The sequence below is a fragment of the Rhinoderma darwinii genome, chromosome 1 (assembly GCF_050947455.1).
Source record: "Rhinoderma darwinii isolate aRhiDar2 chromosome 1, aRhiDar2.hap1, whole genome shotgun sequence".
NCBI lineage: Eukaryota > Metazoa > Chordata > Amphibia > Anura > Rhinodermatidae > Rhinoderma > Rhinoderma darwinii.
The window spans coordinates 245,547,838-245,619,926 of NC_134687.1; the positions used below are offsets into that span (position 1 = coordinate 245,547,838).

At 42.8% G+C, this 72,089-nt stretch overlaps 1 protein-coding gene across 2 annotated transcripts; it reads right to left on the bottom strand.

Annotated features, from left to right (window-relative positions):
• Positions 1–3,233: 3,233 nt before the first annotated feature.
• Positions 3,234–22,794, bottom strand: LOC142760202 (putative acidic leucine-rich nuclear phosphoprotein 32 family member C). 2 transcript variants are annotated; one of them, XM_075863234.1, is made up of 7 exons: positions 22,576–22,794; positions 20,646–20,795; positions 18,957–19,079; positions 14,122–14,311; positions 6,880–6,941; positions 6,244–6,289; positions 3,234–5,182 (listed from the first exon to the last, which is right to left on the bottom strand). In XM_075863234.1, exons 1-7 carry the CDS (start codon positions 22,627–22,629, stop codon positions 5,100–5,102), a joined length of 708 nt encoding a protein of 235 aa, XP_075719349.1. In that variant the 5' UTR covers positions 22,630–22,794; the 3' UTR covers positions 3,234–5,099. The 2 variants fall into 2 exon arrangements, with proteins under 2 accessions (XP_075719349.1, XP_075719358.1); XM_075863243.1 differs by lacking the exon at positions 22,576–22,794 and adding an exon at positions 20,966–20,989.
• Positions 22,795–72,089: the final 49,295 nt, after the last annotated feature.

The window sequence follows — 72,089 nt, forward strand, 5'->3', positions numbered from 1 at the left end:
GGGGAACCCACGTCTTTTTTTTTTTTTGACGTGGGCGTTTTTGGCCCTTCCCTGCCTCATAATACCAGCCTGCAGCCGCCCCAGTGCCCGGCCATCACAATAGATAGTCAGGTACTATGTCGTACCCAGGATCCCTGGTGGCAGTGGGTACCGGGGTAATAATGGGGAGTTAGTTGCAGCCTTTTTACTGGCCAACAATAAGCCCCGCCTTCACAATGGACGGCGTCAAACAGACAACTGCCATTACCAAGGCGCTAAGTACTAAAAAAAAAAAAAAAAAACCACGAACTGTCAACGCAGTAGTTGTACGATGTAGCCCATTCGGTCCGACAGAACCTGCAAAACAAAACAATATAAATACTAATACTCACCTACAGCAACTTCTGTCTTCTCCCCTGCACCGCAATAAATACTAGAGGTCCCCACAAGCACCCTGCACACAAGTTATTAGTGAGATTTTGAAAAACACAAACAGCTTTGTACTCAAGGCCAAAACCAGCTCAAACCTGAAGAGGATACATTTTATAATACTGCAATTAATTCAGTGTCCAGTGATCGTGCCATTGATTACAAAAGGGAAAGTCCAGTTTTACTGTACAAAAAAAAAAAAAAAAAAAGGAGTCAAGTTTTGGGCTTTATATACCGCACCAAATTAAGTTTTAGCAATAGGCCTGGAACCCAGAGGCGAATTTGCTGGGCCAACACTAGTGTTTCAATGAAAGTCCTCAAGTACCCTGTCCAAAACAGGATGCGATTTGAGGATATCCTATAGAGAACACCCAAGGCACTGAATTATCACATCACGAGGCTGTTTGCATTATGGCAGTACAGTCGCAAATCACTTTTGGAGCAAGGTAGCACATTATGTAACCTGGCCAGTGGCAGTATTTAGTGACAGTCCTGAAAATTCCCCATCCAAGTTATAGCAACTATTTTGTTACATTACTTTCCATGATAGTCATTAAAAACTTGCTTGTATAGCAAAATTTTACGTTAAAATAAAACTGAACTAATGGTTACATTGGAATTCCTGTTACTAGTCAGCTTTACACATGTAAAATTGTACTTACAAAAGAGACAGTTTGGTTATGGCATTATCTGAACTGCATAAACAATCAGGCCAGATTTATAAGGGTGCAGCACCATCACAGGTTTTTACAAGGCCCCTTGCACAAGGGCTGTGCGCCCGTTATAAAAGTATAGGAGCATTGTCCGTAAAAAATTTAAAAAAAAAAAAACATTTTTTGCGGATCCTTTCTACGGCCCGGACACCTTCCTGTTGATATACGGGAAGGTGTCCATGGTCCATAGAAATGTGTATTAGTATTTTGATCCACAATTATGGATCCATAATTTCATATCAAAATTATGGTCGTGTGCATGAGGCCTAGACTTGCTAATAAAGGATAGCATAAGAAAATCTTGTTTGCATACTATTTTCCAAGGAGAGCAAGGATTTCTCCTCTCTTCCCTCTGAGACCTATGCCTACTAATGGCAGATGGAACGTAACTATAAGACAGCTGTCCTAGAAGTGGCAAGTGTGACACTTATGCAGTGATCATCTTCGCCTCAACATGAATGCCCACTTTAGCACCCTAACATTTTTAAGCCAAACATTCTGTTCTGATTAGTTTCTTCATTAGGGAGTCCGTCTTGGAAGTGAAAAAAAATTATCTAAATGTATTGAAGTAACCACGTAAACCATAAGCTCCTGAACACCGTAGTGGCGCCTGCAGGCAGCCAGATATATTATCCGTTTACACAAAGTTATTGCATCCTTTTGAAAAAGTATTTTCTTTTGTTCTTGAGGGCAACACCTATTAGGGCCCGTTGGTTCCGTCGGGTGAACCCCGCAACGGAAAGTGACACTGACAGCACAGCTTCCGTTTCAGTCACCATTAATCTCAATGGTGACGGAAACATCGCTAATGCTTTCCGTTCGTCACCTTTCCGGCTGGTTTCCGGTTTTCCGACGGAATCAATAGCGGAGTCGACTATGCTATTGATTCCGTCGGAAAACCGGAAACCAGCCGGAATGGTGACGAACGGAAAGCATTAGCAATGTTTCCGTCACCGTTGACATCAATGGTGACTGAAACGGAAGCTGTGCTGTCAGCGTCACTTTCCGTTGCGAGGTTCACCCGACGGCACCCTCCGACGGCATCCCCGGAACGGAAATGAACAGTGATGTGAACAGGCCCTTACCCCTTCCCACCATCCAAAAGCCATAACTTTATTTTCTCATTAATATAGCCCTAGGAGGGCTCGATTTTTGAAAGAGTTAGTTTCATAGCACAATTTATTATACCCCATAACGTATTAGGAAACATTTTTACAGCGTTCACCAAGCAATTTAACGACATGTTAACTTTATCCTGCGTGTCAATAGGATCACGGCAATACCAAATTTAGTTTCGTTTTTTCCTTTTAAAAGTAGTAAAATATATATAATTAGAAAATATAAAAAAAGTTCTGACTCCCAGAATTTGGCAACAAAATATATATATATTTTTTTGGTTTAGTAGTACATGCAAGTTTAACAAAAAAACAAAAAAAAAAACAACTTACATTTGTGGGATATGGTGACCAAAAAAACAAAAATAATTGTGGCGTTTTACATCACTCACCGTGGGTTAAAATGTTATGTTTTAGTTGTTCAGGCTTTCCGAATGCAGCGATACAAATAATGTTTGTCATTTTACAATGTTTTAATGGGAAACTGGACTGGGGGGCAGTTTGTACTTTTCTTTTTTTTTTAAACCAATTTTTACTAGTCCCCCTAGGGGACTTGAACCAGCAATCAAACTAATGTATTACAGTATATAGTGCGACAGGTTTCTATTAAGCCCCCTTAGGAGTAGAAAGTGGTTATGCCCGCCAGCCTGCCATGCAAACCTTTGGAACCCCACGACCGCATTGAAGCCTATGGGTTCTCAAAGGGGGTCTCCCCCTCTAACACTTTAGATGCTGCGGTTGCCATTGACCACAGCATCTAAGGTTAAACTAGCGGGATTACGCTCGAGCCCGCTTGTTACAATGAATGTAACAGACACCCAGTTGTATGGAGCAGGCTCAGCCAGCGAGCCCGGTCCATAATTCCTCCAACCTGGCTATGATACGAGAATACGTCGGAAAAGAGTTAACACTAGAATGCCTATCCTGCTGTCATTGACATTCGTACCAAGAAAAAAAACAAAAAAAAAACACCAACCAATAAAAAAAAAGCGCAACATTTTAAAAACCTCAAATTTTATTAAAAAGGCTTTCTGTAACAACTAAATACAAAAACATGGGTGTTAAATAGGTCAGAACTTCTCTTTATAAATTTTTTTGCTTAGTAATTTCCTCAACCCTAATTGGCCAAAAAGCCGATGAGTAAAAAGGGAAGATTCTTAACGTTAGCATTTTATAGAGATTGGCAAGATTCAATGCAGACCAGACCCTCATGCTACCCCACTAAATGTGGTGGGCGAGTGGAATCTGCTCTTTAACTCTAAAACTTAGAAGGCTGCAAGTGGCATAACAAAACAGCATTGGGGTAAAGTAAATCTATAGACAACCATTTGTCATCTTCAAATCTTCTGATAAATGGCAGTGCCACCACAAGTCCAGAGGTAGGGAATGTTAATGATGGGGGGGGGTGAATTTCAAGAAAAGGCATAAACCTAGTTTGCAAAAAAACAATCAAACACCAAGAAGCAAAGATAAAGATGCTTAGAAGTATCCAAGCAGCATGTTAACAATTCATTATGAAAAGGATCGGTCAGCTCTCCTCCTGGCATGTTTATTTTAGCCAGTACTTGTATGGATAACAATTCTGGAACATTTTCTTAGAACTCTGCGTTGTGCCATTCCTGTTATTCCTCCTAGAAATGTATCAATCAATTGACAACTGGCCGTTGCCATTTCCCTTGTCAAAGGGGTATGTCCCTACACAATGTCTAATCAGTGCGGACAGTGATACTTTCGAGACACACCACCAACTGGTTAATTTAATTGATAAGTTTCTAGGAGGAACAACTGGAACAGCACAATAGAGTTCTAAGAAAAAAAATGTCCCAGAATGAATTTTAAGTGGGGTAACCATTTTTTTTTTTTTTTTTTAAATAGACATGTCAGGAGAGATGGCAGGTTCTCTAATGCCTTATTCACATGAACGGGATAACTGGCCGTTTTTTTTTTTTTAAAGGACCGTTTGAATGGCCCTTTGGAAAAAAAAAATAGCACGTCCTATTTTTAGATTCATAAAAACTCAAGTCTATAAGGGATCTGTGAAATATAGTCCAGCACAGATGCAAATTGGTCGTAAAAACAACTGTTTTTCATGGCCGAATGACACCCGTTCATGTGAATAAACCCTAAGATTTTTAACGCGAGGTGGCCTTCTGGAATCTTCAAGAAAATCTGATAGTGGGAATGCAAAGATTGGGACTAAACACTATCGTAATCCAGTTTGAAACCATGAATTACAATGTCTATATAGTGCTTATTAGATCACCAAAGCGAATTGCATACATAACGCCAGTGTGAGCTGGGAGATACTTTAAATGCACCAGCAACTTGTGGTAAGGAAACGAAGGTTGTTGAAAACAATTTGTACAAGTTCATTGTTAAATCTTATTGCCAAAAATACGCAAAACGTTAATCATACATGACTCAGGAGATAAAATAAAGCAGGACACATTAAGGCATGACTGAACACAAAAGCAGGATAGAGGGAGACTGTCTTTGGAATCATCCTTAGATTTTTAACACCCGTGCACCATTCACAGATCAGAGGAACCACAGAACTTTCACAGAAAATTCCAGGGGAGGGGTGGCGGGAGAGGGAAGAAAAGAAAAAAAAAAAAAAGGAATTGGGGACATTCTATGATCTGACTCCGCAAATAGCTCAAACGGCCATCTGTTTAAATAAAGCGGCAAACAATTTCAGACCAGAAAAAGTCATCTCAGCCCTACACAACAGAAAACAGGGAAAAAAATAAAATACTTGAATAGGGTGGCTGACAGCTGTATACAGTGATCAAGAGACACTGCCACATGCACTGGTGGCCAGCCCAGACACAGTCCATAAAAAAACATCCAGTAGCCTTGTGTCTTATTCATCATCTTCTTCCTCATCAAAATCGTCATCACCTTCATCTTCCAATTCCCTTTTTCGCTTTTCTCCCTGGGGTGTATCTGTATTTACAATAAAACCAAAGTGTTACGTTTGCTAAGCAAGAGGTTCACTATTACAAGAACATGAAAATTGTAAAGAAAAAAAACAGTGAATGCGCTTTTCTTTACAATTTCCTTCATTTTAGTTTTTTCCTTACAGCCTTCCAAAACACCTTTGTTTTCCAACAGCACATCCGTATGGGTGTTTATTTGCACTACTTAACGGGGTAGCATTATTGGAGACATCCTATTGCACTGTCTGTACAGAGGAAGTGTCCTTAATAGCAGTTACATTAAGGAGTCAACTGACAGAAATATTACATTAGTCTCCAAGTAGTGGTGCAATACAGCCTTCTCCCAGTGACTATGTACACTTGAGTTGGTTTTCTTTTAAATAAAAATGTGCATCAGTGTGGGTGGTATTTCAAAATACTTTATTAAAAATTATTTTTACTGAGATACAGCTGCTTTTTATACAGAGCAGCTGTATCAAACACCGAGAACTGTATATGTCAGGTCCACAAGACTGACTGGTTCACCTGTAATCAATCACATCTAAGTTATGAACTTCGATGTAATAAGATAGTTTGATCCAGTCAGTCTCATGGACCGGACAGATACAGGCCTCAACTGCTCTGTATACAGTATGCAAAGCAGCTGCATCTCAAAAAGTGATTTTTAAATAAAATGTATTTTGAAAGTTGCAATCAGACATGATTTATTTTTTATTTTTAAAGTGTACAGAGCCTTTGAAGGTGCAGTCACATGTGGTGTACTTGTCTTGCATTTCTGGAGTATGAAAGTGTTACAATGTAATCCTATGGGAAAAGTAATCTGCAATGCAAGAAATCTGCCTCAAATCACATGTAAAAGCAACTTGTCAGTGTGAACGGTGTTGCTATTCTGCCTTTTCTACACCTCCAGCAGTACAATAGAGCCCTGATTAAATCCCCAGCACTCAGAGGATTCTTCTTTCTTCCAATAACATTTCCGTAACAAAGTATAAAAAAAATCTATGTATAATACAAACAAGATTTAAAACAGCAAGACATTTGCTGCCAATACATGCTCTTTAATCTTACCTTCATCCTCTTCCTCCTCTTCTCCCTCCTCCTCCTCCTCTTCCTCCTAAAAGTAAGAAAATGATCAACTACCGGCACAAGCTTACAATTAAGGCAAAAAAACCCACACAGCCTTCGAAGACGACCAGTCCTTAAGTAAAGGCCCTTTTACACTGGTTAATCAGGCAAACGAGCGTTCATATGAACACTTGCTCCCGATCATTGACCTGTGAACAGGGCAACGATTAGCTGTTGAACGAAGAAACGCTTGTTCATCAGCTGATTGTAAAGCTTAGAGCATGAAATACATCTCCGTGTAAACCGATTGCACTCGCAATCCTGAGAAGATTACCAGGTCTGCTAGATAAGGGCTCTGAATTAGCTTGAATTAATTCGGGACATGTTAAATACATCGGCTGGCACTACTATATGACTGTTTGAAATATTGTGATATGCATTTACACTAATCCAGAAGTAATACACACAATGCAAAGTGTACTGTTAATAGCCAATGGTGATAACTTGTATAAGTATACCTATACATTGAGTTTTTTCACACTTCTTTGCAAGTGAGCTTAAATGTTACTTCATAGTAGTAGCTCCCTAGAGCACATTTCAGCTCTAAGAAAAAAATAAATAAATAAATCAGAAACTAACCTCATCATCTTCATCATCCAGCTCATCCTCATCAAGTTCATCCTCGTCATCATCCTCCCCTTCTGCAAAGGAAAACAATTACACTTATAGCACAGAAATAAACTTCAAAACACACCCCAAAGTATGGAAATTGTAAGTAGTATTCATCAGTTTTCAGCTATGAATCAGTTAAACAAAATAGTCAGTGAATTCAAGTAAAATTTGTTTTACTAGTTTAGTTCACATTGAAAAGTTAAAGAAATGTTATTTCTGAGCAGATTTTACGGGCTTTACCTATCTGAGCCTAGAGGCTGAGCATTTGTGAGGACTGACCAGCACTAAACATGAAGCCCCTTGACTCAAATATCCCAGTTCATAGTTGATGCGGAAACTGTCTGAATCAGCGGCAAAAAGCGCCTCGCATTGATTTCAATGGGATGTGGAGGTTTTTTCCCATGGCAGTCTTTAGCTGCTTGTGGGAAGAAAAAGTAGCATGCTCTTTCTTGCCACAGTTCCACCTCTAATCGCCCATTGAAATTAGCAGGTGGCAGAGAAAGTGTTTTGCCCGCGGCCATCAATGGCCGTAGGCAAAAAACACTGAAAATTGCAGCAAACAATTGGCAGGCAGATTTTTCTTCCTGCAAAATAAGTCTGAGCAGTAAAAAGCTAGTGCTAAGCTCTAGAGAAACTCCTGAAACTAAAGGATATCTATTGATTGAGGAAAAAAAAAAAAATGAATGCTTTCCTAAATAGCCATCATTCACAGCACAATAGCAGATTTCCCCTCAGACGACAATTTTTACTTCCATTTCAGGAGTGAAGACCAAATATCATGAAACATCTATCCAGCATCTGCAGATTTGCTGTGCCACTGAATACAATAACGGATTCACTGATCTTGCTCAAATTCTATAGAATCAAATCTCAAACTTGAATTTATTTGTCAGTGCATCGTAACGCACTACTAATCAGCAACAAATCAGGTAAAAAATAAAATTCTCACTTCCAGCCAGGAGTCTGCACTATACTGCATTCAGAATTACTACTTTATCAGCCATCTAGTATTTCCTGTGTATTATGCAGACCACAGAGAAACCCTTTCAGAATAGCGGTTCCCTCAGTGCCAATACGTTCACAGAACCAGCCAAAGCCACACACTGAAGAGAAAGCTGTGACAGGACTTACCTCCGATGCTTTTTAGCCCCCCCCCCCCCCCCTCGAGCTGGTTCATGATACACAGAAATAGGCAGCTAACAATCATGAAGTTCGGGGAAAAAAAATCAAATGCTTCCTGTGCACATGCTACACACTAAGGCTGGGTTCCAACGTAGGGTAAACGCTGCAGCATCTCCGCAATGGAATTCCACTGCATTACAGTAGCAGCAAAGTGGATGAGATTTTGAAAATCTCATGTCCATGCTGCGTTTGATGCAGGTTTTTCCCATCGAATTCAATGGGGATGCAAAACCCGCAATAGATAGCAAAGTGTTGCGACTTTTGCAACAGAACTGCAGCGATTCGGTCGCAAAAATCGCAGCTTAGAAAAAAAGCCATGCTTACCCAGAACTCTGCTTTTTCCGCCAATCCGGCATCCTGGGATGACATTTCACCACATTTGCCCGCTGCAGCCGATCAGGCTGCAGTTGTCACATGGGCTACAGCATCATCCAGGGAGGCAATACCGCAGAGGAGGGGCGCTTTAGTCAGTCATAATGGCCATAATCATGCAGTAATTACGAGGTTTTTTTCGGACGGGACGTGCTGCGGGGGATCCTGATCGGATACGCTGCACAGTCTTTATGTATTCGACCTGTGGGAACCCGGCCTAACAGTCTCAACCTCGCAGTGGCCTCCCTCAGCTTAGAAGCAGGAAACCTCCGTAAACAAAATTTCCCGAAACTGAAATAGTCTTTTGACCCCTTCCTGCACAGCAGTTTAAATGTACAGTGAATGGATGGGAAGTCAAAAAAGGTATCAATAAGTTTGAGCCACTTAACTATCAGCATGGCATTTAGTGTTCCAAACATGCCTAAACTCTCGGTTTTGGTGTGGCCAGCAATTAGTTAAGATAGAATTAGTACTTACCGGTAATTCGGTTTCTATTAAACCCTCCATGACAGCACATCGGAGGTTGAATCTCCACCCCCAACAGGGACACACAAAAGGTTAAATAGCCCGGCCCCACCTCCATGTATTTCAAATAACCGAATGGCATTGCATCCAACATATCTATTACTCCATAAACATATTGGTGAAGGGCATATACACATTGTGAGGGTAATAACTGTGCGGTCATGGAGGATTGAATAGAAACCGAATTAACGGTAAGTACTAATTCTATTTTCTCAAATACACCCTCCATAACAGCACATAAATACTACTAGGGAGGGATTGCAGTTTTCAGGACTCTCACAACAGTGATCTTTCCTTCGGTAGGAAAGTTGTAATTTATAAAAGTCTCACGAATGTATGGATAGAGGACCAAGTGGAAATAGAAATCTGTTCTATTGAGGCGTTAAATATTTTTAGCCCAAGAGGTTGACATGGCTCTAATCAAATGAACTTTTAATTTATCTGGAGGGGATAAACATTGATTTAGGTAAGCCTCACAGATGGCTCTCCCTATCCAATTGGAAAGAGTCCTTTTGAGGCTGCCTTCCCCTTATTTGCTCCAAAAGGCTGGATAAATAAGTTGTGATCTATCCTCCAGTCTTTCGTAGCTGCCAAGTAGGCAAGTATGGTTCTAACATCTAGTGTATGGAAACTCTTCCTCTTTGTTCCCTGGTTCTTGGGGGGGGGGGGGGGGGGGGGAGTATAATAATATCTTGTGACATGAAAATGGGAGACTACTTTAGGTAAAAAAAAGGTAGGATCAGGGCGTAGGCGGGCTCGATCATCGAAAAATCTAAAGATATGGTTGACGCGTTGAGAGCCTGATTCTCCCCTACCCTTTTAGCCGTGGCAACAGTGACCAGAAAGGCTGCTTTCCAGGAAAGATTTAATTACAAAATCTGCTAGGGGTTCAAAGGGAGAGGATGTTAGACCTTTTAAGACAATATTTAGATCCCACGGGGGAAGGTAAGACTGTTTAATAAGGGATAACCCATCGGCCCAAGAAAATAAACTTAATCCAACGATGATTTGCTAAATCTTGGTCAAAATATGAATGAAGTGCAGGAACCTGAACTTTTAATGTAGCAGGACTTAGCCATTTGCCTAGAGCTGCTTGTAAAAATGAAGATCTGAGCTATATCTGGATGGCATAAGTTAGGGATATCATCCTTGCACTGAGACAGGAATTTTTTTCCATACCTTTTATATAGCATCAACGACCTCTTTTCTGCCTGTCAGAAGAGTTTTAACCACTGCTTCAGATAGACCTCTAGCTTTTAAGAATGCACTCTCAGAAGCCAGGCTGGTAGCTGGAATTTGAGGGTTCTCGTGATGGATAGGCCCTCGGTACAGACGGCCAAGAAATGATGGCAGGATCAAGGTTTCTGCTATCTTTAGGCTGCGAAGTAGGCCATACCAAGCCCTCTTGGGCCATACAGGAGCTACTAGGATTACCGTGAGCTTTTCTGTGGATCTTCTGAAGGACTTTGAAAGAGCGATGGAGGGGAAGGCATAGGCTAGTGAGAAATGCAAGTTGTGAGACAGGGCGTCTACTCCTAAACTGGAATTACTGCAAAGTATTTTTCCACTTTTTAGTTTTTTTGATTCACAAATAGACCTATTTCTGGACTGCCCCACAACTGTGTGATGTGATAGAATATCTTTGTTTAGGCACTATTCTTGAGGACTGAGATCCTTCCAACTGAGAAGGAATGGCTGTACGTTTAGAGACCCTTTTAGGTGGAGGGCAGAGATGTTCTGCCCAGTTAAAGATTTGGGCCGATCGAATCTGGAGGTTTTTCCTCATTGATGATTCAAGTAAGCCACTGTGGTTATGTTGTCGGAATACATTTTTATATTTGAGCCGCTTGTAAGATGTTCTGACACCCTCAATACTTCCAGGACTGCTCAGTTCCAGAAAGTTGGATGAGTGAGGTGTCCTTTGGAGGCCAGACTCCCTGAAATTATTAGTGGGAGACCACTGCCCCCCAGCCTCTTTTGCTAGTGTCTGTGGAGATGGCAGTCACAGGGGAAAGATGCCAAGCTGCCCCACCATTTAAATTTCCTCTGCGTGTTCACAAATTTACTGAATGTTTCACTCCTATGGGCAATCTTATTTTCTTGTCTACAGATAAGGGGGGTCTGTCCCATTCTGAAAGGGCCAACGCCTGCAACATCCTTAAAGGAACAGTGTCATCACAATTTTTTTTTTAATATGTTAACGATGTTAGTGCTTTATTAAAAATGTTTATATTTTTTTGTGTGTTTGTGTTTTACTTTTTCTTATTTTTACACTTTTTCTTCCCTACGGGGGCTGCCATTTTTTTTTTCCATTTCTGTATGTGTCGATTAACGACACATACAGACATGGAATACGGCAGCCACAGTCCCATAGGGACTGCGAACGGCTCCCGTCCCATCCACTTCAATGTACGCCGTCTGTGTGGGAACTGCGCATGCGCCGCTCCCACACAGTCCAATTTGAAATGAGCGCCGTGCGGCGCCATTTTCGTGTGGACCGGAAGTCGCGCCCGGACAGTAAGATTACTACTTCCGGTCGCGGCTTCCGGACTTGTGCACTTGGACCAGCGGCAGCAGATGGAGCGGACGGGCCGGAGGGAGCCGCGGCGGCAGGAGCAGGTAAGAGATTTATATGTATGTTCGTGTACATTTACTATTGTATGTTAACCTTCTACACTGTGTGTTAGCTCAAAAAATGGCGACACACAGTGTAGGAGGTTAGACCGCTCAAACCCCTCGTTTATCCCGGCACTAGCCAGGATAAAGGAGGGGGGGATTCTGAGAGCTCACTAGAGCGAGGCTTTTTACCCAATTTTGCAGCATAAAGCAATGTGGTTGCTTTAACACATGCAATGCTGCAATTTTGGGAATAGCTCCATCTAGTGACAAGCAATGGGAAATATTATAAATTAGAATTAATTTATAATATTTCCTGACTCGTGAAAAAAATAAAAAAAATTTGAACAGTGTTTAATCACCTACACACTAAATGTTTGTTTAAAAAAACAAAAACATGTTTTTCTGGCAACACATTGCCTTTAAGCGAGCTTGCGCCCATGGAATTACCTGAATGCATTGCTATATCGCTATGTGCTGCCACATACTAACGTTACTGCAGTGTGCGGACAATGAATATACATTACCTCCAGCCAGGACGTGATGTGTATTCAGAATCCTGATACTTCGCTAACACAATCCCGACACTACAGCACAGGAAGCGTAATCTCGTTTGAAATGACAGGTTACATCGTAATCTCGCGAGATTACGCTTGCCTTGCTATAAATATCAGAGACGCTACAGAAGTGACAGGATTCTGAATACACATCATGTCCTGGCTGGAGGTAATGTATATTCATTGTCCGGACACTGCAGTAACATTATAGTGTTTTTATGTGGCTGCACATAGCGATATAGCTATATTGCTATCTGCAGTGTAAATGAATGGGGAGAAGTGTATGACACTGATTGGTTAGCGTCATACACTCCTCTGTACAACGCCCACTTGGCCAAAAAGTAAAACACACCCAGTTGGTCATTATTAAACTCATTAGTATAAATCTAATACAGGTCATAACTCCATCAAAAATGATCGTTTTTCTAAATAAAAAAACACTGCTGTAATCTACATTACAGCGCCGATTACATTATGTACAATATAGGCCACTTATGTGGTGACAGAGCCTCTTTAAGCCAGAGAACATCTGGTGGTATTGGATAGAATGCCAGCTCTGGCTGACACTTTTGACTGATTCTGCTGATGCGTCAGCTAAGAATCCTGTAGCTTTCTGTAGGAGTGGTAGGGACGCTATGATATCCTCTCTAGGGGTACCTGCTTTTAAGTGGAATTCTAATTGGTTGAGCCATCTATACATTGCTCACCTCCTCTATGGCAGCTATTAGGTTTTCATGAATGGGAAAATCAAGTAGTTTTAGGCATAAGCTCTGCAAACATTTAGTCATGTATAGAACGAGATTCCTGAATGGCTCTAACAGCAGATATTAGTCAGTAAATTCAGACAAAAAAATACTATTTTTTAACCTCCTCAATCCGGGGGGGGGGGGGGGGGGGGGGAGGGAGGGGTGACAATTCTAAGTAATCTTCTATATATAGAAGGAATATATGAGTCGCTGTCGTCTGACTTAATTTCTACAGCCAGCTTTCTCTTTTTAGGTGCAGGTGATGGTATAGACAGCACAAATGTTTGGGAAAAGAAAGCCAAGGAGGTCTGAACTTCCTGCTTTACAATAGCTCTAATTCCATCAATTAAAGAGGGCTGTTCTTCCCTTATCATTTTCTCTGTGCAATGTTGACAGGTTTTTTGTTAGTAGACAACGTGCAACGTTTAACCTTTTGTGTGTTGCAGTCCGTGTAGAGATTCAACCTCGGATGTGCAGTCATGGAGGGTGTGTATTTGAGAAAATATCCATGCACAGTAGTCCTCAGCTTCATCTACGCAACATGCCCTATGCCTCAGGACTCATTCTATAACTTGTAAGTTCTTACAATTCACTGGACAAACATTAAGGGTATGTGCACACGCTTACTAAAAATGGAGCCGCTTTCAAGGGAAAACTGCTCCTGATTTTCAGCAACTTGCATCTTTTTTACAGCCATTTTTGCTATATAGAGTCCATGAAAAACGGCTCGTAGAACAGCTCAAGTAGTGACATGCACTTTTTCGCAGCAGTTTAACACAGCCCTTCTTCAAAATGGTCACATAAAAGAACTGCCCGTGTGAACAGGATGACGTTTTTCCCTATGAAATCAGTGGGCAGATGTTGAAGCGTTCTGCTTCAGATTTCATGGGCGTTTACGGCCTGGAAAACGGCCGAAAATAAGCCGTGTGAACATACCCTAAGTTTTGACATGGGTATGTTTGGAACACTAAACCGGAGCTGCATAATGACATGCTGGTGTGCTTTAGTGGCTCCAAACTTAGTGGCAAACTCCCTTTGAGGCCAAAACTAGGCCTCATCCAGTTAAGGGGCCAAAGCTTATATCACTAAGAGGATATTTTTTTTTTAAAATCTAATTATCTATTTTATACAGAATATAAAACCTATTACTTTGAGGTTTCCCAAGTAAGGCACTCAAAGCTAGCTCTAGTATTGAATATAGCTTTACCTACCTTCACCATTCTCATCTGCATCCTCACCATCTGGCTCTGGATCTGAATCAGGTGCCTCTTGGTCATCAGCATCAAAGCCATCAAGGTAAGTTAACTTGGGCAGCAATGCAAATACACTCTCCCTGTAGTTATTTAGCATGGTAACTTCACAGTTGAACAAATCTAAACTCATGAGGGGATTTAGTTTTTTCTGTGAATAGCAAAAAAGAGTCAGGTTAAAGACATTTTGACTAGAGAAACGCATTAATTTTAGCCATCACAATTTGACACCTCACATGTAAATGTACCAATGGAGAAGTTCTGAATTTGTGGCCACTAATCATGGAAAAAACAAAAATAGCCATGGACACAGTTTGACCAAGGTTTTGTTTTCAGTGCATGTATTGTGGGGAAGATATTTAGGCAACCGACTGCTTAGCTGAGAGCAGGACGTGTGTCTCTAACACAGGATCACCACAGTATTGATCAGATCTAAGGCTTTGTTCACATCTGCAAAATCAATCGCGTAGTCTACTGCACTATTGTTTCGGCCAAAAAACAAACCTTACGGAACAGAGACAAACCAACCATTTGCGACAGCAGCATTACCATTGAAATCAATGGTAATGCAAACGGAAAGCCATAGTTTCCGTTCATGGGCTCCCCTGACAAAGGTGTGGCGGGACCTATGAACGGAAGCCCGACGCAGATGTGAACGAAGCTTAAAGAGGCTCTGTCACCACATTATAAGTGGCCTATCTTGTACATAATGTGATCGGCGCGGTAATGTAGATAACAGCAGTGTTTTTTATTTAGAAAAACTATCATTTTTGATGGAGTTATGACCTATATTAGCTTTATGCTAATGACTCTTAACCCCTTAATGACCAGCCTATTTTAAACCTTAATGACCAAGACATTTTTTACGTTTTTCCATCGTCGCATTCCAGGAGCTATAACTTTTTTATTTTTAAGTCAACATAGCTGTATAAGGTCTTGCTTTTTGTGGGACAAGTTGTATTTTTTAATAGCATCATTTTGAGGTACAGATTTATTGATTAACTTTTGTTAACTTTTTTTGTGCCACTCTTCCGTGTCCTAAATCTACGCCGTTTACCGTGTGGTATAAATAACATGATATCTTTATTCAGCTGGTTGTTACGATTGCAACGATACCAAATTTGTATCGTTTTTGTATGTTTTACTACTTTTACATAGTAAAAACACTTTCTTCAAAATTATTTGTTTGTGTCTCCATATTTGAAGAGCCGTAACTTTTTTTATTGTTCCACCGATGCAATTGTATGAGGGCTTTTTTTTTTTGCGGGACGACTTGTAGTTTTTATTGGTACCAGTTGAGTAGATGCGACTTTTTGATAAATTTTTATCACATTTATTTTAAGTCAGGATTTACAGAAAACAGCAATTTTTCCAGTTTGACTTAATTTTTTACAGCGTTCACCGTGCGGGTTAAATAGAATAGATTTATAGTCTGGGTCGTTAGGGACGCGGCGATACCAAATATGCGTAACTTTACTTTCGTTTTTTAATAGTAAAGCATTTTGTAAGGAGAAAGTGTTTATTTTTTTTTATTAACTTTATTAAACTTTTTTTTACTAGTCCCACTAGGGGACTTTAAAGAGTCTCTGTCACCACATTATAAGTGGCCTATATTGTACATGATGTGATCAGCGCTGTAATGTAGATTACAGCAGTGTTTTAGATTTAGAACGATCATTTTTGACGGAGTTATGACCTATATTAGCTTTATGCTAATGAGTTTCTCAATGGACAACTGGACGTGTTTTACTATATGGCCAAGTGGGCGTTGTACAGAGGAGTATATGACGCTGACCAATCTGTAATCTACATTACAGCGTCGATCACATTATGTAGAAGATAGGGCACTTATGTGGTGATAGAGCCTCTTTAATATGCGATCATCCGATCGCTATTATAATACACTGCAATACTTTTGTATTGCAGTGCATTACTGCCTGTCAGTTTAAAACTGACAGGCATCTGCTAGGTCATGCCTCCGTCATGACCTAGCAGGTATTCACTACAGGCAGACCTGGGGGCCTTTATTAGGCCCCCAGCTGCCATCTGAGACACACTCAGCGATCTTATCGCCGGGTGTTGGTGGGAGAGGGAGCTCCCTCCCTCTCCAAAACCACTCAGATGCAGTGCGCGCTATTGAGCACCGCATCTGAAGGGTTAAACAAGTGAGCGATACATCGATCTCACACGTTCGAGCAGGGACGCCCCCAGCTACATCTGGCAGCTGAGAGATTTGACAGCTCCCTGCTCTGTTTATCCTGATGCAGTGCTGTAAAAAGGCTTATGCATCCGAATAAAGCCTTATTAGTGACAGACGTGAAAAGGCATATTAGCGGTCACTAACAGGTTAATGGACAACTGGGCATGCTTTACTTTTTTGGCCAAGTGGGCGTTGTACAGAGGAGTGTATGACGCTGACCAATCAGCGTCATACACGTCTCCCCATTCATTTACACAGCACATAGCGATATAGCAGCCACATGAACTCACTATAACGTTACAGCAGTGTCCGGACAATGAATATACATTACCTCCAGCCTGTACGTGAGGTGTATTCAGAATCCTGATACTTCACTAACGCTTGTGAGATTTACAGCAAGGCAAGAGTAATTTCGTTTTAAACGACAGTTTACAGAGTAATCTCACGAGATTACGCATGTCTTGCTGTAAATCTCACAGAAATGTTAGCCAAGTGTCAGGAATCTGAATAGACATCCCGACCTGGCTGGAGGTGATGTATATTCACTGTCAGGACACTGCAGTAACGTTTGTGTATGTGGCTGCACATAGCGATATAGCTATATCGCTATGTAAATGAATGGAGAGAAGTGTATGACGCTGATTGCTCAGTCATAGACTTCTCTCCACAATGCCCACTTGGCCAAAAAAGTAAAACTCAGTTGTCCATTAAGAAAGTCATTAGCATAAAGCTAAAATAGGTCATAACTCAGTCAAAAATTATCGTTTTTCTAAATAAAAAAAACACTGCTGTAATCTAAATTACAGCGCCGATCACATGTACAATATAGGCCATCCAATGTAATTTCAGTTTTAAGAGTGGTGCTTGTTATTCAGTATGAGCCTTCATTTACTTTGTGGATAAAACTGTACACGGTCATGTGATGGACACAGGCGAACAACTCGTTTCCATATGTGTATTAGCACTGTGTCTTAATGATCCCAATACCTGTGACCATAAGAACATTTTTACACTGGAAGTAAACTAGAAATGATTCTACTGAACAGGCAGAGATCTTGAAATACAGAAGGTATATTGGAAAATTGTATAACCCAATTAAATAAAAAAATAAGAGCCCAAGTAGCAGGCTACTTGTTCCTGTAGATTCCACATGGGATAAAATCTCATGTGGACCTTTCAGAAATCAGTGTCAGCCTCGTATTTACAACATGGTCTATGTCAGAAATCAGTGGCTATTTCCCTGTGGCAAATCATACATGTTTAAACAGTGCCTAAACCAGTCTCTGTCAAAACCACTTTCCTGGTGTTTAACTCCTGCTTGTGTGACATCTCATACACTGAACACACGGTTCCCTCGACTCCCTGAAGTACAGCAAGTCACAACACAATCAGATTAGGTTTTTGGGAGAATTGGAGAGTGACAGAATGGCAAGTCTGGCAATTGCCAAAATATTATATCAAACGAGGAAATGATTGCTAAACACTGGCTGGACGCGGAGCCACCAGGGATGAGGGAAATAGTAGTAATGTTGAATTATAATATCCTGATTGAGCATAAGATATTTTCTAAAAGGGGCACGGAAAAAATTTTGAGAAACAATGGAGCAGATGGTTGGCCTGTCCTGAGGTGCTGTCACCTGAACTGAGCAGACTAAGGGCGAGAGTCGTCTGAGGAACTGGAGGTGATAGAGTCTGGAGCAAAGAAGGAGTGGTGGGGAACCTTGATAAGAGAAATGTGCTCTGACCAGGAATGGTACTAGAAACAAAGGGCGGAGATATGGTGGGGGGCTGTGCGGGGAGGGGGGAATGTTGGGGATTTCCCGATATGCTGTAACTATTGTATACGATGTTGGAAAATTGAAATGTGAATGTTAATGTGTTATTTGGCCAAGCGGTAAGAAACAAAATTAAAAATCATGACAAAACCACACATGGTTATTGCAAGTGATACATTTGACTAATGTCACCTGTAAAAACCACACAGGCAAAACACCGGAAATCACATGGTTTGCCATGATTTAGGTGTTTTTTTTCACCACTCAGCCAAAAACACCTCATCTGCATGCATCCTAACTTATCTCCACTGCTCCCTACCAATTAACAGGCTCATTCGGTTAAGAGAGATTTTCCCCCTTTTTAATGCATAGGGTTAAATCCACAGTCCCATCATTCCAGCATTCATCAGCTATCCACTGGAAGAAAATGCTAGAACCCTTGCAGGTATTCACATGCACAAAAAGGTGGCTGAAAATTACAAGGCTGTTTAAGGGGAAACCGCCTCTGATTTCAAGGAGCTTTTGAAGCGGAAAATGAAGCTTATTTTGAGCTGTTTCATAATAATGGAAATTCAGCTCTAACCACCTCAAGAAGTGACATGTTATTTTACGTTATTGGAACTCCGCAGCATAAAAATACACCACATGTGTACAGCACAGTATTTCTCATTGAAATCAATGGGAAACGGTTTGCAGGCTTATTTCAAGTGTGTTGGAACGAGGCTTTTACGCTCCAAAACAAACAGTTTTAACATACCCTTAAGCAATAAATAAAAGGAGGATCACATTGTGAGTATAAATACTTTGTTTGTATAACTTACAAGGGGCTCCAGAGTGTTTATGTCCTTAATCTTGTTACCACTGAGATTCAAGTGTGTTAAATTTGGTGTCCTCTCTGCAAGCACTTCCAAGCCACCTGAAATTCGGTTATCACTAAGCTCCAACTGCAGAAAACAAGATACAGATTTTAGAGGAATTCCTGTTGGTCCCAATTGTGTGCATACCCTCCACTACTGTGAATGGATTCACACTTTCTCCAAGAGGCTGCAAGCACACATGATAAATGTAGGGTTAGGACATACGCATGTTAGATGTAACTAAGCCTATCCCTGAAAAAAACAGAACCCTCACTAGAGCTTTTTGCTAAAAACCATAACCAACCACAAAAATGCCACAAACCAATGAACTATGCACCCAAAAATCACATGCTACTAAACAAACTAAGTGAAATGGGCTTAAACACAGCTAGGCCGGAATCACACAAGCATGTTCGGTCCATGATACATGGATCGCATGTCAGCCGCATTTCCCGGACCAAACACACTGCAGGGAGCCGGGCTCCTAAAGTCAGTTATCTACGACGCTAGGGGTCCCGGCCTCCCCGCGGAACTACTGTCCCGTACTGAAAACATGATTACAGTATGGGAGTTTTCCCACGGCGAGGCAGGGACACCTAGCATCGTACATAACTGATTGCTAGGAGCCCGGCTCCCTGCGTGTTCGGTCCGGGAAATACTGCCGACATAGTCCCTACATCACGGACAGAACACGCTCGTGTGTGGGAGGCCTTAGACATTTGCTTTCACTGGCAAATTTAGCAGATCGCAGTTACGAAGACTTAAAGAGGCTCTGTCACCAGATTTTGCAACCCCTATCTGCTATTGCAGCAGATAGGCGCTGCAATGTAGATTACAGTACCGTTTTTATTTTTAAAAAACGAGCATTTTTGGCCAAGTTATGACCATTTTTGTAGTTATGCAAATGAGGCTTGCAAAAGTCCAAGTGGGTGTGTTTAAAAGTAAAAGTCCAAGTGGGCGTGTATTATGTGCGTACATCGGGGCGTTTTTAATACTTTTACTAGCTGGGCGTTCTGATGAGAAGTATCATCCACTTCTCTCCAGAACACCCAGCTTCTGCCAGATCACGCTGTGACGTCACTCACAGGTCCTGCATCGTGTCAGACGAGCGAGGACACATCGGCACCAGAGGCTTCAGTTGATTCTGCAGCAGCATCGGCGTTTGCAGGTAAGTAGCTACATCAGTGTGGAATCAACCACTGGAACTCATCGATCACAATAACAGGGGTCCCATTCCTCCAAACGGAGCGGTGTACACCGCTATCTCCGATAGTACCATAGACTGTGAATGTAGTTAGCAGGGCGCATGCTCTACCTGCTGCTCCATTCATTCATTTGGAGGAATGGGAGACCCATGCTTGTGATCGGTGGAAGTGCCAGCACATCACCTATCCTGTGGTTAGGGATAACATTTAATTTTGGGACAACCCCTTTAACCAACAGCACAATGCCTTGTGCTGTTTGGGCTAATAGTACAACAGTACACCTGTCCCAATATGCTGGCCTTAAATAGGGCAGCCAATTGATAGATTAGCAGCATTTCAATGGTTGGATGACATTCCTAAAATTGAACCATGAAACCAGAACCCTGGCTTCAGCAGTAAAATGAAACATTGAATTAACAGCATGGGAAAAAACACCACGACAACTTACCTTCCTTAATTTCTCCAGTTTCGGAAGATTAGCTACTGACAACAAGTTTATGTTTATCATGCTCAAGAACTCCAAGTTCACAAACTCAGATGTAAGTCCACAAATTTTACCATCATCTGAACGGCAGTTATCCAAAACCATCTCCTTAACCTGAGGCAAGATGGGGAGACAAACACTTTAAAGCACACGGCATATTCATTGCTTATTACAATCAGTTTTAAAGAAATATATTGCACTAAGTTTCTTCAGTAACAGTCATTGCACACTGTATACATTTTTAATAATGTAGTCAGTCAAGTCTAATGAGATTGCTGCCTTACATGGGATGAGCAGAGCACTATAGTAATAAACACCCCTCTATGGCCAGTTTTAGCCGATATCCTCAATTAGGAGAGTTACTGCATTTCTGGAGTGTCGTGAAAAACGCTGCTCTCAACCAAACATGCTCTCCATCACATCACACCCACTAGCTTCCGGTTAAGAACTCCACCCCCTGTCACAGAGGCTGCCATATTACACCAGTATTCATTCCAGACTGACGGAATCCTTTCCTAAGAAAGCAAAGATTCTTAAATACCAGTATTCAAATTGTAAAAAAAATAATAAATCTTACAATTACGGAAACCAGGCATGAATGTGTAATATTAGCCATGCAATGCCGTAGATTGTAAGCCCCACTAGGGACAAGAAAGTCAGTAAAGTGCTGCGGAGTAGGTCGGCGCTATACAAGTAACAGATCAATAGCATTCCATAGGCTTACTTGAAAAGGATGAATGTTAAAAGCTGTTAAGAGAAAATTCATGACATGAAGACGTTGGACATTGCTAAAGGAGCATCTGACAGCCATGCTGAACTCTTACTATTTCCACACAAAAGTAAATGCCGCACTTTGCGGCCAAGGAGCATCTGACAGTTTAACAGCCCACACAAGTTTTGTGGATGGAGAAAAATTATTCCTGAGCAGATTAGACACAGTTCGTATTCCATAAAGGAAGAGGGCTGCAAATGCCTCAATATAGCGACCTGCTGAATTAAAAAGCGAATCCCAAAAACCGCTGAACAAGAAATTACTTCCAGTGTGCAGGAGAGGTCACTCAATGGGATGAGAAATGGAGTCATTTGATTTTTTTGAGAAATCTGTGGGAGGGTTCAGGTTTGTTGCTGGTTAAGGAGACGGTGCGCACATGTGGCTTGCAAGGAGAGTAAATATAGAAACAATGGTGACTTAAGAAAATGGAGAATTAAGAAACCTCGTTGTGCTAAAGCTAGAAAGACCCAAGTACCGCTCAGAACACATGTGCTTCAGAGTAAACAACTTCTACCATCGCTGCAGCTTCAACAGGACTAGAGTAAACAGTTCAGTGGGTGGAGGATTTGGCGGTGAGTAGAGACGCCGGCCGCGTGTAATGGAGACAGCGCGCTGCCGCCTCATGCAGGGAGAAGGCGCATCCTCACCTCAGAGGAGACAACGCCACACGATGCAGCGGGTTTATTTATACCCCGGCCTCTAATACAAGGCGGGAAGCCGGTACACGTTCTTCTATAAACACGATAACCGAGCTGTGCCTGCGCTTTACGAGGGAATGCGAACATAAATAATGAACTTTCATTAAAATATCCCATGTCGGAGCTGCAGAACATGCCCCAGGCCTGACGGACGAGGTCCGGGAGAGTTCACGGCCAGCCACGTGTTTGGAGAAGTATAATGGCCACACACACCTTCCTGAGCGCGCATAGCACGGTCAGCACTTCGTCCTGCAGGATTTCAGAGTGCTCGGAAGATGAAGATTCCACGGGCACGCCATATAGCCGATTAGAAGTTCGCCCTGAACAGATTTAGCCCTACCAACCCCGTATTACATAAGCGTGAACCAAGAAATACGCAAAGCCGAGACATTTTACCGGGGGCATGTAGAACGAAGCCACTTACCTCAGCTGCCTTCCGGTTCCTCAGCTCCAAGGTGAGTCTATTCTTCATGTCCATTTTAAAGAGGAAAGTTCAAGCACACCAAGCAAGAACACAACAACGACTTCTTAAAATTAAGAAACAATTACGAGGCGCTTGCGTGCTCCTCTTTATATAGGAACGGCGCCAAAGACACAAAGGAGGGGTTTGGTTATTGGGTGGGAGTATGTGGCGCGATCAATTGACTGACATCTACAGATCAGATTCAGTACTGCACTCCCGCCTCACACGCAGTGAGCCTATAGCTGTGAACAAGGAAAACTTTATAAACACACAAACAGTCGAACTGCACTTACGTAAAATCGTGTGCCGCCTTTTAACGCCATTATGGGGAAAGACGCTCCAAATGGCGATAGAAGGCATGGGACAAAAATAACTGCCTTGTGCTGGCCTCTGTTCGCGATATGAAGCCGCTAGCAACGACGTGGCTGAACTTCTATTGGTGCTGAATATACGTCTTGTCATTGTATTTCCAGTCCCGTTTTACGGCTCCGTGCTCCCTCTGATTAGTTTAGAGCAGTACTTCGCGCTTATAGAAGCTGTGACTTCAGTCCAGACCGTCGTGTCACGATTGTGCCGGGAGCGAGCTTGAGGCTCAGCCTGCTTCAAAGGAAACATCCTACTTAATAAACATTACCTCTGATTTTGTAGGGTTTTTTCTTTCTTTTAACTTCGTTCCGGTTCTCACCATTTAATGGTATAGAACCGTGAAGAAAATCGGGCTGGACCTACATGAGTAAGGTTGGGGAGCCCGCCTTACACGGTTGGGTTGTCAGGTTTTATATAAGTCATTGTATATTGCACATTTTGCTTTACCGGCTTTTTTTGCTTTTACTCCCATAGGTCTCATGCACACGACCGTAAAAACTCCCGTTATTACAGCCATGCCCATAATTACGAGTCGTAATTACGGGCACGATCGTGTGCATGGGGCCATACTGATATTGTACGACACATGTTTGGGGAGATGGACTGATGTGAATGGTGACAATCTCCGTACAGCCCTGCAGAACATGTTCCTGCTATAAAAGGGAAACATATTTATAGAAAACTGATCAAAATAGTTATCTGATATGTCTGAAACACAATGCCACAGAATATTTCTGTCTCTTAGGCCTTATTCACACGACAGGGTCCGAGTGTCGGCCGTTTTTCCCGGCCGGTTTGCATTGTTTTGCATCCGTTCCGATTCCGTTCCAGGCTGTGTTGCTGTTTTTAACAGCTAATTTTGACCCATTTTTCATCCGTTTTTTTCCCTGTCCGTTTTAAAATCAGATGAATTTAATTTGTACATTTTTGCCACACACTTCCCTCTGTAGATAATGCCATGTAGTGCCACACAGCTCCCTGTAGGTAATGTCACACAGCCCCCTGTAGGTTGTGCCACACAGCCCCCTGTAGGTAGTGCCACACAGCCCCTGTAGGTAGTGGCACACAGCCCCCTGTAGGTAGTGGCACACAGCCCCCTGTAGGTAGTGGCACACAACCCCCTGTAGGTAATGCCACACAGCCCCCACCATAGGTGAATCCACACAGCTCCCTGCAGGTAGTTCTACACAGCACCCACCCTCATAGATGGCACCCCCCCCCCCCCTCCACTATTGTCTGTAGATAGAGCCACCGTTCCAGGAAAAGTCCCTGACTTCAATGTCCATATATGGACAGTGAAGTCAGGGACTTCTCCTGGAGCAGAGACACCGGCCACAGGGTCGGGGATTCCGCTTCAGAAGTGCCTGACGTCACTGTGTCTATATATGGAAACAGTGAAGTGAGGGACTTCTCCTGGAGCGGAATCCCCGGCCACATCGGCGGGGATTCCGCTTCAGAAGTCCCTGACTTCACTGTGTCCATATATGGACACAGTGAAGTCAGGGACTTATGATGGAATCCCCAATCCCCGGCCACAGCGTTGCCGAAGCTCCTACAGGGAGCAAAACAACATACCCAGTGCGAAGTGCATGTGAGGAGGAGAAGGAGAGTGCGCGAGCGACAGAAGACACGGCCGTCATTTGGAGCACATTCAAGTGATGGCCGTGTATTACACGGCCCCATAGACTTATATGGGGGCCGGGAGAACGGCCGAAAATAGGGCATGTCCCATTTTTTTTGGACGGGCGGGTTTTCCGGGCCGTCAAAAAATCGGTCGTGTGAATAGCCCCATTAGGGGTCTATTGTTCCTACTGCAGTCGTGTGACGGCCGCTTTGTGAACGGCCGTCACACGGCTGGGAAACCCTGTCGTGTGAATAAGGTCTTATTTTTTTATGGATTGTAGTTTGTTTTGTGACAACTTTATCCAATGTTGCACTTTATACGGGAGAAGGTGTCATGCTCTTGTTTTTTTTTAACTTCTCGCTGCAGCCACCATTTTTTAGTTTTTAATTTGTCCCGTCCCTCCCAATTTCCAAAAGCCGTAAGGCCCCATGCACACGAACGTGCTTTTGCGGCCGCAATTTTCCCGAAAATCGACGGGAGAATTGCGGCCCCATTCATTCCTATGGGGCCATGCACATGACCGTGGTTTCCACGGTCCGTGCATGGCCCAGGAGCACAGACCGCAGAAAGAACGGGCATGTCTTATTACGGCCGTGTTCTGCGGTCCAGGCTCATAGCAAATAATGGCCGCGGCTATGTGCACGGGCCGCGATTTGCGGGCGGCTCGCAGGTGACAGTCCGCCCCCGGCCGATCCGAACATCACAGCCATGCACATGGCTACGGTCGTGTGCATGAGGCCTAACTTTTATATTTTTCTGTTGACATAGCTGTATGAGGGCCTGTTTTTTGCGGGACGAGTTGCCGTTTTTCACAGCACTGCATGTTAACTTTATTCTGCAGGTCAATAAGATAACGGTGATACCACGTTTATATACTTTCTTTAATGTTTTACTAATTTTATCATGGAAAAACGAATTGTTAGAAACAAAGAAGTGTTTTGTGTTGCCATATTCTGAGAGCCATAATTTTTTTACTTTTATCCTCAATTGAGCTGTTTGAGGCTTGTTTTTTTGCGGTTAGTTTTTATTGGTACAATTTTGGGGTTCATGCGACTTTTTAAATTTTTTTCCACACATTTTTCATGGGAGTCGAGGTGACCAACAGCAATTTTAGAGTATTTCCTTTTTTTCTTTTTTTTTTGGGCATTCACCATGCCAGTTAACCCCTTCCCGTAAAATGACGGGTCTTCATTGCAATGTCAACATTGCAAGTAACTTAACGCAATCCGATGTAACACACGTCCTGTAGATGAAGCAGGCACAGGAGCTGTGCTCGCTTCAGCGGGTGTCAGCTGTAATCCCGCTGCAACGGCGGTGATCGCAGTTACCACCAATCGCCGTTTAACCCCTTCAATGCGGCGGTCAATAGCGTCCGCCGCGTTGAAGTAGTTGACCGCTCCCTCTGTACCCCACTGCCCCCCCGGGAGCGCCAATGGTTGCTATGGCAACCAGGAAACCTAGCAACGGCTTCCTGGTCGGCCAGGTACGGAAGCCTATTAGGTCCGCTGTCTGTTGAAAAATGACAGTTCCAATAAACTGCACTACATAAGTAGTGCAGTGTATTGTACCGGGGATCACAAGATCAGATCTTCAAGTCCCCTAGTAAGGCCCCCTGCAAATGGCCGTGCCCGTAATAACGGTCCGCTTTTGCGGGCACGTCCGCCACCGACAGCCCGCATTTTCGGGCCGTGCTCCCATACGAGGTATGGGAGCTTGGCCTGTAAAATGCAAAAGAACGGATATGTTCCATCATTTTCAGAACCGTTCTACGGCACGGACACCCATCCGTAGCGATACGGAAAGGTGTCTGCGGCCAATAGAACTGAATGGGTCTGTAATTGCGGACCGTATTATGGTCCGCAATTAGATTTTTTAAGGTCGTGTGAATGGGGCCTAAGTGTCTAAAAAAATATGTTTAAGAAATCTAAATAAATAAAAGTTTTAAGTAATAAAAACAATAATCGCCCTGTTTCCCTGATCAAGTGCTTTATAATTAGAAATAAACTTTAGGGCCTTGTGCGGCTTATAGGGCTAGTGAAGAAGGTGAAGATTAGGCAACACTGGAGCGCAGATATTTTGTATAATACCCAAAAGACCTGGCCTGTGCATAAGATTGGTTCAAAGCGTACCATACCAATCCATGGGTTAATAATTTTATTATTCATGCACCCCATTATTACATCATCCAATTATGCCCTTATGCACTCCGCCCAGCTTACATATACCCTGATGTACTCCGCCCAGCTTACATATACCCTGATGTACTCCTCACAGTTTACATATACCCTGATGTACTCCGCCCAGTTTACATATACCCTGATGTACTCCGCCCAGCTTACATATACCCTGATGTACTCCGCCCAGTTTACATATACCCTGATGTACTCCGCCCAGTTTACATATACCCTGATGTACTCCGCACAACTTACATATACCCTGATGTACTCCGCACAGATTACATATACCCTGATGTACTGCGCCCAGCATACATATACCCTGATATACTCAGCACAGCTTACATATACCCTGATGTACTGCGCCCAGCGTACATATACCCTGATGCACTCCGCCCAGCTTACATATACCCTGATGTACTCCGCCCAGTTTACATATACCCTGATGTACTCCGCCCAGTTTACATATACCCTGATGTACTCCGCACAACTTACATATACCCTGATGTACTCCGCACAGATTACATATACCCTGATGTACTGCGCCCAGCATACATATACCCTGATATACTCAGCACAGCTTACATATACCCTGATGTACTGCGCCCAGCGTACATATACCCTGATGCACTCCGCCCAGCTTACATATACCCTGATGTACTCCGCCCAGCTTACATATACCCTGATGTACTCCGCCAAGCTTACACATACCCTGATGTACTCCGCCCAGCTTACATATACCCTGATGTACTGCGCCCAGCATACATATACCCTGATATACTCAGCACAGCTTACATATACCCTGATGTACTGCGCCCAGCGTACATATACCCTGATGCACTCCGCCCAGCTTACATATACCCTGATGTACTCCACCCAGTTTACATATACCCTGATGTACTCCGCCCAGCTTACATATACCCTTATATACTTCGCCGAACTTACATATACCCTGATGCACTCCGCCCAGCTTACATATATACCCTGATGTACTCCGCCCAGCTTACATATACCCTTATGTACTTCGCCGAACTTGCATATACCCTGATGCACTCTGCCCAGCTTACATATACCCTGATGTACTCTGCCCAGCTTACATATACCCTGATGTACTCTGCCCAGCTTACATATACCCTGATGTACTCCGCACAGCTTACATATACCCTGATGTACTCTGCCCAGTTTACATATACCCTGATGCACTCTGCCCATCTTACATATACCCTGATGTACTCTGCCCAGCTTACATATACCCTGATGTACTCCGCACAGCTTACATATACCCTGATGTACTCCGCACAGTTTACATATACCCTGATACACTCCGCCCAGATTACATATACCCTGTTGTACTCCGTGCAGCTTACATATACACTGATGTACTCTGCACAGCTTACATATACACTGATGTACTCCGCCCAGCTACATATACCCTGATGTACTCTGCACAGTTTATATATACCCTGATGTACTCCGCACAGCTTACATATACCCTGATGTACTCCGCTCAGCTTACATATACCCTGATGTACTCTGCAAAGCTTACATATATCCCGATGTACACTGCCCAGCTTACATATACCCTGATGTACTCCGCCCAGCTTACATATACCCTGATGTACTCTGCAAAGCTTAAATATATCCCGATGTACACTGCCCATCTTACATATACCCTGATGTATTCTGCACAGATTACATATGCCCTAATGTACTCCGCACAGTTTACATATACCCTGATGTATTCTGCACAGATTACATATGCCCCTACATTATAGGCTGAAATACCAGTAAAACCCCAAACAAAACTAATACCAAGCAAAATCTACGCTCCAAAAGCCAAATAGCGCTCCTTCTGAGCCTGTCAGTGTGCCCAAACAGCAGTTTATGACCACATATGGGGTATTACTGTATTCTAGAGAACCTGCTTAACAATTTATGAAGTGTGTGTCTCCAGTAGCATAAGCTGGACAAAACATATTGCTCACTGAAATGGCATATCAGTGGAAAAATGGCATATTTCAATCTGCAACATCCACAGTGCACTAATTTCTGCAAAACACTTGTGGGGTCAAAATGCTCACAATACCTCTAGGTTAATTTCTTCAGGGATGTAGTTTAAAAATGGGCTAATTTTTTCTGGGCCCTCCACTGTACTAGTACCTTCGCTCAATGCAACTTGGTGTTAGAAAACTAATTTTGTAGCTTTTTCTCCTTTATCCCTGGTGAAAATGAAAAAATTGTTGATATCAATTCATAATTACGGCCTAATTCCAATAAATACCTGTGGGGTCTGAATGCTCAATATATATACCACTAGATAGATTCCTTAGGCTGGGTTCACACTGAGTTTTTTTGCAGGAGGAAAATCTGCCTCAAAATTCCATTTGGAATTTTGAGGCAGATTTTCCTCTGCCTGCACGCCGATTTTCACGCCGTTTTTTTGCCCCCGGCCATTGAGCGCCGTGGGCATAAAACTCTGCGACATACGCTTTCTCTGCCTCCCTATGGGAGGTCAGAGGCGTAAACGCCCGAAGATAGGGCATGTCCTTTTTTCCCGCGAGCCGGGACGTGTCAAAAAACTCTGTGTGAACTGGCCCTTAAGGTGTGTAGTTTCCAAAATGGGGTCACTTTTGGGGGGCACCTACTGTTTTGGCCCCGCAGGGGCTTTTGAAATGTGACATGGCACCTGGAAACCATTTCAGCTAAATTTGAGCTCCAAATGGTGCTTCTTCCCTTTTGAACCCTGCCGTGTGTCCAAACAGCAGTTTATGACCACTTATGGGGTGTTGCCGTAATCAGGAGAAATCGTTTTTCAAATGTTGGGGTGCTTTTTCTCCTTTATTCCTTGTAAAAATTGAAAATGTCCATGTTTTATCGGAAAAAATTTTGCTTTTCAATTATATGGCCTAATTCCACTAAATTCGGCAAAAAACCTGTGGGGTCAAAATGCTCCCTATACCCCTAGATAAATTCTTCAGGGGTGTAGTTTTAAAAACGGGCGCGTAAAAAAACGCCTCGTAAAAAGAAGTGCATGGCACTTCTTGAGCCGTTTTTCATTGACTTAATAGAAAAACAGCTCCATAAACGGCCGTAAAAAACGTTACTTGCTTAAAAAACGGCTAAAAATCAGAGGCTGTTTTCCCTTGAAAATAGCTCCGTATTTACAGCCGTTTTTTTGTTAAAGATGCTCTGTCACCACATTATAAGTGGCCTATCTTGTTCATGATGTGATCGGCGCTGTAATGTAGATTACAGCAGTGTTTTTTATTTAGAAAAACAATCATTTTAGAGTTATGACCTATATTAGCTATATGCTAATGACTTTCTAAATAGACAACTGGGCGTGTTTTACTTTTTGACCAAGTGGGCGTTGTGGAGGGAAGTGTATGGTCACTGATTGGTCAGCGTCAATCAGCGTCATACACTTCTCCCCATTCATTTACACAACATATAGTGATCTTATTACATCACTATGTGCAGCCACATACACACGAACGTTACTCAAGTGTCCTGACAGTGAATATACATCACTACCAGCCAGGACGGGATGTGTATTCAGAATCCTGATACTGCTGTAGCGTCTGTGTGATATTTACAGCAAGGCACATTAAAAAAGGCACATTAAAAAAAAAGTACACATATTTGGTATCGCCACGTTCGTAACGACGCAAGCTATAAAACTATAATGTTATTTTTCCCACACGATGAACACCCCAAAAAAAATCTATAAAAAACTACAACAGATGTAAAAGATCTGCCAGGCACAGCTTCTGTGTCAACGCCCATAGGTAATCAGTCTGCACCTGCTTCTATGTCTGTGAGACTGACTCCATCTTCCACCACTCAGGATGGCAGGCTTAGGAGTGGGAGAGCCTATCACAGCCTGGCCAGACGGAGCTAGCTCCCGCCCTCTGTCTATTTATACCTGCCTTTCCTGTTCCTCCTTGCTTGTGATTCTTCTCGTTTGGTTTCCTGGCCCTGCTGCAGCTTCTGAACTATTTGACCCTGCTTCATACTGACCCTGGCTTACTGACTACTCTCCTGCTCTGCGTTTGGTACCTCGTACACTCCTGGTTTGACTCTTCTTGTTCACTACTCTCCTGCTCTGCGTTTGGTACCTCGTACACTCCTGGTTTGACTCGGCTCGTTCACCACTCTTGTTGCTCACGGTGTTGCCGTGGGCAACTGCCCCATTTCCCTTAGCTTTGTGTACCCTTGTCTGTTTGTCTGTCGTGCACTTACTGAGAGCAAGGACCGTCGCCCAGTTGTACCCCGTCGCCTAGGGCGGGTCGTTGAAAGTAGGCAGGGACTGAGTGGCGGGTAGATTAGGGCTCACTTGTCTGTTTTCCTACCCCCATCATTACATAATCACAAGCCCATCTACCTAGTCTACCCTGGTCCCTCACACTACTATGGACCCCCCTTGAGACCCTGGCTCAGCAAATGCAGGGTCTCTCCCTACAGGTCCAGGCCCTGGCTCAGAGGGTCAACCAGCCTGACGCTACCATGTTAGTGCCCCTCACCTCACCTCTTGAACCCCACCTCAAGTTGCCTGACCGGTTCTCAGGGGACCAGAAGACTTTTCTCTCCTTTCGGGAGAGTTGTAGACTCTATTTTCGCTTAAAGCCTCACTCCTCAGGTTCTGAGAGCCAGCGGGTGGGTATAATTATGTCCCGGCTCCAGGAAGGGCCCCAAGAATGGGCCTTCTCCTTGGCTCCTGACGCCCCTGAACTTTCCTCCGTTGATCTTTTATTTTCTGCTCTCTGACTCATTTATGACGAGACTGACAGGACTGCCTTTGCCGAGAGTCAGCTGGTGACCTTACGTCAGGGTAAGAGACCTGTTGAGGAGTATTGTTCTGACTTTAGGAAGTGGTGCGTAGCTTCTCGGTGGAATGACCCTGCCTTAAGGTGCCAGTTTAGGTTGGGTCTGTCGAACGCCATGAAAGACCTGCTTGTTAGTCATCCCTCTTCTGACTCCCTAGACCAGGTTATGGCTTTAGCGGTACGACTTGACCGACGTCTCAGGGAACGACAACTTGAACGTTTTTGTGTTTTCCCCTCTGACTCCCCCATGATGCCTCCCGAGGTCCCGTTGCTTCGCTCTTCCACGGAAGACTCGGAGGTACCTATGTAACTCGGGGCCTCCGTGTCCCCCCGACAACGTAGAGAGTTCCGCAGGAAGAATGGTCTCTGCTTCTATTGTGGGGATGACAAGCATCAAGTGAACACCTGTCCTAGGCGTAAGAATAAGCAGCCGGAAAACTTCCGCGCCTAAGTGATCATCGAAGAGGTCACTTGGGCGCACAGGTATTTCCCGTAAATATGAAACGTAATAAAATCTTGCTTCCCTTTCAGGTCTCTTTTGGTGGTAGGTCTGCTACCGGCAGTGCCTTCGTGGATTCAGGGTCGTCTGCTAATATCATGTCTGTGGAATTTGCTATGTCTCTAGCTATGCCTTTGATTGATTTGCCTAAACCTGTCCCGGTAGTGGGTATCGACTCCACTCCTCTTGCTAATGGTTATTTTACACAGCATACCCCTGTTTTTGAGCTCCTTGTTGTCTCCATGCATTTGGAGCAGTGCTCTGTACTGTTGATGCAGGGATTATCGTCCGATTTGGTTTTAGGCCTTCCCTGGTTGCAGTTGCATAATCCCACGTTTGACTCGAATACTGGGGAGCTTACCAAATGGGGTAATGAATGCTTGACGTCATGTTTTTCTGTTAATTCTATTTCTCCCCCTGAGGAGGTGAACACGCTACCTGAGTTTGTTCAGGACTTCGCTGATGTTTTCTCTAAGGAGGCCTCCGAAGTGTTACCTCCTCATAGAGAATACGATTGCGCTATCAATTTGGTACCAGGAGCTAAACTCCTTAAGGGTAGGATATTTAATCTCTCTTGTCCCGAACGTGAAGCCATGAGAGAGTATATCCAGGAATGCCTGGCCAAGGGTTACATTCGCCCCTCTACTTCTCCGGTAGGTGCTGGCTTCTTCTTCGTAGGGAAGAAGGATGGTGGTCTTAGGTCATGCATTGACTACCGTAACTTGAATAAGGTCACTGTAAGGAACCAGTATCCCCTTCCTTTGATTCCTGATCTCTTTAATCAGGTTCAGGGGGCCCAATGGTTCTCTAAGTTTGATCTACGGGGGGCGTATAACCTTATCCGCATCAAAGAGGGGGATGAGTGGAAGACTGCGTTTAACACGCCCGAAGGTCATTTCGAATACCTCGTCATGCCCTTTGGGTTGTGTAATGCTCCCGCGGTCTTCCAGAATTTCATTAATGTGATTTTAAGAGATTACCTGAGGGTATTTCTTGTAGTGTACCTTGATGACATACTTGTGTTTTCCAAGGACTGGTCCTCCCACATTGAGCATGTCAGGAAGGTGCTCCAGGTCCTTCGGGAAAACAAACTGTTTGCGAGGACCGAAAAATGTGTGTTTGGGGTGCAGGAGATACCATTTTTGGGTCAAATCCTCACTCCTCATGAATTCCGCATGGACCCCGCCAAGGTCCAGGCTGTGGCGGAATGGGTCCAACCTGCCTCCCTGAAGGCGTTACAGTGCTTCTTGGGGTTCGCTAATTATTACAGGAGATTTATTGCTAACTTCTTGGTCATCGCTAAGCCTCTTACGGACCTCACTCGCAAAGGTGCTGATCTCCTCCACTGACGTCTCCTCCTGAGGCTGTCCAGGCTTTTGAGGTCCTTAAGAAGTGCTTTATCTCGGCCCCGATGCTGGTTCAGCCCAACTAAATGGAGCCATTTATCGTGGAGGTTGACGCATCCGAGGTGGGAGTGGGGGCTGTCTTGTCCCAGGGTACCAGGTCCCTCACCCATCTCCGTCCCTGTGCCTACTTCTCCAGGAAGTTTTCGCCCACTGAGAGTAACTATGATATTGGCAACCGCGAACTCTTAGCCATTAAATGGGCATTTGAAGTGTGGCGCCACTTCCTGGAGGGGGCTAGGCACCAGGTAACGGTCCTTACCGACCACAAGAATCTGGTTTTCCTAGAATCTGCCCGGAGGCTTAACCCGAGACAAGCTCGATGGGCGTTATTTTTTACCAGATTCAACTTTTTGGTTACCTATAGGGCTGGGTCTAAAAATATTAAGGCTGATGCACTGTCGCATAGCTTCATGGCCAGCCCTCCTTCGGAGGAAGATCCTGCTTGTATTTTGCCTCCAGGTATAATCATTTCCTCTATTGATGCTGATTTAGTCTCTGAAATTGCGGCTGATCAAGGTTCAGCTCCCGGGAACCTTCCTGAGAACAAGCTGTTTGTTCCCCTGCAATTCCGGCTAAGGGTACTTAGGGAAAATCATGACTCCGCACTATCTGGTCATCCAGGCATCCTGGGTACCAAGCACTTCATTGCCAGAAACTATTGGTGGCCTGGGTTGCCTAAAGACGTTAAGGCCTACGTCGCCGCTTGTGAGGTTTGTGCTAGGTCCAAGACTCCCAGGTCTCGACCAGCGGGCTTACTACGTTCTTTGCCCATTCCCCAGAGACCTTGGACCCATATCTCCATGGATTTTATCACCGATTTGCCTCCATCTCAAGGCAAGTCGGTGGTGTGGGTTGTAGTAGACCGCTTCAGTAAGATGTGCCACTTTGTGCCCCTCAAGAAACTACTCAATGCTAAGACGTTAGCTACCTTGTTTGTCAAACACATCCTGCGTCTCCATGGGGTCCCTGTCAATATTGTTTCGGACAGAGGGGTACAATTTGTTTAATTGTTTTGGAGAGCCTTCTGTAAAAAGTTGGAGATTGATCTGTCCTTCTCCTCTGCCTTCCATCCTGAAACTAATGGCCAAACTGAGAGGACTAATCAGTCTCTAGAACAATATTTAAGGTGTTTTATCTCTGACTGTCAATATGATTGGGTCTCATTCATTCCCCTCGCCGAATTTTCCCTTAATAACCGGGTCAGTAAGTCGTCAGGGGTCTCCCCCTTTTTCTGTAATTTTGGGTTTAATCCACGGTTCTCCTCCGTTTCACCTGGTAGTTGCAACAATCCCGAGGTAGAGGTCGTTCATCGGGAACTGTGCACAGTCTGGGCCCAGGTTCAGAAGAACCTAGAGGCGTCCCAGAGCATACAAAAAACTCAGGTAGATAGAAGACGTTCTGCTAACCCCTTGTTTATGGTCGGGGATCTGGTGTGGCTATCGTCTAAGAACTTGCGCCTTAAGGTCCCGTTCACGCTGGGGTATTGGTCAGGAGGTTCCACCTTCGTTTCCCCAATAAACCAGGTCCACCTAGAAAGGGTCCGGTGGCCCCTCATAAAAGGGGGGGTACTGTAAAGGATCTGCCAGGCACAGCTTCTGTGTCAACGCCCATAGGTAATCAGTCTGCACCTGCTTCTATGTCTGTGAGACTGACTCCATCTTCCACCACTCAGGATGGCAGGCTTAGGAGTGGGAGAGCCTATCACTGCCTGGCCAGACGGAGCTAGCTCCCGCCCTCTGTCTATTTATACCTGCCTTTCCTGTTCCTCCTTGCTTGTGATTCTTTTCGTTTGGTTTCCTGGCCCTGCTGCAGCTTCTTGTACTATTGTCCTTGCTTCATATTGACCCCGGCTTGCTGACTACTCTCCTGCTCTGCGTTTGGTACCTCGTACACTCCTGGTTTGACTCGGCTTGTTCACTACTCTCCTGCTCTGCATTTGGTACCTCGTACACTCCTGGTTTGACTCGGCTCGTTCACCACTCTTGTTGCTCACGGTGTTGCCGTGGGCAACTGCCCCATTTCCCTTAGCTTTGTGTACCCTTGTCTTTTTGTCTGTCGTGCACTTACAGAGCGTAGGGACCGTCGCCCAGTTGTACCCCGTCGCCTAGGGCGGGTCGTTGCAAGTAGGCAGGGACTGAGTGGCGGGTAGATTAGGGCTCACTTGTCTGTTTCCCTACCCCCATCATTACACCAGAAGCACTATTTTTTGGTCACCCCCCCTCCCAAAATAGAGAATAAAAAGTGATCAAAAAGTCGCATGTACCCGAAAATAGTACCGATAAAAACTACAACCCGTCCAGCAAAAAACAAGCCCTTACACCGCTTTTTTGACTAAAAAATAAAAAAGTTACGGCTCTCAGAATATGGTGACACAGAAAATAAATTTATTTTTATAAAAAAGTGATTTTATTGCGCAAACGCTACAAAACATAAAAAAACATATATACATATGGTATCGCCGTAATCGTACCGACCAGCAAAATGAAGTAAAACTCATTTATAGCTCACGGTGAACGCTGCAAAAGAATAAACTAAAAAACATTGTCAGAATTGTTTGTTTTTGGTCACCCGGCTTGCAAAAAAATTGAATAAAAAGTGATCAAAAAAATCTTCACATTTGGTGGGTTTCCCCTGTTTTGGTCCCTCCAGGGCGTTGCAAACGCGACATGGCACCGAAAACCAATCCAGCAAAATCCGTGCTCCAAAATCCAAATTGCGCACCTTCCATTCTGAGTCCTGCTGTGGGTCCAATCAGCAGTTTATTACCACATATGGGGTATTGCCGTAATCGTTATTCCTTGTAAATATTAAAAATGTCTATGTATTTTTCAGAAAAACAGTAGATTTTCATTTTTACAGACTAATTTCAATATATTTAGCGTAAAACCTGTGTGGTCAAAATGCCAACTATACCCCTAGATAAATTCCTTGAGGTGTGTAGTTTCCAAAATGGGGTGACTTTTGGGGTGTTTCCACTGTTTTGGCACCACAAGACCTCTTCAAACCTGACAAGGTGCCTAAAATATATTCTAAAAAAAAGTAGGCCCAAAATCCACTGGGTGCTGCTTTGCTTCTGAAGCCTGTGTTTCAGTCCGTTAGCACACTAGGGCCACATGTGGGATATTTCTATAAACTGCAGAATCTGGGCAATAAAATATTGAGTTTCATTTCTCTGGTAAAACCTTCTGTGTTACAAAGAATAAATGTATTAGAAATGAATTTCGGCAAAAAAAATTAAATTTGTACATTTCACCTCTATTTTGCTTTAATTCCTGTGAAACGCCTAAAGGGTTAAAACACTTTGTGAATGCTGATTCGAATACCTTGAGGGGTGCCGTTTTCAAAATAGGGTGACTTCTGGGGATTTTCTAATATATAAAGCCCTCAAAGCCACTTCAGAACTGAACTGGTCCCTGAAAAAATTGCCTATTTGAAATTTTTGAAATTGCTGCTAAAGTTCTAAGCTTTGTAATGTCCTAGAAAAATAAAGGAACGTTCAAAAAACGATGCAAACATGAAGTAGACATATGGGAAATGTTCACTAGTAACTATTTTGTGTGGTATTACTATCTGTTTTACAAGCAGATACGTTTAACTTTAGTAAAATGCTAATTTTTGCTACATTTTGGTGTTTTTCAGAAATAAATACCGAAATTATCGACCAAATTCTTTCACTAACATAAAGTACAACATGTCACGAGAAAACAATCTGGATAGGTTTAAAAAAGCATTTTGATGTTATTACCACATAAAGTAATACATGTCCGATTTGATAAAATCGGCTGTGTCCTGAAGGCCAAAACAGGCTGGATCCTGAAGGTGTTAAGCGTGTGAATATAGGCGAAGCTTTGTAACATTGTAGAAAAAGAAAAGAACGTTCAAAAAATGATGCCAACATAAAGTAGACATGGGATATGTGAAATAGTAACTATTTTGTGTGGTATTACTATCTGTTTTACAAGCAGATACATTTAAAGAGGCTCTGTCACCAGATTATAAGTGCTCTATCTCCTACATAATCTGATTGGCGCTGTAATGTAGATAACAGCAGTGGTTTTTATTTTGAAAAACGATCATTTTTGAGCAAGTTATGAGCTAGTTTAGATTTATACTAATGAGTTTCTCAATGGACAACTGGGCGTGTTTTTACTTTTTACCAACTGGGTGTTGTACAGAGGAGTGTATGATGCTGACCAATCAGTGACCAATCAGCGTCATACACTTCTCATTGTTCCAGCCCAGCATGATCCACAGCACAGTGTGATTGTGCAGTGAAAGAAGTAAACACGCCCAGTTGCTAAAAACACAATACACGCCCAGTTGGAAATAAGAAGAAAACACGCCCAGTTGTCATTAGAAAGGCTCATTTGCATAAATATAAAATTGCTCATAACTTCGCCAAAAATGATCGTTTTAAAAAAAAAACATTACTGTTATCTACATTGCAGCGCCGATCACATGCAATAGGAGATAGGGATTTGATAATCTGGTGACAGAGCCTCTTTAAATTTAGAAAAGTGTAAAGGATCTGCCAGGCACAGCTTCGGGGTTAACGCCCATAGATAATCAGTCTGCACCTGCTTCTATGTCTGTGAGACTGACTCCATCTTCCACCACTCAGGGTGGCAGGCTTAGGAGTGGGAGAACCTATCACAGCCTGGCCAGACGGAGCTAGCTCCCGCCCTCTATCTATTTATACCTGCCTTTCCTGTTCCTCCTTTGCTTGTGATTCTTTTCGTTTGGTTTCCTGGCCCTGCTGCAGCTTCTTGTACTATTGTCCTTGCTTCATATTGACCCCGGCTTGCTGACTACTCTCCTGCTCTGCGTTTGGTACCTCGTACACTCCTGGTTTGACTCGGCTTGTTTACTTCTCTTGTTGCTCACGGTGTTGCCGTGGGCAACTGCCCCTTTCTCCCCTAGCTCTGTGTCCCCTTGTCTGTTTGTCTGTCGTGCACTTATTGAGCGTAGGGACCGTCGCCCAGTTGTACCCCGTCGCCTAGGGCGGGTCGTTGCAAGTAGGCAGGGACTGAGTGGCGGGTAGATTAGGGCTCACTTGTCTGTCTCCCCACCCCCCGTCATTACAAAAGCGCTAATTTTTGCAAATTTTCTCTCAATTTTGGTTAAAGTAAATATTACATTTATTGACCAAATTTTTTCACTATCATAAATTATAATATGTTAAGAGAAAACTGTTTCAGAATCGTTTGCATAGGTAAAAGCATTTCAAATTTATTACCACATACTTCGTCTTTAAGGCCATAACAGGCTGTGTCCTGACGGGGTTAAATAATGTTAGATTGTAATAGTTCAGACTTTTACATACACAGCGATACCAATTTATGTTTTTTTTTTTTTACATTATTTTAGGGGAAAAATGTTTTGTTTTTTTTTTACTTTTAATATTTTTTAATCTATATAAAGAAAGGTTTATTTAAATGTTTTTCTTATCAGTCACCCTAGGGGATTTGAACAAGCGATTGTTGGGTCACTTGCACAATTTACTGCAATACTGTTGTATTGCAGTGTTTTGTGTTTTTTTTTTTTTTTTTACCAGCTCCTACTAAGCCTTGCCTCTCGCCAAAGCACAAGGATATTAGACCTGGGGTCCTTCCTTATGCTCCCCAGACTGCCATGATAACCATCGGCACCCTGTCGGGGTGGGCCGTTCTTTATTCTAATGGCCTATATGCCGCGGTCACTATTGACCGCGGCATCTAATGGGTTAATCGGCCAGGATCGGAGTTATCTTTAATCCTGGCCGTTGCAGTAAGGTGTCGGCTGTAACATACGTTCCTTTCCTGACTATGGCGCATCTGTACATCAAATGTTGGGAAGGGGTTAAAAGTCGCATTTCATAAATATGGCTACAACCCAATCCAACCCCGCTGAAAAGGGGGATGCCAATGGGACAGTATCTCAGAGTCCGGAGGAATTGTTCTTCTTTTTCTGACTTCCAAGATGAGGCCAGAGATCTAGAACATAGATTCTTGAGACGGGGATACCCCAGAAGTATTTTGAAATGGGCTCACCAACATGCGGTGTCCTGTAATCGAACTGAGCTGTTGGTTCCACACCGTAAGAATGAAGAAACAAAGCGCACTCTACGCATGATAGGAACGTATGATAGTGCGTCAAATGATGTTTTGAAAGTATTCCAATCATATTGGAGGATACTAAAAATGGACCCTGATGTCAAGGAGGTAATTTCATCTAAACCCTCCGTCACATTTCGGAGAGGTCGTAACCTGAGGGACAGACTTGTTAAGAGTCACTTAGCTTCGACCAGTATTGGAAATAACTGGTTAGGACGAACTAATCTAAAGGGCACATATCGGCTTAGCTCTTGCAAAGCATGCCAGTATATCAATACAATAGGTAAACTCAAGCACTCCATAGGTTGATTTGCAAAAGTGGTTTTATTTAGGATAAGACAATAACTAACGTTTCGGCCACAATTCGGCCTTTGTCAAACACTGCAGATGCAGAAATATAGTAAACATAAATAATTTTTATATCTCACATGGTTATATAAGGATAACATAAAATAGGTCATAATAATGATAGCAATAACATGCAAAACACAATCAAAAGAAGAAAAAAGAAAAATAATAATGAAAAAGAAAATATACCAGGACTAGGAATAACAGTGCTTAATTGCTCATATAGATATAACATTTATCGTGATCTCCTTGTCATATAGATATACATATCTAAAATGCTGTGGTTAGGGAGATGAATAAGGAAATTTTGAGCAAAATAGAATAATCAAAACAGCAGATATACAAACGAAAGAATCTTGTAACCTGAAGTGGACTAGGGTATGTAGCAGAGTCCGTATGGTACTAACCTATTGCCGCTGGTCAATAGAAAAAAGTTTGTGCTGGTATATGACGCTTTTGGTATGAGGTAACTAGTACCATGGGTATGCGTGTCAAGGGGAATGAGGGTGTAGTACCTTAAAGAGGCTCTGTCACCAGATTTTGCAACCCCTATCTGCTATTGCAGCAGATCGGCGCTGCAATGTAGATTACAGTAACGTTTTTATTTTTAAAAAACGAGCATTTTTGGCCAAGTTATGACCATTTTTGTAGTTATGCAAATGAGGCTTGCAAAAGTCCAAGTGGGTGTGTTTAAAAGTAAAAGTCCAAGTGGGCGTGTATTATGTGCGTACATCGTGTCGGACGAGCGAGGACACATCGGCACCAGAGGCTACAGTTGATTCTGCAGCAGCATCAGCGTTTGCAGGTAAGTAGCTACATCGACTTACCTGCTAACGCCGATGCTGCTGCAGAATCAACTGAAGCCTCTGGTGCCGATGTGTCCTCGCTCGTCTGACACGATGCAGGACCTGTGAGTGACGTCACAGCGTGATCTGGCAGAAGCTGGGCGTTCTGAAGAGAAGTGGATGATACTTCTCGTCAGAAAGCCCAGCTAGTAAAAGTATTAAAAACGCCCCGATGTACGCACATAATACACGCCCACTTGGACTTTTACTTTTAAACACACCCACTTGGACTTTTGCAAGCCTCATTTGCATAACTACAAAAATGGTCATAACTTGGCCAAAAATGCTCGTTTTTTAAAAATAAAAACGTTACTGTAATCTACATTGCAGCGCCGATCTGCTGCAATAGCAGATAGGGGTTGCTAAATCTGGTGACAGAGCCTCTTTAAATAGCAGGTTTTCGGCATCATAACCGTTCATGGAGACTCTATGGTAGAATAGAGACTCTATGGTAGGGGCTCCGGAGGTCTTTTTGGAGAATTATAAGTATACGCGCATGCGTGCTATCGGCTAAGAGTTGCGGTCATGAATAGGGATAGGACAACATACAAAAAGGTAATGTATTTAAAGCTATATTGAGGTAAGGACTGCACCATTGTATTAGAACTGGAAACATTTATGTATTGATATATGGATGATAATAAATACAACCTGATAGTGTAAAACCTGATAATGTAAAAAAGGATACCCATGATGGTATTTAGAGGCGGCAATAGGGACCGAAGGATATTCAACGAGCCTGAGGGAGAAATTAGAAAGATGTTAGTATATTAGGATCTATGGAAAAACTATAAAAAGCTGTGGATATCATAGTCTCGATTGAGGCCCCGTGGTTTAAGGCATTGTAATTTATGAATCCAAGAAGCGTCTCTCTTTTTCAGTAATTGGATTCTATTGCCTCCCCTTCTGGGTTTTGGTACCTGTTCAAGGATCTGACATTTTAGCTGTGTAATGTTATGATTTTCATGATGAAAGTGATAGAGAATGGGTAGTAGAAGATTTTTGCAACGTATAGTGGATTTGTTTTTCCAAATCCGGTCACTGATGGTTTGTGTAGTTTCCCCTACGTATCCGAGACCACGTGGGAATTTTATCAGATAGACAACATATTTGGAGTTACAGGTACATAAGTCTCTAACAGGAAATTTTTTACCTGTGTGTGGGTGATGTATCCTGTCTCCTTTAAGAATGTTAGAGCATTGTGCACAATGTAAGTATGGGAACATTGATGATGTTTTCTACTTTGTTGGCTACTGGATGGTAAGTCTGTACAAATGGTATACGCTTACCTATTGGGCATTTAGTCTGAGTTTTCGGTTGCAAATTCTTTTGATTATAGATTTAGGGTAGCCTCTCTCTATAAATTTCCCTGCCATTTCTTCTAATCTATTGTTCTGCATGGGGACATCATCCACGATTCTTCTTACTCTCTGAAACTGGGAACGTGGAAGAGATTTTTTTTGTGGTCATGGGGTGACAGCTGCTGAAGTGTAGCAGGCTGTTGCGATCAGTTTCCTTTCTAAACAGATCTGAGGACAGAGTACCTCCTGGGGATTTTCGGATTAGAGTATCTAGAAAGCTGATAGCATGTAAATATTGATGTAATGTGAACTGTAATTCAGGAAAAATGGAATTGAGGTATATATGGAATGTGTCGAGGGACTCAAAGGTGCCATCCCATATGCAAAAAATATCATCAATATATCTTTTCCAGACAATGGAGTGGTTGGCAAAGAGAGGGTGTGTATACACATATGTCTCTTCAAAGTCGGCCATATAGCAGTTTGCATATAGGGGGGCAACATTGGATCCCATCGCCGTACCTTGTTTCTGCAGGTAGAAGTCATCATGGAACATAAAGAAATTGGATGTTAGTACAATGTTAAGTAAATCCATATAAAATGGGATTAATTCTGGAGCAACTTCCGAGGTAGACAATGATTTTCTAACTGCTAACATGCCCTTATCATGTTGTATGGAGGTGTATAAACTAGTAACATCCCAAGTTACCAGAATGCAATCCTTCGGTAAAATAGTCAATGTTCTAATTGTTCTCAGAAATTCAGTGGTGTCTAATAGGAACGATTTGGTTCTTTTTATAAGGGGTGTTAGTATTTTCTCCAATAAAATGGAGAGAGGCGATAAAATGGAGTCTGTTGATGCCACTATAGGTCTACTTGGTGGGTTGTTGAGTCTTTTATGTACCTTGGGTAGCACATAAAAGACCGGAGTAATGGGATGTAGGTTCGTGAGAAATGTAGAGACAGATGTGTCTATGATATGGTTCTCCAGATAAGGAGCAAGGGTAATACGTATATTTTGTGCAATTCTATATGTAGGATCATGTTCTAACTTTTGATAAATCGATGCATCTTGGAGTTGGCGGTGAATTTCTTTGACATAATCGGATCTGTCCATGATGACTATTGCTCCCCCCTTGTCAGCTGGTTTTATAATGATGGTTTTGTCTTCTATCAGGGACTCTAATGCCTGTCTATCCAGGTTATTAGTGTTGCAGGGGTATCTATATGTACCTCTAGAAATATCATCTTTGAAAATTCCCATGTCTCGTTCAACTAGTTGAATAAAAGTTTCTATAGCAGGGGCATTTCTAGGAGGAGTAAAAACACTTTTGTTGTATAGACCCAGCGTTTTCAGGTCCACCATTGAATTGGTAGTTCTGACAACTCCGATGTCACTAGATAAAGTATCTTGGAAGTATACTTTTAGTCTGACAATCCTAAAAATTTACATGCTATCAGCTTTCAGGATACTCTAATCTGAAAATCCCCAGGAGGTACTCTGTCCTCAGATCTGTTTAGAAAGGAAACTGATCGCAACAGCAGCTGTCACCCCATGACCTCAAAAAAATCTCTTCCACGTTCCCAGTTTGAGAGAGTAAGAAGAATCGTGGCTGATATCCCCATGCAGAACAATAGATTAGAAGAAATGGCAGGGAAATGTATAGAGAGAGGCTACCCTAAATCTATAATACAAAAGAATTTGCAACCCAAAACTCAGACTAAATGCCCAATAGGTAAGCATATACCATTTGTACACACTTACCATCCAGTAGCCAACAAAGTACAAAACATCATCAGGAGACACTGGAATATACTTTCCAAAGCTTATCCCACGGTAGAAGAATTTCAAACACCAATTCTTCCATGCAATCGCAGACCTAGAAACCTCAGAGACAAGTTAGTGAGGGCGGACGAAGGATCCCAGATTAAGATACCAAGACAAATCTTTTTAAGAACCCCCAAAAAAGGTACATTCCCATGTTTAAATTGTGCACAATGCTCTAACATTCTTAAAGGAGACAGGATACATCACCCACACACAGGTAAAACTTTTCCTGTTAGAGACTTCTGTACCTGTAACTCCAAATATGTTGTCTACCTGATAAAATGCCCACGTGGTCTCGGATACGTAGGGGAAACTACACAAACTATCAGTGACCGAATTGGGAAACACAAATCCACTATACGTTGCAAAAATCTGATACTACCCATTCCCTATCACTTTCATCATGCAAACCATAACATTACACAGCTAAAATGTCAGATCCTTGAACAGGTACAAAAAAAAACAGAAGGGGAGGCAATAGAATCCAATTACTGAAAAAGAGAGAAGCTTATTGGATTCATAAATTACAATGCCTTACACCACGGGGCCTCAATCGAGACTATGATATCCACAGCTTTTTATAGTTTTTCCATAGATCCTAATATACTAACATCTTTCTAATTTCTCCCTCAGGCTTGTTGAATATCCTTCGGTCCCTATTGCCGCTTCTCAATACCATCATGGGTATCCTTTTTTACATTATCAGGTTTTACACTATCAGGTTGTCATTTTTATCACCCATATATCAATACATACATTTTTCCAGTTCTAATACAATGGTGCAGTCCTTACTTCAATATAGCTTTAAATACATTATCTTTTTGTATGTTGTCCTATCCCTATTCATGACCGCAACTCTTAGCCGATAGCACGCATGCGCGTATACTTATAATTCTCCAAAAAGACCTCCGGAGCCCCTACCATAGAGTCTCTATTCTACCATAGAGTCTACATGAACGCAATGGACGCATCCACATATCCGGTCATGATGCCGAAAACCTGCTATTTAAGGTACTATACCCTCATTCCCCTTGACATGCATACCCATGGTACTAGTTACTGTAACGGACACGGGGTATGTGGACCCACTAGGCCGCTCCGCCGTAGCGGGGAGGCAGCTGACCAGGTCACAGTCTATGCGAAAGTCAATGGCAGACAGTAACGCTTGGGTACCTGAAATAGTCCGGACGGTGGCTGTGGCTTCAGTACGGATGGAGGCTGGTGCGGCAGGTCGCGCCAGACGTGGCAGGCAGTATCCAATGAAGCAGAAGACACTGGACGTGGCAGAAGACACTGGACGTGGCAGAAGGCACTGGACGTGGCAGAAGACACTGGACGTGGCAAACGACACTGGACATGGCAAATGACACTGGACGTGGCAGACGACACTACTCCAACGCAGGTAGTCACAGGAACTAGAACAATACGGAATACAGGAACGGGTAACAGGGCACGGGTAACAGCTGGAACGGGAAACACTAAGGGACCATTTGCGAGTCAGACTGGGATAGACTAACAACGCTGAGGCAAGGATCAGAAGGCCTGGGGCCTTCTTATAGACCAGGAAATCAGGGCAGTTAATGATGATGACGGATAATTTGTGCGCGCGCTGGCCCTTTAAGGCCGTGCGCGAGCGCGCGCACCCTACGGGACACAGCAGGACGGAGCGTAAGTGAGCGCTGGCGTCTCCTAGGAAGGAGACAGGGACCAGCGCTCACGGATCCATGGCTGCGGGCGTCGGGGAGTGAGTAAACCCGACGGCCTGCGGCCATGGACGTTACAGTTACCTCATACCAAAAGCGTCATATACCAGCACAAACTTTTTTCTATTGACCAGCGGCAATAGGTTAGTACCATACGGACTCTGCTACATACCCTAGTCCACTTCAGGTTACAAGATTTTTTAGTTTGTATATCTGCTGTTTGATATATCTATATGACAAGGAGATCACGATAAATGTTATATCTATACGAGAAATTAAACACTGTTATTCTTAGGCCTGGGATGGTCCAGTCATATTTTCTTTTTCATTATTATTTTTATTTTTCTTTTTTCTTCTTTTGATTGTGTTTTGCATGTTATTGCTATCATTATTATGACCTATTTTATGTTATCCTTATATAACCATGTGAGATATAAAAATTATTTATGTTTACTATATTTCTGCATCCGCAGTGTTTGACAAAGGCCGAATTGTGGCCGAAACGTTAGTTATTGTCTTATCCTAAATAAAACCACTTTTGCAAATCAACCTAAGGAGTGCTTGAGTTTATCTCTTTAAGATTTACGGGGTGGGAACCCTACCCAAAGCACCCAGAAGAAGTTGCAGAGTGCCACAGATTTTGATCATCAGTATATCAACACAAGCAAAACCTTCACCAGTGTTTCAACTGGTAAAGAATACTCCAACATGGAATTAATTAACTGTAAAACTAAGGGTATGTTCACACTCAGTGGTTTCAGGCGTATTTGGGGGCGTTTACGCCTCGAAAAATGCCTGAAAAAACGAAAGCTGAACACCTACAAACATCTGCCCATTGAAATCAATGGGAAAAACAGCATTTAGTTCATACAGGGCGTCTTTTTACTCGTCTGTTTTAAAAAACGGAGCCTAAAAAGAAGTAGCATGTCACTCCTTGAGGCGTTTTTTGGAGCTGATTTTCCATTGAACACTATGAAAAACGCCTCAAAAAACGCCTTAAAAGAAGCCTCAAAAGAAGCTCCAAATTAAGGCTATATTCACACTGAGTTTTTTGCAGGCGGAATTTCTGCCTCAAAATTCAGTTTGGAAGTTTGAGGCAGATTTTCCTTTCCCTGCACGCAGATATTCACTGCGTTTTTCGCCCGCGGGCATTGAGTGCCGCAGGCATAAATACGAAATATGCTTTCTCTGCCTCCCATTGATGTCAATGGGAGGTCAGAGGCGTAAACGCTGGAAGATAGGGCATGTCCCTTCTTTCTCCCACGAGACGGTTTTACCGCTCGGGAGGAAAAGACGCCTCCGCCTCCCATTGAAATCAATGGGAGCCATTTTCGGGACATTTTTGACGAGTTTTGCGGCGCGGTTTCCGCATCTAAAAACTCGTCAAAAAACTAGGTGTGAACATAGCCTAAAAGAAGCTTCATTTTCAGCTTCAAAAACGCCTGAAAATCAGAGGCTGTTTTCTCTGAAAACAGCTCCGTATTTTCAGACGTTTTTTGCTAAGCGTGTGAACATACCCTTAGGGTATGGTATATTTGTTAACATGTACATGTCCCATGAACTACGTAGGTAAGACCATTCAGCAACTAAGATGACGCATCTTAGATCATGTGGGTAATATTCTTAGAGAAGAAGACCGCCCTCTGTCCACGCATGTCTGGCAGCATCACGGAGGAGACCCTGGATGTCTCAAATTCCAGGGAATTGAAGGGATTCGCCCATCTCCTCGGGGTGGTGACCTTAATAATTGGCGCTTACGTAAAGAGGCACAATGGACGTTCAGACTTAACAGCGTTAAACCATGCGGTCTTAATGATGCAATCTCATATGCACCATTTATAGAGTATGAAAAAACCCTTCTACTTTATTTCAGTGTGCTACATCATTATCTGTCTACAGTTGTACTCTCCTGATTTACAAACTATTGTGGCTGCCCCTTTTGCATTATCAATATAAGACAAATATTGATGAATTATTACTGAATATTACCCTCCGTGAGATCCATTAATACAATGACCAACAACGGATATTTCTGTATGTGTTAATCACTCTCTTCTACCTGAATTACTAAAACTGTAAAAATATCAGCTTCTTTTGATTTGTACTGTTTGCAGACGTTGTAAGTTCATCTAATATATTTGGTACAATATCCAGCCATTGACATCTATTGGAATCAAGGTCTCTAGCCCAGCAGCGTCATGTTGTCATGACAACAAACACCCCCCCTCATCCTCATGACGTAATAGACACACCTACCACTCTCCTGTCCAATCAAAATACGGGATGACGTGATAGGAGGTACAATGGGTGGAACCAAGTCTCCTTATAGTTGGCATTCTCGTCGCCGCGAACTAGTATCTATCTGAACCTGAGAGCGTAGGTCCACCATCAGGACAAACGCTCAGCAGTTTTAACTGCTTATTTATCAATTGATCATAAATAGCAGTGAACAGCAGTTTTACTGCGATTATTTTCTCAGCGGTCTTGGCTGCCTAATTGCTACTACACCGAAAAAGCAGTTTTGACTGCTATTATCTATCATTGCACTTGCTAAAGTTTTTTAACAGCAGTTTTTACTGGTACAATTCCAATATTGCATGATACTCCAGATGATCCCTCGCTTGTGAAGCGAATGGGAGAAATGCGTCGAGTTTACTTTATCATTGGAGTTTACTTTACAATTGAGAAAAAATAGCGAGTTTACGTTATCATTGGAGTTTACCTTAAAAAATTGTGAAAAAATAGCACCACAGCATTTACAGTGAAGTAGGTGAGTGATAGTATCCAACTAGTATCTTTTTGGGTCGTACAACGTGGATGGGAGCCAGGTCTCCCCAAGCCTCATTCACTTACTGTGGCGTATAATTAGCAGTCAGCAATTAATTACTTGATATAGTTATCTAAGCAGCAGTATCAATTTATCTAAAGTTATATCTTAATTTACCCATTTTTTGCCACTTCCTTTCAGTTTTTATAGTGGCAGTTTGCATTAACTCTAGATTGTTATGAAAAGTGATCAGACGAATTGCAATTAACTGCGAATTCATGTCTTGCCATGAAAATGAACTCAATCACAACAACCCAATTTCCACTGCATTTTAGCCCTGCCAAATGAACTGCTAACATAATTTCAGTGATCTTCTCCTTAGTTCAGGAAAAAGTGTTAATGAGGACAAGGCAGCTGATATCACTCTCTCATGCTGATTGTATTATAAGGGCAGAATCGTAGCTTTAAAAGGGGGATAGTGTTTGAAATCATTGTCTTCTGTTAACCATGGTTACCTCCAAGGAAACGTTCAGTCATCATTGCTTTGCATCAAAAGGGCTTTACATGCAAGGACATTGCTGCTTGTAAGATTGCCCCTAAATCAACCATTTATCAGATAATCAAGAATTTCAAGGAGAGGGGTTCAGTTGCTGTGATGAAAGCTTCAGGGCGCCCAGGAAAGTCCATCAAGTGCCAGGACCATCTTATTTTCTCTGATGAAGCCCCCTTCAGACTGTTTGGGACACCTGGAAGAATGATTGTAAAGGGAAGAAAAGGTGTCCTGTGTCATGCCGACAGTAAAGCATCCTGAGACTATTCATTTGTGGGGTTGCTTTTCATCCAAGGTAGTGGGCTCACTCACAATTCTGCCTAAGAACACATCCATGAATAAAGAATGGTATTTAAACATGCCCCAAGATCACCTTCTCCCAACGATCCAGGAGCAATTTGGTGATGAACAATGCATTTTCCAGCATGATGGAGCACCATGTCACAAGGCAAAAGTGATAACTAAGTGGCTCGCTGAACAAAACATTGGATCCATGAACGGAAAACTACCCAGATCTCAATCCCATTGAGAACCTGTGGTCAATCCTCAAAAAGAGGTGGACAAACAAAAACACAGAAATTGTGATTACCTCCAAGCACTGATTAGGCAAGAATGGGCTGGCATCAGTCAGGATTTGGCCCAGAAGCCGATATCTAGCATGCCAGGGCGAATTGCAAATGTCTTGAAAAAGAAGGATCAACACTGTAAATATTAAGTCTTTTGCATAAACTTGATGTATTTGTCAACAAAAGTTTAAAAACACGAAATGCTTATAATTGTACTTCAGTATACCATAGAAACATCTGACTAAGGCCTCATTTACACGAGCGTGTGCGTTTTGCGCGCGCAAAAAACGCTGCGTTTTGCGCGCGCAAAAGGCACTTGGCAGCTCCGTGTGTCATCCGTGTATGATGCGCGGCTGCGTGATTTTCACGCAGCCGCCATCATAGAGATGAGGCTAGTCGACGCCCGTCACTGTCCAAGGTGCTGAAAGAGCTAACTGATCGGCAGTAACTCTTTCAGCACCCTCGACAGTGAATGCCGAACACAATATACACCAACCTGTGAATAAAAAAAGACTTTCATACTTACCAAGAACTTCCTGCTTCCCCCAGTCCGGGCTCCCGGCCGTTGCCTTGGTGACGCGTCCCTCTCTTGTCATCCGGCCCCACCTCCCAGGATGACGCCGCAGTCCATGAGACCGCTGCAGCCTGTGATTGGCTGCAGCCTGTGCTTGGCCTGTGATTGGCTGCAGCTGTCACTTGGACTAAACTGTCATCCCGGGAGGTCGGACCGGAGTTATCGGTAAGTCAGAACGTCTTTTTTTTTTTACAGGTTCATGGATTTTCGGAGCGGAAGTCACTGTCCATGGTGCTGAACCAGTTTAACGCTTTCAGCACCGTGGACAGTGACTGTCTCCTGACGTCGCGTACCCGAACATTTTTTACCGGTTTCGGTCAAAACGAGTTTGGCCGAACCCGGTGAAGTTCGGTGCGCTCATCTCGAATTTGACACTCCGTTTGGATGTTTGGAAACAGAAAAGCACGTGGTGCTTTTCTGTTTACATTCAGGAGTTTGACAGCTCTTGCGCGAATCACGCAGTTCGCACGGAAGTGCTTCCGTGCGGCATGCGTGGTTTTCACGCACCCATTGACTTCAATGGGTGCGTGAGTGCGCGAAAAACGCACGATTATAGAACATGTCGTGAGTTTTTTTCTGCGCACACGCGCTGAGCGCAATTCACGCATCGTCTAAACTGCCCCATTGACTAATATAGGTGCGTACGACATGCGTGCAAAGCACGCGCGTCGCACGCGCGTATATTACGTTCGTGTAAATGAGGCCTAAGTCCAGATTCACGTCCGAGTTACGTCCGAGTTATGTCCGAGTTACACCCATGGGGGTCCCGTTTTCACAGATCCCCATAAACTTGAGTCTATCGAGGGATCTGTGAAAACGGAAGAAAATAGGATGTCCTGTTTTTCCACGGACCCTTCACACGGTCCGTTAAAACAACGTCCCCATTGAAATACATGTATCTGTGTGGCAGCCGTTGTTTTAAAGGCCATTACACAGACGTATGCCTTTGCCGTCTGAATTCGGCCTAAAAGATCTAAAAACACTGAAGCAGCAAACATTGTGAAAACCAAAATTTATGTCAGTCTCAAAACTTTTGGCCAGGACTATATGCATCAGGTAATTTGAGAAGCGCTGCGACCATCTTGGATTTAAAAAAAAAAGGGGGTATGGGAATCGGCGGCACAACAAGCGAAAAGGAGGGCCCTAGGTAAAAAACAGCAATTCCGCGATTGTTTTTTTGCGTTATAAATTTTGCACCATTAACTGTGCGGGATAAATAACATGTTATCTTTATACTATGGGTTAGTACGATTACAGCAATACCAAATATGTATAGTTTTTGTCGTGTTTTAGGTAATTACGGAGCCATTTATTTCTATGGCCGACGGACACCTTCCCGTATATTTAAAGGAAGGTGTCCGTGCCCAGAAAGGCTCTGCAAAAGATAGGACATGTCCTATTTTTTGCTTTTTAGGGCCCGCAAATGCAGCTGGCTGTCAGCGCCGGCTGTGCCCATAATTACTTTCTAGTTTTACACAATAATAGCACATTTCATGAAAATAAAAAATTTGATGTGGCCGCTTTCCTAGAGGCATAATTTTTTTAATTTTTCTGTCGATGTTGCCATATGTGGGCCAGTTTTTTGTGGGAGTATTTTTAATAGAACCAGTTTAGGGTACATATAAATTATTGACTAACTTTTATTTATTTTTTACTACGCTGTTAACTGTGCAGTTTAAATAACATGCTAGCTTTATTGTATAGGTAATTAAGATTCCGGCAATACCATATATGTGTATTTTTCCATGTTTTTTACCCCTTTGCAAAATAAAACCACTTTCTATGGAAAATATGAACACCTAGAATGTAAACACTTATTTTTTTTCATAAACTTTTATTTTTTAAGTATTCTAAAGAATTATTGTCTGTGAGTAGCAAAATGACCGGCAATCTATAAGGCTGTGCCTTCAGCACGGCCTAATAAGCATATAGCCATGGCAGACCTGGGTGCCTTTGTTAGGCTCCCAATAGCAATCCATTGGTGCCACACAATCTCGTTGTGGGGCGTAAAGGGTGACAGAGGGAGCCCCCTCCCTGTGTCTTACCACCTAGATGCTGCGGTCGCTATTGAACGTGGCATCTAAGGTATTAAACAGTTGAAATCTCTTGTAACTCTGATACTGGTTGTTGCAGCGGGATGTTGGCTGTATATTACAGCCGGGGCCCATTGCGGATGTCTTGGGCAGAGCTCCTGTGCCTTCTCCATCCACTGGACATAACTGTATGTTTATTTGCAGGAAGGCACCTTTCAATTGCAGGAACGGGTTAATAAGTTTGTGGCCCAGTTGGGGCTTGGGTAAAATATTTATGCGTCTACTACCACTAATTGTAGAGTCCTAGATGTCTCATTTAAAATCAGGGCTGGACTGGGTCCCTTCGCAAACATTTATGGCAGATCCACAGGAAATGCCATATATGTCCTATAGATGCGGGTCTTACCTCTGGGAACCACACCTATTTCTAGAATGGGGACTCCTGACTCCATCCTACCTTCTCCCACTGTCCATGAGTTTTTTTTAACAAAGTATTGTTTATGCCACCTCAATTACAAACATGGGGGTCCAAAACAGTTTTGCTGTAGACTGTGCAGCAGACCCGCTGTCCCATTATGCGGCTATAGGACTTCTGTCACAGGAGAGGAGACTTGGAGAGCAAGTGAATAGAGAGGAGGGCTGGATGTGCTTTATGTGGATTTTGTCGCTTGATCGGCCCACTTTCCACAGACCCATCTTGCATTTGCCAGATTCCAGTCCCGCCCTGTTCACGATGTGTACACAAGCACCAATGTTCTAGAACAGGTACTTCTTTACAATCTGTTATCTTTCTTTCAGAAAACATAGCACTTCTTTCATCTGCTGGGATCCAACTCCAATTTCCCAAGACAGGCTGATCAGAAGAAAGGGGGTAACCAAATGTTTAGATGCCTTGTGATCAGGTGTTGTGAAACCACTATGTAATTGTTTGCCACACTGGCATCATTCCTGGCTTCTGTTTTTACAGGGCCATGATGGATAAGATGGATCCACTTATCAGGTTTTACTTTTTCTGGAAAGAAAATTGCAGCAGACTCTGTAAATAAGCACTTCCTGCAGTCCGGGAAGTGACCTGTATTCTAAGAAGAAACCACATAGAATGGAGGACATTTCCTGGATTGCAGTACTCTTCTGTGCACATTTGTACACTGCACCTGGAAGAATAAGCACACTTTTTTTTATGGTTCACAATGACTGACTTGAATAATAAACAGGTATGTTTGAAAAACTATCATGCTTCTCTGTATAAGCTGGCCGCGGGTAGCTGGACGCAGGCTGGCCGCGGGTAGCTGGACGCAGGCTGGCCGCGGGTAGCTGGACGCAGGCTGGCCGCGGGTAGCTGGACGCAGGCTGGTCGCGTGTAGCTGAACGCAGGCTGATAACGGATAGCAGGTGCGGCTTGCATAAGGATGCAAACAGGAACCTTTGCAGGAAACATCTAGGTTGCACCAAATTTGCTTAGGCACAAGGTGATCTGAGGAGACACTTTATATAGTCCAGGAGCAACAGGGATTGATTAGGGGGATTTTGCAATTCGCACGCGCTGGCACTTTAGAGGCGGCCAGAGCGCGCACTGGGAGATAGGCAGAAGACAGCCAGCAGCCATGCAGGGCAGCGGGACTAGACCGCCAGCGAGGCTGGTAGGAGACCCGGCAGTACATCAGTTTTGGGCTCCACATTGTAAAAATAATATAGGAGAGCTGGAGAGGGTTCAAAGGCAAGTAGAGCTTCAAAGGCTAGAAAATTGGGCTTGTTCAGCATAGAAAAGAGGTCCTAGAGGTGATCTTATTAACAATATAAATATATGTGTGGTCAATACAAGGAACTGGAGATAAATGTAGGAATGTCAGATCACGTCCCTGGGTGCACGAAACAAACAGCGATCTCCACGCCAAAGACACAATTTACAGGAGGAAAAGGATCTGCACTCCTTCTGGAAAATAAAAGTATTCTTATTTATTGAAATAGCGAGCAGGTAAAAACAGGCAAAGTGAACAAATTACATAAAGGGATGGACGCGTTATGTAATTTGTCCCCTTAGCCTGTTTTTACCTGTTGGCTATTTCAATAAATAAGAATACTTTTATATTCCAGAAGGAGTGCAGATCCTTTTCCTCCTGAACACACAAAGAACTAACACATAATCTGTTCTTTCCAAGGACTTTACAAAGGACCAGGGGACATCTATTACGTGTGGAAGAAAGATGTTTCAGGTGTAATGATAGGGGTAGGGAAACAGACAAGTGAGTCCTAATCTACCCGCCACTCAGTCCCTGCCTACTTGCAACGACCCGCCCTAGGCGACGGGGTACAACTGGGCGACGGTCCCTACGCTCAATAAGTGCACGACAGACAAACAAACAAGGGTACACAGAAGCTAAGGGAAATGGGGCAGTTGCCCACGGCAACACCGTGAGCAACAAGAGTAGTGAACGAGCCGAGTCAAACCAGGAGTGTACGAGGTACCAAACGCAGAGCAGGAGAGTGGTGAACAAGCCGAGTCAAACCAGGAGTGTACGAGGTACCAAACGCAGAGCAGGAGAGTAGTCAGTAAGCCGGGGTCAATATGAAGCAGGGACAAATAGTTCAAGAAGCTGCAGCAGGGCCAGGAAACCAAACGAGAAGAATCACAAGCAAGGAGGAACAGGAAAGGCAGGTATAAATAGACAGAGGGCGGGAGCTAGCTCCGTCTGGCCAGGCTGTGATAGGCTCTCCTACTCCTAAGCCTGCCATCCTGAGTGGTGGAAGATGGAGTCAGTCTCACAGACATAGAAGCAGGTGCAGACTGATTACCTATGGGCGTAGATACAGAAGCTGTGCCTGGCAGATCCTTTACATCAGGCATCAATATAGAAAAGGATTCTTTACAGTAAGGCCTCATGCACTCGAATGTGCTTTTGCGGCCGCAATTCCCCCGAAAATCCACGGGAGAATTGCGGCTCCATTCATTTCTATAGGGCCATGCACACGACCGTAGTTTTTACGGTCCTTGCATGGCCCGGGAGCCCGCACCGCAGAAAGAATGGACATGTGTTATTACAGCCGTGTTCTGCGGTCCTGGCTCATTGAACATAATGGCCGCGGCCATGCGCATGGCCCACGGCTGACAGTCCGCAGCCGTGCACATGGCTACGGTCGTGTGCATGAGGCCTTAGGCTGGGTTCACACGACCTATTTTCAGGCGTAAACGAGGCGTATTATGCCTCGATTTACGCCTGAAAATACGGCTCCAATACGTCGGCAAACATCTGCCCATTCATTTGAATGGGTTTGCCGACGTACTGTGCCGACGACCTGTCATTTTACGCGTCGCTGTCAAAAGACGACGCGTAAAATGACTGCCTCATCAAAGAAGTGCAGGACACTTCTTTGGACGGAATTTGAGCCGTTTTTTATTGAATCCAATGAAGAACAGCTCCAAATTACGGCCGTTAAAACAGCTCCGTCATGTCAGCCGTAATTGCTCGTTATCGTGTGCACATACCCTTAGAGTAATCAAACTATGGAATGCCCTACCCCAAGAAGTAGTAATGGTAAATGCTATGTCAGCAATTAAAAAAGGGCTGGATGTTTATTTACTGACAAATGGCATTGAGGGTTATAATTAATCTAGCAATAATTGACGTGTAATTTATTGATAAAGGTTGGACTTGATGTGCATAATCCTGTGTATAGTGGCCTCTACAGAGATGTATTGTGGTATGTGATGAATGTCATTGTAGGCCATGTCTGTGTTGTAAATAAAAATACGATAAACTACATATGTGTGTGTATATATATATTTAGCGTTTTATTTATTAATAGCTCCATATCCATAAGAGCAGCTTTGGTTTTGCAGAACCTTTGATTAGAATGATATTTGATAACATATCACAACAATCATCAAATACATAAGAATTACACCGTTATTTTAAATGCTAACACCTTCCAACTTTGGAGCCAAGTATATTACAACATTGTATTTATGACACTCCCTTTACTACAAGCTGTTCATTTCACAAACAGCGCTCAAACCACAGACTTGCATGACAGGTTTGATTCTTCTATTCAAAAGTTTTTCTTTAGTTGCATTTGTATGCAAGTGTGAAGACTAAGCAGAAATAAATTACTACCAACACTATTGTCAGACATGTTAATCCACATGGCTTCACTACAACCTATTCAAGTGTCTATGATGTATGTAAAGCAAAAATTGCATGCATTTATATCGTTTCCACATTACCTAGATTTGTTGCCTTCATAATCGTGCATATTTAACCCCTTCCCGCCGCAGCCCTTTTTCAGATTTTCAATTTAGTTTTTTCCTCCCCACCTTCCAAAAGTCATAACGTCTTTATTTTTCCATCGATATACACCGCGTTCCAAATTATTATGCAACTGTTATTTTTCGCTGATTTTCCTAAATAGTCGATGCAAATGACAGTCAGTATAATCTTCAAGCCATCAACCGTTGGAGTATAATGCAAATTTTATTGAACAAATCTCCTAATGATAACAGATTTTTTTTTAGATGTAAAAAACTCTAAATGCACTGTTTCAAATTATTATGCACAACAGAGATCAAAACATTTTAAAGTTTGTAAAGAGAACTAAAATGGTAATTTGTTGAATTTGCAGCATCAGGAGGTCATATTTACAGAAATCAAAAGCTCTTTCAATAAAAAAAAACTTAACAGGCCAAGTTACATGTTAGCATAGGACCCCTTCTTTGCTATCACCTTCACAATTCTTGCATCCATTTAATTTGTGAGTATTTGGACAGTCTCTGCTTGAATATCTTTGCAGGATGTCAGAATAGCCTCCCAGAGCTTCTGTTTTGATGTGAACTGCCTCCCACCCTCATAGATATTTTGCTTGAGGATGCTCCAAAGGTTCTCAATAGGGTTGAGCTCAGGGGAACATGGGGGCCACACCATGAGTTTCTCTCCTTTTATGCCCATAGCAGCCAATGACACAGAGGTATTCTTTGCAGCATGAGATGGTGCATTGTCATGCATGAAGATAATTTTGCTACAGAAGGCACGGTTCTTCTTTTTCTACCACAGAAGAAAGTGCTCAGTCATAAACTACGTACGTTGCAGAGGTCATTTTCACACCGTCAGGGACCCTAAAGGGGCCTACCAGATCTCCCCCCATGATTCCAGCCCAAAACATGAATCCACCACCTCCTTGCTGACGTCGCAGCCTTGTTGGGACATGGTGGCCATTCACCAACCATCCACTACTCCATCCATCTGGACCATCCAGGGTTGCACGGCACTCGTCAGTAAACAACACGGTTTGAAAATTAGTCTTCATGTATTTCTGAGCCCACTGCAACCGTTTCTGCTTGTGAGCATTGTTTAGGGGTGGCCGAATAATAGCTTTATGCACACTTGCAAACCTCTGGAGGATCCTACACCTTGAGGTTCGCGGGACTCCAGAGGCACCAGCGGCTTCAAATACCGGTTTGCTGCTTTGTAATGGCATTTTAGCAGCTGCTCTCCTAATCCTATAAATTTGTCTGGCAGAAACCTTCCTCATTATGCCTTTATCTGAACGAACCCGTCTGTGCTCTGAATCAGCCACAAATCTTTTCACATTACGATGATCACGCTTAAGTTTTCTTGAAATATCCAATGTTTTCATACCTTGTCCAAGGTATTGCACTATTTCACGCTTTTCGGCAGCAGAGAGATCCTTTTTCTTTCCCATATTGCTTGAAACCTGTGGCTTGCTTAATAATGTGGAACGTCCTTCTTAAGTAGTTTTCCTTTGATTGGGCACACCTGGCAAACTAATTATCACAGGTGTCTGAGATTGATTACAATGATCCAAAGAGCCCTAAGACACAATACCATCCATGAGTTTAATTGAAAAACGAATAATTAAATGTTTATGACAATTAAATCCAATGTGCATAATAATTTGGAACACGGTGTAGTCCTATGAGGGCTTGATTTTTGCGGGACGAGTTGTAGTTTTTCGTAGCACCATTTATTTTGCCATATAATATACTAGAAAACGGGGAAAAAATTATTTGTGGGGTAGAAAATGAATAAAACAGTGATTTTTACGTAATTCACTGTGCAATTAAAACAACATGTTAACTTTATTCACTCAGTGAGCACGTTCCATACTTCCCCTACCTGACTTTGGCGTATGGATACGTCAAATGTCGGGAAGGGGTTAACCAATTTAAAGGAAGTCTACCAGCAGTTCTTTCCCCTCGAACTGCTCGCATCGCTACATAGATGACGGGGAAACAAGTTTAAACCACCCAATGTTGCTGCTTTCATAATCAAGATTTTAGTGACTCACGCACCGCATGCTAATGAGAAGTTAAGTGTCCGCTGGGCATTCATCAACCAGGGAAGTGTCCTGGGCTCTCGGACGTAAACCCTTCCTGACAAACTTCCACTTTGTTCTTTTTCGACTTCTTTAGCGCATAGGATATCATATGACGCTGTAGACCGCAAGAGATTTCAAACAAGAAGGGGAGGTTTCACAGCTGAGAGTCCAGGGCACTTGGTTGATGAACGCCCAGCGAACACTTGGCTTCTCGTTAGTATAATGCAATTGAGTAATTAAAACTTGATGTTCTCTGTAATGCTTGCAGTATGAATAGCAATATGGGGATGTTTAAACTTGTTTCCTAGTCACTTCTGTAAGGCTTCGTTCACATCTGCGCTAGGGCTAGCGCAGTCGACTATGGTATTGATTCTGTCAAAACGACGGAACCCTTGCACAACGGAGGCAAACGGAAACTATTGGCACCGGATCCGTCACAATTGAAATCGATGGTGATGGAAACAGAAACCTATGGTTTCCGTTTGTGTCTGTCAGGGCTCCATTCCGACGGAAAGCTCAGACGGAACGTCGGAATGGAGCCCTGGCGCAGATGTGAACGCCTAAGACTGTAGCCATCAACACTGCTGACAAGCTCCCTTTAAATACTTAAATGCCTGCCTTACATGCAGCTAACAACTCATTCCCTGGCTAAATAGTTTAGTTAACTAAAAAACAGTGGAAGCGTAGATTCAGTCAGTGAATGTTGCAAATTGCTTGTTACTCAAATAACCATTAAAGTATGTTTAAAGTAGTTTCTATTGGTACCATTTTGGAGTTGATGCGACTTGTTAATCACTTTTTATCACATTTTTTTCAAGGCAGGATTCAATGAAAACAGTAATTTTTCATTGTTTTTTATTTTCTTTTTTACGGCGTTCACCGTGCGGGTTAAATTATGTAATAACTTTATAGTAAGGGTCGTTATGGACGCGGCGATACCAAATCTGTGTAACTTTTTTACTTTATTTTGTTTTTTAATAATAAAGCATTTTGTAAGGGGGAAAAGTGTGTTTTTCTTTTTTTTTTGACTTTTTTTTTTAAAGACTTTTTTTTAAACTTTTTTACTAGTCCCACTAGGGAACTTCACCTTGCGATCGTCCGATCATATATATAATACACTGCAATACTTCTGTATTGCAGTGTATTATGCCTGTCCATGTAAAACGGACAGGCATCTGCTAGGCCATGCCTATGGCATGACCTAGCAGGCATTCACTATAGGCAGACCTGGGGGCCTTTATTAGGCCCCCCCGGCTGCCATAGAAGACACAGACTCCCGGCGATCTTATCGCCGGGTATCGGTGGGATGAGAGGGGGCTCCCTCCCTCTCTCCAAAACCACTCAGATGCGGCACTCGCTATTGAGCGCCGCATCGGAGGGGTTAACCCCTTAGTGACCACTAATACGCCTTTTTACGTCGGTCACTAATGGGCTTTAGGCTAGGCTGACGCCTTTTCACGTCAGCCTAGTCTAAGTCCTGCACAGGTCTCCTGTGCAGGCAGGAGCCGGGGCTCTGCTGTCTGATGACAGCTGAGCTCCTGCTCCAACGCCCGCGATCGAAGTTTACTTCGATCGCGGCCGTTTAACCCGTTAAATGCCGCCGTCAATAGCGACCGCGGCATTTAACTTTGTTTACAGAGGGAGTGAGCTCCCTCTGTCACCCATCGGCGGCCCGCAAATGAAATCGCGGGTCTCCGATGGGGTGTCATGGCAGCCGGGGGCTTGATAAAAGCCCCCAGGTCTGCCCTGGACATATTCCTGTTAGGACGCGCCGGAGGCACGTCCTAACAGATTGCCTGTCAGATTTACACTGACAGGCAATAATGCTCTGGTATACGAAGTATACCAGAGCATTATAGCAGCGATCGGAATATCGCACAGTAAAGTCCCCTAGTGGGACTAATAAAATAAGTCATCAAAGTGAAATAAAGATTATTAATAAAAAGTACAGTAAAAAAAGAAATAAAACCATTTTTTTCCATAAAAAGTGGTTTTATTTAGTAAAAGTGTAAAAAAAAAGTACACATATGTGGTATCGCCGCGACCGTAATGACTCCATTAATAAAGTTAATATGTAATTTAAACCGCAAAGTGAACACCGTAAAAAAAAAACGCAAAAAACCATGGCGAAATTGCAATTTTTTCCCATTGCCCCCCAAAAAAGTCATAATAAAAATGAATCAATAAGTCCCATGCACGCCAAAACAGTACCATTCAAAACTACGTCTTGTCCCGCAGAAAACAAGCCCAAAAAATCACTACATTGATGGAAAAATAAAAAAATTACGGCTCTTGGAAAGCGACGATGCAAAAGCAAATAATTTTAGTTCAAAAGTGTTTTTATTGTGCAAAAGTCGTAAAACATAAGAAACCTCTACATATGTGGTATCGCCGTAATCGTACCGACCCATAGAATAAAGGTAACATGTTATTTACGTCGCATAGTGAACGGCGTCAATTTAAAAACGCATAGAACAATGGCGGAATTTCAGTTTTTTTTTATAATCCCCCCCCAAAAGGGTTAATAAAAGTTAATATAAAAATTATATGTACCCAAAAATGGTGCTATTAAAAAGCACAACTAATCCCGCAAAAAACAAGTTCTCATACAGCTATGTAGACGAAAAAATAAAAACGTTATAGCTCTTTGAATGCGACTATAGAAAAACGAATAAAATAGCTTGGTCATTCGGGCCTAAAATGGGCTGGTCACTAAGGGGTTAATAAAACAGTGTATGGGCCAGTTCACACAGAGTTTTTTGACGCGGAAAACGCGTCAAAAACGGCCGAAAATGTCTCCCATTGATTTCAATGGGAGGCGGAGGCGGTTTTTTCTTGCGAGCGGAAAAACCGTGTCGCGGGAAAAAGAAGCAACATGCCCTACCTGCGACCGTTTACGTCTCTGAACTCCCATTGACATCAATGGGAGGCAGAGAAAGTGTATTTCGCTGTGTTTTTTACCCGCGGCGCTCAATGGCCTGCAAAAATCTCAGTGTAAACCCAGCCTATCAGTGTGTTTGGTGCAACTTTATAAATACTTTTTATTAAAAATTATTTTTACTTTTTGAGATAAAGCTGCTTTATATACTGAATACAGAGCAGCTGTATCTAGTGCTAAAATCTGTATCCGTCAGGTCAGTGGCACTGACGGGTACAGTGTCAGCGGGTTGGGTGGGTTGAATTGCTAGTGTGGGGGAAGGAGGGGGCCCAAGTTGTGTCTACAGCGCAGGGCCCATGGTACACTTAATCCACCACTGTCTATAGTAATATATATGAGATTCAAGAGGAAAGGATCAGCACTCCTTGTGGAATGTAAAAATATATGAAGTGGACGGGTAACATATAGCCTCCGTCCCCTCCCAGAGGAGACGGACGCGTTATGTTATCTGTCCACTTCATGTTGCTTCGTTTTATCTGCTGCTATTCTAAATAAAGAAGATATATTTTTACATTCCACAAGGAGTGCTGATGCTTTCCTTCTGAATATTGTTTCTGTGGAGTGGAGATCGCTGTTTACTTTGTTCACCTGGGAGGGTGAGCTGACATTCCTGCTCTTATTTACTAAAATATATGAGTGGCAGTTTTTTGTTTTATTTTTTTCAAAACGCAGCATGCTGTGGGTATGTTTGTTTTTTCCATGGATTTTACCCATAGGCTTCATTACAGGAATACAAAAATGCCAGAAACATTTTCAAAATGTTACAAATTAAGAAAACGTTTCCAAAAACTCTTAGAATGCTAAAGTATAACATTATTTCTGCACATGTACCATTCAGATGAGCTGCCGTGACCACAGCAAGCATTTAACTGAACAGCTTTCCTAACATGTGTTTTTCATGCTGTATTGGCACAATTTTTATTTTGTCTTTTTATTTTATTCAAATAAAAGAAACCTTTTAATTTGCAATCCAGAATGTTAAAGGAAAGTTTTAACGAGGTACAGAAAATACAAAACCAAGAGAGCAGCTTTCAACCACGCTCTGGGAATGGGATTTTATAAAAATTCATTCACTATTGTGCAATATCTGGCCACTTCAGTAATTTACCACACAGGCAAATATATGTGACAATGCACCCTTTTTACGGTTAAAATATACTAGACAAGTATATCAGAAAATGCATAATAAAAAATCAGGAATCTAAATACCAAATATTTGTTGCATTTTTTATTATTAGTATATATGTAACGGCCTCAGTCGCAGACCGCAGACCCCTTTCATCCTGCCGACGTCTTCCTACCCGAAGATGCCAGCACATGCGGACATCCTGTCCTTCAGTGACCACTAGGGTGCGCGCACAAGCTCATTCCTGGCCTTAAAGGGCCATCGTGCACACATGTTAAGAATTAACTAATTATTACCAGATCACCCAGGGCTATAAAAAGTGCCCTGCCCCTTAACTCCTTGCCTGAGCGTTGTTTGTATTCCTCTGTTAGTCTTTCAAATGGTCCCTTAGTCTTATCCTGTTCCCTGTGTTCCCGTGCCCTGCTACCTGTATCCTGTATCTCGTGCTGTATTTGTTTCTGTGCCATCTCTAGTGTTGGAGTCATCTTGTGCCGTCTACTACACCTGCTGACTTACGTGGTGTCATCTGCCATGTTTTGCATCACCTGCCACCAAGGTCCAATCTGTGCCGTTGCTACTGTCTGGACTATTACAGGTACCCCGCTATGGAGGTGCGGCCTAGTGGGACCACATACCCACAAATTGTGACAATATACAGTGGTGTTAAAAAAAATAGCAGTCCAACATCATTAACCTAATAAATCAATGTTTTTGGTAGAAGTGATATTTGTACTGTTAGGAATAGTCTGTTACTTTAAAGATCGCCATGACTACTAGTCTAGCTTCTGGGCGGTTCTGGTTTTCCTTGTTGAGCCTATCCCACATCTCTGTCTTTCTTCCTCTCAGTTGTAAGGGTGGAGTACTTATACCTGGCTTCCTCCCCTCTTTCTTTGCTTGTGAATTTCTTTGTCTTCAGGTGTTTTGATCAAGCTACTGATAATACTCTATACCTCTGACTTCTGGACTTCATGGAAACTGGCCTCGGCTTGTCTCTGGATAACCCCTTGTTTACTGATTTGGAATATCTGCTCCTGGCTGGTTTTGACCTCTGCTATACCTGTTAACCACTTGCTTACTGATTTGGACTTTCTGTTTACCCTCTGGCTGTCTGGTTATCCTGTTCAGGTTTTGCCTGCATTGCAGCTCTTATCCAACACTGACCTCTGCTAAAACAAGCTGGGTTCTACGCAGCAAAAACCATGCTGCCTTGCAGTGGGCTCTGGCGAAAACCAGAGAGTAGCCTTAGACTCTGTTCATCAAAGTTGTGATGGATTTGAGGTTGCGGATTCATTTGCTCGCTTACACACGGCAGTTCCCAGCAGCCTTTCGGGAATCGCTTGCCTAGCAATTCCATATACTTCCACCCTGGGAATTGCTTAACCAGTGATTCCATAACCTATTCACAAGCCCATTTGTCTTATATTTTTTCACGATAGAACCTATGCAAGCCCTGGGGGGAACTGATGCACAATCTGACTCAGCTAGTACAAGGTAAGGATTCCACAGCATGAAACTGCGCAGGCCCAAGCAGTCGTTCCAGTCGCAACTCCGGTTGAACCAAAGGTGATTTACCTGATCGTTTCTCTGGTGATCGTAAGTCTTTTGTTAATTTTCGGGAGAGTTGTAAGTTATATTTTAAAATAAGACCTATTTCCTCTGGAACTGAGCAACAGTGAGTGGTTGTCGTCATTTCACTTTAGCAGGTTGTTCCTCAAACCTGGGCCTTTTCGTTGAGACCTGCTGCCCCTGAACTTTTTTCTGTGGAGATCTTCTTTGAGGCTTTAGGTTTAATTTATGGAGAACCAGATATCACTGCAGTGGCTGAGGCCAATCTGTTATCTCTCCAGCAAGGACTGCGTCCTGTCGAAGAGTATTGTTCAGAACTTAGACGATGGTCCATTTCTTCACAATGGAATGATGCTGCACTCCGATGTCAATTCCCCCGAGGCCTTTCAGAAGCCTTAAAAGATCTCCTAATAAAGTACCATCTGCCCATGTCTCTAAAGGATACCATGACCCTTGTTGTGCGTCTGGACCCACGATTACAAGAACGCAAAAATGAAAGACCAACAATGGCCACTCCCCTTCCCTGCGCTGACATCCCTTCTGATGCACAAGAGCCCATACAGTTGGGCTCCACTCTGTCTTCTCACGAAGTCTTTCGGAAACCCAAAGGGCTGTGTTTCTATTGCGGAGTGGATGGTCATACACTCAAGAACTGTCCAGAACGTCCAGCTCCGGAAAACTTCAGAGCCTATATAGTCCCCGTGAATGCCATCTGGACAGTCAGGTTTTTCCCTCATTTTCTCAAAATACTTTTGCCTGTTAATGTATGGTTTAATAATGTTTGCATTTCTGGTCAAGCTTTTGTAGATTGTGGTTCTGCGGCTAATTTCTTGGATTTTCAGGTTGCAAAGAGATCGGCTATCCCCCTTATTCAGTTGAGTACCCAAGTCAAAGTCTGCTATAAATAATACCCCTCTCAGGGGTCGGTCAAGTTCTCTACTCCGCCTGTTACTTTGGAAGTGGGTACCTTGCATACTGAACAAATTACTTTCTTTATCCTAGAAAATTTGCCTTCTGAGGTAATATTGGTTATTAGATGGTTGCAGACACATAATCCTGTTATTGATTGGGTAAAAGCAGATTTGATTAAGTGGAATCCTAAATGTTATGAATCTTGCGTGTCTCTCTCTACTACTAATGTATCTTGAGGATGTCTTTTCTGAAATCTGTTGTGAATCTCTCCTTCCTCATAGGCCATAACAACTGTCCCATTGTACTTCTCCCTAATGCTAAGCTGCCTAAGGGGCGGATTTAAAATCTTTCTGCTCCGGAAAGACAGGCCATGAAAGATTCTATTAAAGACTGTCTCCGTAAGGGTCATATTCATCCATCTACTTCTCCGGTGGATGCAGGTTTATTTTTTTGTTGAAAAGAAAGATGGTGGTTTAAGACCCTGTATCGACTATCGTGAATAAGATTACCGTTAAGAATCAATATCCCTGTTACTTTGGAAGTGGGTACCTTGCATACTGAACAAATTACTTTCTTTATCCTAGAAAATTGACCTTCTGAGGTAATATTGGTTATTAGATGGTTGCAGACACATAATCCTGTTATTGATTGGGTAAAAGCAGATTTGATTAAGTGGAATCCTAAATGTTATGAATCTTGCGTGTCTCTCTCTACTACTAATGTATCTTGAGGATGTCTTTTCTGAAATCTGTTGTGAATCTCTCCTTCCTCATAGGCCATAACAACTGTCCCATTGTACTTCTCCCTAATGCTAAGCTGCCTAAGGGGCGGATTTATAATCTTTCTGCTCCGGAAAGACAGGCCATGAAAGATTCTATTAAAGACTGTCTCCGTAAGGGTCATATTCATCCATCTACTTCTCCGGTGGGTGCAGGTTTATTTCTTTGTTGAAAAGAAAGATGGCGGTTTAAGACCCTGTATCGACTATCGTGAATAAGATTACCGTTAAGAATCAATATCCCTGTTACTTTGGAAGTGGGTACCTTGCATAATGAACAAATTACTTTCTTTATCCTAGAAAATTAACCTTCTGAGGTAATATTGGTTATTAGATGGTTGCAGACACATAATCCTGTTATTGATTGGGTAAAAGCAGATTTGATTAAGTGGAATCCTAAATGTTATGAATCTTGCGTGTCTCTCTCTACTACTAATGTATCTTGAGGATGTCTTTTCTGAAATCTGTTGTGAATCTCTCCTTCCTCATAGGCCATAACAATTGTCCCATTGTACTTCTCCCTAATGCTAAGCTGCCTAAAGGGCGGATTTATAATCTTTCTGCTCCGGAAAGACAGGCCATGAAAGATTCTATTAAAGACTGTCTCCGTAAGGGTCATATTCATCCATCTACTTCTCCGGTGGATGCAGGTTTATTTCTTTGTTGAAAAGAAAGATGGTTGTTTAAGACCTTGTATTGACTATCGTGAATAAGATTACCGTTAAGAATCAATATCCTCTTCCACTCATCCCGGACCTGTTTAATCAAATCTCAGGAGCCAGGTGGTTCTCTAAACTAGATTTACGCGGGGCCTACAATTTGGTTCGTATCCGCAAAGGAGATGAGTGAAAGACTGCGTTTAATACTCCAAATGGTCATTATGAGTATTTGGTCATGCCTTTTGGTTTAACCCCTTAAGGACGCAGCCTAGTTTGGGCCTTAAGGCTCAGAGCCCATATTTCACTTTATGTGATAATAACTTCGGAATGCTTTTACCTATCCAAACAATTTTGAGATTGTTTTCTCGTGACACATTGGGCTTTATGTTAGTGGTAAAATTTTGTCAATACATTAACTGTTTATTTGTGAAAAATATCAACATTTAGAAAAATTTTATTTTTTATTTAAATATATCTGCTTGTAAGGCAGATGGTTATACCACACAAAATAGTTACTAATTAACATTTTCCATATGTCTACTTAATGTTGGCATTGTTTTTTGAACATTCTTTTATTTTTTTAGGATGATACAAGGCTTAGAACATAAGCAGCAATTTCTCAAATTTTCAAGAAAATTTCAAATGCCCTTTTTTTTAGGTACCAGTTCAGTTCTGAAGTAGCTTTGAGGGGCCTATGTATTAGAAACCCCCGTAAAACACCCCAATTTAAAAACTAGACCTCTCAAAGTATTCAAAACAGCATTTAGAAAGTTTCTTTAGGTGTTTAATAGGAATTAAAGCAAAGTGGAGGTGAAATTTGCAAATTTTTCTTGCAGAAATTCAATTTTAATCCATTTTTTTCTGTAACACAGAAGGTTTTACCAGAGAAACACTACCAAATATGTATTGCCCAGATTCTGCAGTTTTTAGAAATGTCCCACATGTGGCTGTAGTGTGCTAGTAGACTAAAACACAGAAGCAAAGAAGCACCTAGTGCATTTTGGGGCCTCCTTTTTTATAAAAATATATTTTAGGCACCATGCCGGGTTTCAAGAGGTCTTGTGGTGCCATAGCAGTAGAAATCCCCCAAAAGTGATCCCATTTTGAAAATTACACCCCTCAAGGAATTCATTTATGGGTGTTGTGACCATTTAGACCCCACAGTTGTTTCACAGAACTTATTTGAAGTTGGCTGTGAATTTAAAAAAAATATATATTTTCCAATAATATGTAGTTTTTGCTCAAAATGTCTTATTTTTACAAGGAACAAAATACCACATTTTGATGCCCAATTTCTCCTGAGTGTGGCAATACCCCATTTGTGGTGATAAACTGCTACTGTTTGGGCAAGTGGGAGGGCTCAAAAGCGAAGGACCATCATTTGGCCTACTGGAGCTTTTCTGGTGCTAAGTCATATATGCAGAAGCCACTGAGGTACCAGTACAGTTGAAACTCCAAAGAAATGACCCCATTTTAAAAACCACACCCCTTAAGGCATTCATCTAGAGGTGTAGTGAGCAATTTGACCCCACAGGTATTGTGTAAGAGGTGATGCGCAGCAGATGGTGCAGAGTGAGAATTGCAATTTTCTTTACATATACGCAATTTCAGTGTCCGATATGCTGTGCCCAGCATGTGCCACCGGAGACATACACCCCATAAATTGTAATGTGGTTTCTCCCGGGTACGGCAATACCCTACATGTGGCTGTTATCTGTTGCCTGGGCACACGGCAGGGCTCAGAAGAGAAAGATGAGGGGGATAAGCTGTGCGGAGTGCATCAGGGTAAGTAAAACTGGGGTAAATTAAAAATCAAGGGATGTATGATACATTTTAAAACACTCTTTTATACAGAGCCCTGTTTTTCCGGGACACGTGTCACATTGGTATATTGTGTTCTTCCTTATCCCCCTCTTATAGGAGACTCTGCACCTCTTTTGACTCTTTTCCTTCCCATCAGTTTGGGGAACTTCTCCTGGAAAATGTTGCCCTGGTACTATGCGTGTGGCCTCGCTACCAGAAGTACTGGGTGCCCCCCCTTATTGGTCCCTAAAGATTAGATTTTTGATAACCACCTCTTGACATTCCAGTAAAGTTCCCCTCTCGCCTGCACATCGATGTAGCACGTACGCATTGTTCAATGCCATCTGTATGATGTGCACGGCCAGTTTCTTATACCACACGCTCGATTTCCGCAGGGCTTCAGGACTTTATCTGACAAGTCCATCCCTCCCATGTACCTTTTGTAGTCCAGGATGCAGTCTGGTTTGGGGGTCCTTGTACTGGTACCTCATACTGGTACATGGGTACTGGTGTGGCCATATATTGATGTCAATACAAGGACATCTCTCTTGTCCTTGTACTTGACACACAATATGTTGCTGCTAGATTGTGCCCTGCTCTCAACCCTTCTGAGTGTTTACCCAAGCAGTACCTTAGGGAGGCCTCTCAGATTCTTTCTAGCAGTGCCGCATGCAACAGTACTTCTGGACGCAATGCACTTGAAGAGTGGGACGCTGGTATAAAAATTATTCAGGTACAGGTGGTAACCCTAGTGCAGCAGTGGGTGCACCAAATGCCACACAATTTTTGCGTTAACTCCTAGTAAGGGGGGGCATTCTGGGGGCTGAGTACAGGTGTCCTTCCCTTCATATATCTTAAATTTGTAAGTATACCCTGATGCACTCTCGCCCAGCTTATACCTCTTCCCGCCATACCTTGCCCTCTTACTCGGCAGGTACTGGCGGAATTGAAGCCTCCCTTTAAAATGTACCAGGGACTCATCAATAGAAATACACTTCTTGGGGGTGTATGCTTGGGCAAACCGGACACTGAAATTATCTAATATGGGTCTCAGTTTATACAAACGGTCAAAACTGGGGTCATCTCGGGGTGGGCACTGCTCATTATCAGTATAATTTCAGTAATGCATCCTGGACATGGCCATACGGTACAGCTAGTTGTGGTATAAGATGTCCGTGCTCCAGTAGGCCCTAATGGATGGCTTTTTCAGAAGCCCCATGTTCAAGTGAAGTCCCTAGAACTTGCCCAACTCTGCTGCGTCTACCGGGGTCCACCTGTGGGATTGGGCATAAAATGATGTGGGGTTCTTGGTGATATACTGTTGGGCATATACATTTGTCTCGGAGACCATAAGCTCTATAAAGTCATCAGTGAAGAAGAACTTGAAAAAGTCCATCTCACTGAGCCCTGCCGTATTAAATTTGATCCCCGGGTTGCTCGTGTACTCGGGGATTTGGGGCTCATAATTGTCTGGTGTGGGGTCCAAATGGGGTCACTTTGCTCGGGGGTTTCAAATCGGCGAGGTCACGTCTCTCGGGGGTTTCAACTGTGGTGATGGTCCTGGGGCATCTCCTAGGGGGTTCCTCCTCTTCAACACTGGATGAGGAGGTTGATAAAAAAAAAAAAAGACTCACGATTCAATGAGTCTGTTTCGGAGGCAAGAAATGAATATGCCTCTTCGGCAGTAAATTTCTGTTGGGACATGTTTGTTATGTTATGCTTGGACACGTGGAAAATGTATTATTATTTATACAGCAAATAAAATAAAAAATGCTTCCCTAACTAGGAGCAATAGGCTGCTAACTAAACTAGCCCAAAAATGTTGTGTTTTTATAGAACGAGTGGGCTTCCCTGAGACTAAACCTAACTAGGGCAAGGGTTCCTAACACTAAACCTAACTAGATTTTATTTGAACTTCCCTGAGACTAAACCTAACTATGGCAACGATTCCATGACACTAAACATAACTAGATTATTCCAAGCTTCCCTGACGCTAAACCTAACTACGGTGACGGGTGCTTGACACTAAACCTAACTAGATTATTCCTAACTTTCCTGACGTTAAACCTAACTATGGTCTTGGATCCCTAACACTATATCTAACTGCGGTGACAGATTCCTGACACCAAATTCTCTGACGCTATACCTAACTCTGCTTTTTGACGGTTCCTTGACACTAACAAATACTGAACTAACTAGCTAAGATGCTGCAGATAACTAACTATCCAAACTAATTTTTATATGTTATATGTTTTTTTGTTTTTATTAAAAAAGTGGACTTCCCTAACACTAAACCTAACTAGGGCGAGGGTTCCTAACACTAAACCTTACTAGAATTTGAACGTCCCTGATGCTAAACCTAACTATGGTAACGGTTCCCTGACCCTAAACCTAACTGGATTTTTCTGAGTTTCCCTGACGCTAAACCTAACTACTGTGACGGGTGCCTGACATTAAACCTAACTAGATTTTATGTGAACTTTCGACGCTAAACCTAACTACGGTGATGGATCCCTAACGTTAAACCTAACTACGTGATAGATTCCTGACGCTAAATTCCCTGACGCTATATCTAACTACGCTTTTTGACAGTTCCCAGACACTAACCCTAATACTAAACTAACCAGTTAAATTGTCTAAATTGTGTAAACTATTTTTTATTTTTTTATTTTTATATATATATATTTTTTATATATATTGTATAAAGAAAAAAATAATACCCAGGGACCAAGAGATTTGGTCCTGAAGACTAAGAATGGGTCAGTGATAGGAGATCACTGAACAAAAACATGGGGAAAACACAAGGAGGAAGGGAATTGGTTTGGGTAGTGGATGGGGAGGTGGGACCGCTCTGAACGCCTTGCTAACTGCAACAGAGACGTTCAGGGCGGTTGCAGCAGGATATGATGTCAGGGAGAGGAAGTGAAGACACCGATCACCGCTATTGGTCAGTCACTGACTGACCAATAGCGGCGATCCCCGAGGCGGGACCATCTTGACTGGTCCCGGCACGTTGAGCTGTGATAGCCTGCTGTCGGAAACAGCAGCTATCAGAGCTCATTAATGCGCCGGCGGAAAATGGCGTTGCATTTACTCCATGATCTACTATTAATCTAATAGTAGGTCCTGGAGCGGGAAGGGGTTCAGTAATGCTCCAGCGGTTTTTCACAGCCTGGTTAATGATATTTTCAGAAATTTTATTAGAGGCTTTGTGGTTGTGTATCTGGACGATATTCTTGTGTTTTCTCCCGATTGGTCCTCTCATGTTCAAGATTTAAGGTCCGTCCTTCAAGTACTGAGGGAGAATTGTCTTTATGTGAAATTTTTAACATTTATTTTTTGAGTTCAGGAAGTTAATTTCTTGGGATATGTGCTGTCTCCTCATGATTTTCGTATGGACTCCGCTATGATTCAGGCAAATCTTGATTGGGTCCAACCCACTTCACTAAAAGCTCTGCAGAGGTTCTTAGGTTTTACTAATTATTACTGAAAATTTCCTCTATTGCCAAACCTTTGACAGATCTTACTAAAGTGGGTTCTGATCTTGTAAATTGGAAACCTAGTGCGGTCTCCGCCTTTAAAACCTTAAAGCAGTGTTTTGTAAAAGTGCCTGTACTTGTTCAACCTGACCTTTCTAGCCCCTTTATTGAGATTGATGCCTTAGAACTAGGTGTGGGGTTGTGTTGTCTCAAGGATCTTCTGTATGGACTAAATTGCGTCCCTGTGCTTTTTTTTTCTCGCAAATTTTCTGCCACTGAAAATAATTATGATATAGGTAATCATGAGCTTCTTGCCATTAAGTGGGCATTTGAAGAGTGGCGCTTCTTTCTAGAGGGGGCTAGACTTCAAATTACTTTACTG

Bases quoted from the DNA above. Each gene is read 5' to 3' on its own strand.
- LOC142760202 (XM_075863234.1), bottom strand. From the start codon at position 22,629: ATGGACATGAAGAATAGACTCACCTTGGAGCTGAGGAACCGGAAGGCA. The intron at 14,312-18,956 runs GTAAGTTATACA...TGCTATTCACAG, and splicing joins TAAACACTCTGGAGCCCCTT to AAAAAACTAAATCCCCTCAT. The intron at 6,942-14,121 runs GTAGGTAAAGCT...TTTCCTTTGCAG, and splicing joins TGCAGATGAGAATGGTGAAG to AAGGGGAGGATGATGACGAG.